At 55.1% G+C, this 51,355-nt stretch overlaps 5 protein-coding genes across 19 annotated transcripts in view; 2 read left to right on the forward strand and 3 right to left on the reverse strand.

Moving 5' to 3' along the window:
- Positions 1 to 409: 409 nt before the first annotated feature.
- ZNF668 (zinc finger protein 668) lies at positions 410 to 13,295 on the reverse strand. 4 transcript variants are annotated; one of them, XM_045383067.3, is made up of 3 exons: positions 12,717 to 13,295; positions 3,342 to 4,010; positions 410 to 1,839 (listed from the first exon to the last, which is right to left on the reverse strand). In XM_045383067.3, the coding sequence occupies exons 2-3, from the start codon at positions 3,986 to 3,988 to the stop codon at positions 627 to 629; spliced, it is 1,860 nt and encodes a 619-aa protein (XP_045239002.2). In that variant the 5' UTR covers positions 3,989 to 4,010; positions 12,717 to 13,295; the 3' UTR covers positions 410 to 626. The 4 variants fall into 4 exon arrangements, with proteins under 4 accessions (XP_045239002.2, XP_015297603.2, XP_065393010.1 ...); XM_015442117.4 differs by lacking the exon at positions 12,717 to 13,295 and adding an exon at positions 11,784 to 12,311; XM_065536938.2 differs by lacking the exon at positions 12,717 to 13,295 and adding an exon at positions 5,252 to 5,388.
- A 185-nt stretch (positions 13,296 to 13,480) lies between these two features.
- ZNF646 (zinc finger protein 646) lies at positions 13,481 to 22,589 on the forward strand. 3 transcript variants are annotated; one of them, XM_005591716.4, is made up of 3 exons: positions 13,481 to 13,820; positions 15,311 to 20,769; positions 22,038 to 22,589. In XM_005591716.4, the coding sequence occupies exons 2-3, from the start codon at positions 15,390 to 15,392 to the stop codon at positions 22,157 to 22,159; spliced, it is 5,502 nt and encodes a 1,833-aa protein (XP_005591773.3). In that variant the 5' UTR covers positions 13,481 to 13,820; positions 15,311 to 15,389; the 3' UTR covers positions 22,160 to 22,589. The 3 variants fall into 3 exon arrangements, with proteins under 3 accessions (XP_005591773.3, XP_005591775.3, XP_005591776.3); XM_005591718.4 differs by having other exon boundaries at positions 13,481 to 13,779; XM_005591719.4 differs by having other exon boundaries at positions 13,481 to 13,690.
- PRSS53 (serine protease 53) lies at positions 22,530 to 28,043 on the reverse strand. Of its 9 annotated transcripts, none has more exons than XM_005591713.5 (11): positions 27,968 to 28,043; positions 27,030 to 27,050; positions 26,761 to 26,923; positions 25,722 to 25,987; positions 25,426 to 25,580; positions 25,053 to 25,272; positions 24,199 to 24,349; positions 23,869 to 24,113; positions 23,647 to 23,792; positions 23,212 to 23,428; positions 22,530 to 22,897 (listed from the first exon to the last, which is right to left on the reverse strand). In XM_005591713.5, the coding sequence occupies exons 1-11, from the start codon at positions 28,023 to 28,025 to the stop codon at positions 22,878 to 22,880; spliced, it is 1,662 nt and encodes a 553-aa protein (XP_005591770.2). In that variant the 5' UTR covers positions 28,026 to 28,043; the 3' UTR covers positions 22,530 to 22,877. The 9 variants fall into 9 exon arrangements, 7 of the variants coding, with proteins under 7 accessions (XP_005591770.2, XP_005591769.2, XP_045239004.2 ...); XM_005591712.5 differs by having other exon boundaries at positions 23,146 to 23,428; XM_045383069.3 differs by having other exon boundaries at positions 25,426 to 25,987.
- A 2,325-nt stretch (positions 28,044 to 30,368) lies between these two features.
- On the reverse strand, positions 30,369 to 34,296 carry VKORC1 (vitamin K epoxide reductase complex subunit 1). Of its 2 annotated transcripts, XM_045383070.2 has the most exons (3): positions 34,056 to 34,296; positions 32,825 to 32,934; positions 30,369 to 30,858 (listed from the first exon to the last, which is right to left on the reverse strand). In XM_045383070.2, the coding sequence occupies exons 1-3, from the start codon at positions 34,226 to 34,228 to the stop codon at positions 30,650 to 30,652; spliced, it is 492 nt and encodes a 163-aa protein (XP_045239005.1). In that variant the 5' UTR covers positions 34,229 to 34,296; the 3' UTR covers positions 30,369 to 30,649. The 2 variants fall into 2 exon arrangements, with proteins under 2 accessions (XP_045239005.1, XP_045239006.1); XM_045383071.2 differs by lacking the exon at positions 32,825 to 32,934.
- A 13,278-nt stretch (positions 34,297 to 47,574) lies between these two features.
- BCKDK (branched chain keto acid dehydrogenase kinase) overlaps positions 47,575 to 51,355 on the forward strand; it is a 4,153-nt gene continuing 372 nt past the window's right edge. The window contains exons 1-12 of the mRNA XM_005591704.4: positions 47,575 to 47,656; positions 48,218 to 48,571; positions 48,664 to 48,732; positions 48,826 to 48,936; positions 49,230 to 49,277; positions 49,358 to 49,477; positions 49,555 to 49,653; positions 49,842 to 49,915; positions 50,245 to 50,373; positions 50,454 to 50,543; positions 51,023 to 51,181; positions 51,275 to 51,355. The exon at positions 51,275 to 51,355 is cut by the window's right edge and continues 372 nt beyond it. Coding sequence (XP_005591761.1) covers positions 48,377 to 48,571; positions 48,664 to 48,732; positions 48,826 to 48,936; positions 49,230 to 49,277; positions 49,358 to 49,477; positions 49,555 to 49,653; positions 49,842 to 49,915; positions 50,245 to 50,373; positions 50,454 to 50,543; positions 51,023 to 51,181; positions 51,275 to 51,355 — 1,175 coding nt within the window. The 5' untranslated portion in view covers positions 47,575 to 47,656; positions 48,218 to 48,376. The remainder of the gene's footprint in view (positions 47,657 to 48,217; positions 48,572 to 48,663; positions 48,733 to 48,825; positions 48,937 to 49,229; positions 49,278 to 49,357; positions 49,478 to 49,554; positions 49,654 to 49,841; positions 49,916 to 50,244; positions 50,374 to 50,453; positions 50,544 to 51,022; positions 51,182 to 51,274) is intronic.

The raw sequence follows: 51,355 nt of genomic DNA on the forward strand, positions 1-51,355 counted from the left end.
ATTACAGGTGTGAGCTACCATGCCCGGCCTGAAGACATATTTTCTATAAGGAAATGGGTAGATTTTAATGAACAATACCCCTTTTGTGGGCAGATTCCTAAGTCCCAGGCCCTCACAAGGGGTCAGTGGGCCTGGAGATGCCAGCTCCCGGCTGCCAGAGGCACTGCTCCTCCAGGGCCACTTCAGCCCACTTTTGATCACTAAGAATCCCAAGAAGGGCACAGAGAATTTCCTTTCTTACTGCCCATGGAACCTGTTGTCACTAGACATCCTGAAACATACTTTGGGAAACTGTGTCCAAAGACCCTTCTAGTTTCAAATCTGTGGATCCAGGGGTCTCCGCTGAACCTTATCTGATGCCCAAACTCCCACCCATTCACTCCTAACCAGAACACAGAAGACGACCTGGTGCCAAAATGAAAGCTTTAATGAGTGTTACTCCTAGACAGTCATGTCTCAGCCGCTGCCAGCCTCCATTGTCCCAGCTCTCTTAGCTGGGCGACAGGTTAGCTAGTTGCTGAGGGGTAGGGATCTGGAGTCTAAAGAGCAGAGCCAGGCAAAAGGAGGTACAGGAAGCCCCCAATGGGGGCTGGGCTCCCGGAGTGTGGTGCTGGGGGTCATGGGTTTCAGGCCGGCCCCTCTTCAGGTATTCCTAGCAAAGCCGCCAGGGGCTCCAGGGGTGTGGGGGTCCCCATGGGCACAGGGTGGGTACGTTCATGCTTGCGCAGGTCGCTGGCACTCAAGAAGGCCTTGGGACAATGGGGGCAGGTGTAGGGGCGCACTGAGCTGTGAGTGCGGCTGTGTTTCCGCAGCCCAGCCCGGTCAGAGAAGCTCTTGCCACACTGGGTGCAGGGGAAGGGCCGGAGCTCCGGGTGTGAGCGCTCGTGCCGACGCAGCAGTGTCATTGTGGAGAAGGTCTCCTTGCACTCTCGGCACACAAACTGGGGAGGCTTCTCATCAGCCTCCTCACCCCCCACCTCGCCTGCCCCTTCCAGGGGACCAGGAGCCTCCCGGACGCCGGCATCTTGGCATTCCACATGCTCCACCGTCATGCCCACCACCTGCCACTGTGTGGCCATCACACCACCTGACTCCGGGGGCAGCCCTAGCAGCCCTGCTGGAGGGTCCCCTAGCCCCGCCCCTGCTGCAGGGGTGGCTGAGCCCTCGCCTGCCACGCCCACAGGCAGCGCCAACCCCACCACCAGCTCCTGTGCAGGGGGCGCCCCCGCGGCCTCACTGCTTCGATGGGTCCGCTCGTGCTTCCTCAGGCTCGATGACACCACAAAGGACTTTCCGCACGCGTTACAGTGGAAGGGGCGCTCCCCCGAATGCACCCGGCTGTGCTTCGTGAGGCTGGCACGCTCGGCAAAGGCTCGCCCGCACTCCTCGCAGCGGAAGGGCCGCTGGCCAGAGTGCACCAGCGCGTGCCGCTTGAGGTCCCAGGACGCCACGAACGTCTTGTCACACTGCAGGCACTTGAATGGCCGATCGCCGGTGTGCACGCGCCGGTGCATGGCCAGGTCCGCCGGCTGCCGGAAGTCCTTGCCGCACTTCTCGCAGTGGTACGGCTTCACTCCCTCATGCGCGCGCTGGTGGCGCCGGAAGCTCGAGGGGTCGGAGAACATACGGCCGCAGCGTGGGCACAGGAAGGGCTTCTCCCCCGAGTGTGTGCGCTCATGGCTCTGGTAGGAACTGAGCTGCGTGAAGCCCTTGCCGCAGGCCGGGCAGCGGTAGGGCTTCTGTGCTGCGTGGATGCGCTGGTGGCACGTGAGAGAGGATGAGCGGGAGAAGCTCTTCCCGCACTCGGAGCAGAGGAAGGGGCGCTCGCCGGTGTGGGACCTGCAAGTGGAGGACTCGGCATGAAGGTGACAGACCCCATAACCTGACCCCACTGCCTATCTGGGCTGTACTTTAGGGGTTCCCCAACCATCCGTGGGGGCCTAGGTTTAATCCCCTAAGAGCCACATTGCTGCACCCCAGAGAAAGAAGATTTCAGGCTGGCTGGGTGTCTATTCCAAAGACCCGTCTCTGCACATTAAAGACCAAGATATGGGCCGGGCACGGTGGCTCATGCCTGTAATTCCAGCACTTTGGGAGGCCGAGGCCAGCGGATCACGAGGTCAGGAGATTGAGACCATCCTGGCTAACATGGTGAAATCCAGTCTCTACTAAAAATACAAAAATTAGTCGGGCATGGTGGCAGGCGCCTGTAGTCCCAGTTACTCAGGAGGCTGAGGCAGGAGAATGGCGTGAACCCGGGAGGCGGAGCTTGCAGTGAGCCAAGATCGTGCTACTGCATTCCAGCCTGGACGGCAGAGCAAGACTCCATCTCAAAAAAAAAAAAAAAAAAAAAAAAAAAAAGACCAAGATATGGCCAGGCGCGGTGGCTCACGCCTGTAATCCCAACACTGTGGGAGGCCGAGACAGGCTGATCACCTGAGGTCGGGAGTTCAAGACCAGCCTGACCAACATGGAGAAACCCCGTCTTTACTAAAAATACAAAATTAGCCGGGCATGGTGGCGCATGCCTGTAATCCCAGCTACTCGGGAGGCTGAGGCAGGAGACTCGCTTGAATCCGGGAGGCAGAGGTTGCGGTGAGCCAAGATCACACCATCGCACTCCAGCCTGGGCAACAAGAGCGAGACTCCGTCTCAAAAAACAAACAAACAAAGAAAACCCCCCAAAAACCAAGATATGCGTCCCCTGCCTTTTTTTCCCCCTGTTCCCCAGGCTGCAATGCAGTGGCCTGATCATGGCTCACTGCAGCCTCGACCTCCTGGGCTCAGGCCATCCTCCCACCTTAGCCTCCCAAGTACCCGGGACTAGAAGTATACATCCCCACGCTCGGGTAATTTTTTTATTTTTATAGAGACAAGGCTTGCTATGTTGCCCAGGCTGGTCTTGAACTCTTGGGCTGAAGCGATCCTCCTGCCTCCTCCCAAAGGGTTGGAATTATAGGCGTGAGCTATTGTACCCAGCCTAGAAACGTGTCATTAATGTAGAGGCTGAGAAAAAAAAAATGACCTAGATAAACCTAGCCCCACTCACAGCTCCTGGTCTCCACCAAAGACCCTCAGAACTGCCCAACTCCAAACCCCACCCTTTCCAGCTGGCCTGGAATGGAGGCCAATCTGACCCAATCCCATTATCAGGGCTCCACCTCGAGGCGGTTGCCACCTCTGCCCAATCACGGGCATCAATTTCTCCCACATGCCTAGCCCCTCCCCTTGGATCTGCCCCACCCACCTTCCCATTGGCTCACTTTACCCTGAGATTCAACCCCAGGCCCATTGGCTGCAGCAACCCTGTCGCGTCGCCCCGCCCCAGAGGGCACCCTCACCGCTCATGGTTGCGGAGGTCCTTTAGCTCCGCGTAGGCTTTGCCGCAACGCTCACAGCTGTAGGGCCGCAGGCCAGCGTGAGTACGCCGGTGCTTGCGGAACACTGAAGGGTCAGCAAAGCTCTTGCCGCAGTCAGCGCAGGCATAGGGCCGCTCGCCCGTGTGGCCGCGCTGGTGGATCTTGAGCTTTGAGAGTGCGCCATAGGCCTTGGGGCAGTGCGCACAGCGGAAGGGCAGTTCGCCAGCATGGGAGGCCAGGTGCACGCGCAGGCACACGGGCTGCATGAATCGGCGGCCGCACTCGGGGCACGGAAAGGGCTTCTCCCCCGTGTGACTGCGCCCGTGGCTGCGCAGCTCGGGTGCCGTCTTGTAGGCCTTGGGGCACAGCGGACACGCATAGGGCCTAGGCTTAGCCGCGGAGCCTGCCACCTTGTCCCCACTGGCTTCATCTGCCTTAGCTTCTGTCTCCGGCTTTGGCTTCACCTCAGCCACCTCCTCAGAGCAGTCTGCTGGCCCATGTGTGGCAGCGTGGCGCGCTGCCCTGGGCGCATTTGGAAATGTCTTGGTACAGGACAGGCACTTGTAGCGGCGGCCGGAGCGCTTGTAGCCGGGGGCTGGGGACCGGGCCTCTGCAGCCTCCACTTCCATGGCCTTGGTGAATGGAGTTTCCCTGCAAGAGAAGCAAAGTTAGACCAAAGCCACATACCTTCGCCACTCTTCAAGGCCTCAGAGAGAACCCTATCTCATCTGCATTTCTCACCTCAGAACCCCCACATCCTTCCTGCCCAGCATTCCTGGCTGACACCCTGTGTTCGTTTCCTCCCTGAACTGCTCATTGAAGAAAGGAGTTGGACCAAGTGACCGCACAGCCACTAAGAAAGGAGGCTGGGGGTCACAAAAGATTCACCTATACTTCCCTCCTCAACCTCCGGGCTTTTCCAAACACTGTGGCATTCCCGGAGGTCCAGGTTCCATCTGTCTCACCATCTTCCTTCTTCAGCTCAGTGTCCAAGAACTATGCCAGGATCAGGATGAAGAGTGTACCCAGACGTGGGCTGGCCTGAAGGTCTCCAAGCACCCAGAAAAGACAGACCTGGGACCAGAAAAGGGCTGAGCCAATGGGCTAAATCTGGTAGCTGGCACTGTCTGGAAGTGACAGGTCCCCAGCGTCTGTGTTTTCTTTCCTCCTCTGAATGGTTAGCCCCTCAGAGACAGCAACTGTTCACACAGAATTCTGCCCTTGCACAGCTGTACGGGCCTCCGCCCCAGACTGGAATCTGTCCACCCTCTGCTCTGGAATCCCTGTTGGCCTGTTCCCACAACTCTGGTAATGAAGAATCACTCTCAAGGCAGCCTGAGCCATTGCTAGCAGCTAGAAGCCTGTTTCTGAGTCATAACTGATATATCTGATCTAACGTGACCTCCTAGCATACCAGCTCTAGCTGAGATCCCTACTTTCTGGTCCAGAACCCAGACGCCCTCCACCCAGCTGCTCCTGGGGATCATGGCTGGGAGGAAACAGGATTAACGGCTGTATTAGTCTTAACACCAGCTCATCCTCCCTGGGGGATGAAGGGAAGAGGATTAGGGCAGATCCACTTAAGGAGTGCTCAGCAGCTGCTGCTAGGGGAAGGGGTCTGAGGAGTGGGGGCTGCAGGGAGCCAGGTGTGCCCAGAGGCTAGGAGGCCTACGTTCTACTTCCAGCCCGGTGGATTACTATGAGACCTCAGTGAAATGAGTGTTGTTTATAGGCCTATTTCCTCATCTGGACACCTTAGGGGTTGGTGGCTTCTAAGTTATGACACTGGGGTTGAGGAGGAGGAGGAAACTGAGCTGAGCCATGAGGGTGCTAGGGGAAATACAGAGACTCAGGGCCCCTTATGCCAGGAAAAGGTGGGAGAAACAGCTTACCTGGTTGACCCAGGGAGGGCACAGGAGCCCCTGAGGCATGGCAAGGGCCACATCCTTAAGAGTCAGCACCCTTCTGCCTGAAGTCCCGGCCTCAGGCCTGCACACTGCCCTCCCTCCCCAACCCCATGCAGCCGGTCTTCTCCCAGAAGTACTGTATGATGTTTCCTGTTCCCTGCTTAAGAAATTTCCATGGCTTCCACCATAGCATGCAAATCCCCAGGTCCTTCCTGCTTGTTCCAAATCTGACAAGTCCTTCACTGGAGCCCCACTTCCACCAGGAGGCTCCTCAAGCATCTCCCCTTTAGGTTTGGCCCCAATCCCACAAAACTCCATTCTATTCTCACTTGGTAATTTCACTTTTCCCCCTAAATCCTGGGGCTTAGCCAGGTGTGGTGGCATGCGCGTGAAGTCCCAGCTACGTGGGAGGCTGAGGCAGGAGGATCCCTTGAGCCCAGGAGTTCGAGGCTGCAGTGAACTATGATCGTACCACTGCACTCTAGCCTGGGCAACCTGGCGAGACCCCATCTCTACTAAAAATAAAAATTAGCCAGGTGTGGTGGCATGCGCCTGTAGTCCTGCCTACTTGAGAGGCTGGGGTGGGAGGACTGCTTGAGCCCAGGAGTTCAAGACTGCACCACTACACTCCAGCCTAGGAGACGGGGCAAGACACTGAATCAATCAATCAATCCATCCATCCATCCATCCATCCATCCATCCATCCATCCATCCATCCATCCTGGGGCTTGAAGATGAGTTAAAGGGATTGAATTCTAACCTTCCTGATGACTTGAATTCTTCCTACAGTTTCCAAAGGATCCCTCCCTATTTCTGGATGAGGTACTCACTACCTCTCTTCCAGACGGTTTCTGGAGAGTCTGCCTGATAAAAGTTCCTCCTTAATAAAAATGATAGCTCGGGCCAGGTTCAGTGGCTCACACCTGTAATCCTAGCACTTTGGGAGACCAAGGCGGGTGGATCGCTTGAGCCCAGAAGTTCAAGACAAGGCAGGTGGATCCCTTGAGCCCAGGAGTTCAAGACCAGCCTGGGCGATATAGCAAAATCCCATTTCTACAAAAAATACAAAAATTAGCCAGGCATGGTGGTGCATGCCTGTACTCCCAGCTACTCAGAAGGCTAAGGTAGGAGGAATGCTTGAGCCCAAGCAGATTGACGTTGCAGTAAGCCAAGATCGTGCCACTGCACTCCAGCCTGGCAACAGAGTGAGACCCCATCTCAAAAAAAAATAAATAAATAAAAAATAAAAAAGATAGCGCACATTTACTGAGCACTTGCCTACCAGGCACTATCCTAAACTCCTTATGTGTATTAGCTCGCTTACCCTTCATGGCAACCCCATGAGGAAAGTTCTATTATTCCATTTTCACAGATAAGGGAACCGAGGTCCAGAGAAATGGTTCAGTATTTTGTTAAGTGCCCAGTCCCTGAAGCCAAAGTGTCTGGCTTCAAATTTTGCCTCCATCACTTCCCAGCTGATGTGACCTTGTGTAATGTACTGCATGTCTCAGAACCTCAGTTTTCTAATCTGAAAAATGGAGGTAATGATAGTACTTACCTGACAGGGTTGCGTGAGGAATGAATGAGTCAAGAATAATTACTGTCCTCAATTATCAGAGAGTCTTCTCAGAGCCGGACACATTGCTGGGTGTGCTAGTTTATTTGATTTAATGTCTTATAGCTTCCTGAGATAGGGATTCTTGTTCCTACTTTACAGAGGAATAAATTGAGGTTCCAAGCGTTAAGTGACTTGCCCATGGTCCCTCAATGGGTAACCTAAGCAGCTGGGACTTCAGTCCAGGTGTTTAATTTGCCTTAAGTTGCTGGGGTCTTGCTCAGTGGTCTGGGGCCTCTTAGGCTTGTCTGCTGCCTTGGCCAGCCCTGCAGTGACCAGAACCCTGGGCTCAGGTCATACCTGTGTCTTCTCTCATCCTTGCAGAACTGCCTTGAGACCCTGTCCGGCACCCTTTATGTCTCTGCTTCCCTCTCAGAGGGCTTGACCCAGTGGTTCTGAGCTCTGGCCCTTCTACTGCCTCTTGCCAGCTCTGGGTCTCAGCCTCCCTATCTGTGAGTCAGACACCAGGTAGCTGGAGGGGCAAATCCCTCCTGCCACAGCACTTCCCAGGGGAAAAGGTAGGGGAGTACCAGGTTGGTCTCAGCATGTGCCCAGCTACACAAAGAGGCCAGGTAGCCTAGGTTTCTGTCTAACATCCCACCATTAAAAATATGTGTGTGTGTGTGTGTGTGTGTGTGTGTGTGTGTGTGTATATATATATATATATATATATATTTTTTTTTTTTTTTAAAGAGCTTGAGGTAGGCCTCAGGAATCTGTATTTTAAATACACTCTGGATCATTCCAGCCAATACTTTCGTTTGTTTGTTTGGTTTTGAAACATGGTCTCACTCTGTCGCTTAGGAGTGCAGTGGTGCAATCATGGCTCACTGCAGCCTTGACTTCCCAGACTCAAGCAATCCTCCCATTTCAGCTTCCCAAGTAGCTGGGACTACAGGCATGCACCACCATGCCTGGCTAATTTTTTTTTTTTTTTTTTTTTTTTTGAGACGGAGTCTTGCTTTGTCACCCAGGCTGGAGTGCAGTGGCCGGATCTCAGCTCACTGCAAGCTCCTCCTCTCGGGTTCACGCCATTCTCCTGCCTCAGCCTCCCGAGTAGCTGGGACTACAGGCACCCGCCACTTCGCCCGGCTAGTTTTTTTTGTATTTTTTAGTAGAGATGGGGTTTCACCGTGTTAGCCAGGATGGTCTCGATCTCCTGACCTCGTGATCCACCCGTCTCGGCCTCCCAAAGTGCTGGGATTACAGGCTTGAGCCACCGCGCCCGGCCGCCTGGCTAATTTTTATTTTATTTTTAGTAGAGATGAAGTCTTGCTATATTGCCTGGGCTGGTCTAGAACTCCTGAGTTCAAGTGATCCTCCCACCTCAGCCTCCCAAAGTGCTGGGATTATAGGTGTGAGCCACCGTGCCTGGTCCAACCAATACTTAAGAACCAAACACACATCCTTAGGTCTCCACAAGCTCTTAGGAGAGGAGCATTTTAAATGTTCACTACACCTCTTTTTCAGATATTGAGATTAAGGCGCCCACAAAGGAAAAAACATACACAAGGGCACACAGCTGGTCAAGGAGCCAGACTCAAACCCAAGTCTCCAGGCTCCTGGGCAGGACTCTCAACCAGTCTCCATTCTCTCCCCCAGGTTGAATCATGACACTTCCCACTGCTCCCAGGAAAAAGACCAGTATCTTTTCCATGGCCAGCATAGCCCCAAACCATCTAAATCCTGCCTACCCGGGCAGATCACTTGAGGCCAGGAGTTTGAGACCAGCCTGGCCAACATGGCGAAACCCCATCTCTACTAAAAATACACACACACACACAAAACCCTGCCTACCTCACCTCCCACTCCTCTCCCCGGCCCACTGGGCTCTACACACAGAGGCCCCCTTTCTTCTCCTCAAAGAGCTAAATTCCTTCCCACCTCAGGGCCGTGGCACTAGCAGTTCCCTCTGTCTGAGCCACTCTTCTCCCAGGATCTTTGTGTAGCTGTCTTTTTGGTTTTATTTGGATCTCAGCTCCCAGTCACCTCCTCAAAAAGAGCTTTCTTGACCACCTTTCCTTTTCCCCCACTTTTAATATTTCTAATTTTTTCCTTTTTTAACCAACCAAGGAGCACAACCTTTCCCATGCTATCTTTACCCTGATAATCGCCTTCTGTCTACTCCTCTTTTTTTTTTTTTGACAGAATTTCACGATTATCTATAAGCAATTCTCCTGCCTCAGCCTCCTAAGTAGCTGGGACTACAGGTGCCTGCCACCACGCCCGGCTAATTTTTGTTATTTTTAGTAGAGATGGAGTTTCACCATGTTGGCCAGGATGGTCTCGATCGATTGACCTCATGATCCGCCCACCTTGGCCTCCCAGAGTGCTGAGATTACAGGTGTGAGCCACCGCACCCGGCCCTTTTTTTTCTTTTTTTTTTTTTGAGATGGAGTCTCACTCTATCACCCAGGCTTGAGTGCAATGGTGCAATATCTGCTCACTGCAACCTCTGCCTCCTGGGTTCAAATGATTCTCCTGCCTCAGCCTCCTGAGTAGCTGGGATTTATAGGCACCCGCTACTACATCTGGCTCATTTTTGTATTTTTAGTAGAGACAGGAATTCACCATGTTGGCCAGGCTGGTCTTGAACTCCTGACCTCAAGTGATCCACCCACCTTGGCCTCCCAAAGTGCTGGGATTACAGGCATGAGCCACCACGCCCGGCCCTCTTTCCTTTTTAAAAATTGATATATTTATTTATTTATTTATTTATTTTTGAGACAGAGTTTCGCTCTTGTTGCCAAGGCTGGAGTGCAATGGCATGATCTCTGCTCACTGCAACCTCTGCCTCCCTGGTTCACAAGATTCTCCTGCCTCAGCCTCCCCAGTAGCTGGAATTACAGGCGTCCACCACCATGCCCGGCTAATTTTTTGTATTTTTAGTAGAGATGGGGTTTCACCATGTTGGCCAGGCTGGTCTCGAACTCCTGACCTCCACTGATCCACGGCCTTGGCTTCCCAGAGTGCTGGGATTAGAGGCATGAGTCACCATACCTGGCTTATTTTTATTTATTTTATTATTTATTATTATTTTTTGAGACAGAGTCTCACTCTGTTGCCCAGGCTGAAGTGCAATGGCATGATGTCGGCTCACTGCAACCTCTGCCTTCCGGGTTCAAGCAATTCTCCTGCCTCAGTCTTCCAAGTATTTGGGATTACAGGTGCCCGCCACCAAGGTCAGCTAATTTTTTGTATTTTTAGTAGAGATGGGGTTTCGCCATGTTGGCCAGGCTGGTCTGGAACTCCTGACCCCAGGTGATTCACCCGCCTTGGCCTCCCAAAGAGATGGGATTACAGGTTTGAGCCACCATGCCCCGCCTATTTATTTTAATTTATTTATTTTCTTTGAGAGAAAGTCTTTGTTGCCTAGGCTGGAGTGCAGTGGCTGGATCTCAGCTCACTGCAACCTCCACCTCCTGGGTTCAAGTGATTCTCCAGCCTCAGCCACCCGAGTAGCTGGGATTACAGGCGAAAGCCATCACACCTGGCAAACTTGTGTATTTTTAGTAGAGACAGGGTTTCACCATGTTGGCCAGGCTTGTCTCGAACTCCTGGCCTCAAGTGATCCGCCTGCCTCGGCCTCCCAAAGTGCTGGGATTACAGGCGTGAGACACCGTGCCTGGTCTTTATTTTTATTTAGAGATCAGGTCTCACTCTGTCACCCTGGAGTGCAGTGGCTCAATCATAGCTCACTTCAGCCTGGAACTCCTGCACTCAAGCAATCCTCCTGAGTAGCTAGGACTACAGGCACCCACCACCACACCTGGCTAATTTATTAAAATTCTTTGTATGTAGAGATAGAGGTCTCACTATGCTGCCCACACTGGTCTCGAGAACTCCTGGCTTCAGGTGCTCCTCCACTTCGGCTTCCTAAAGTGCTGTGATTACAGGCATGAGCCACAGGGACCAGCCCCCTCCTCTCTAATTTCCTTTATGGTGTCATCTGGACAATACTCCTTGCAAGTTTACCATGGGCAAGGTATCATTCTAAGCATTTTGTGCGTAATACTCAACTACTCAAGCCAATTCCACAGCTGCCTAGAAGTTCGTTATGAGTGAATGTTTGTGTTCCCTGTCTGTTCATATATTCAAATTCTAACTCTCATCGTGACTGTATTTGGAGATAAGGCCTTTATGGAAGTAATTAAGGTTGAATGACATCATAAGGGTATGACCCTGGTCCAACAGGATTAGTGTTCTTATGAGAAGTGACACCACAAAGAAACAAGCTAACTAGTCACCGTCCCAGCCAGTGTTCAAATCCCAGACACCTGCTCTCTGAGCCCTGACTATTGCTTTGCTAGCATTACACATCTTATGGTTTGGCTGTTAATTCTCCATCTCCAGCACCAGAGTCCAGGCTGGCAAAGAGCTAGGAAACCGATCATCTGCATCGTCTACATCCAGAACCCTGTGTGGTGACCCAAAACAAATGGAAGGAATCAACCTCAGATGAAATTTGAACCCAGGTCTGTAGCCTCTGCCTCGTGCACAGTAGGAGTTTGTGAGAATGTCCACCAATAACTGTTTATTAACTGAATTCTTCCACCTTTCCAAGTCCACAAGGCCCAATTATTGCCCCAATATCCCACAGTGGACTCCCTGTCGTGGCGATGAAGCCTTGCTTTGCCTCACTACTGGCTTAGGAACCGGATGAAGTTCTATTGTCTCACTAGGCAAGCAGAGATTCAATTTCCAAAAATCCTAGGCTAGGACCCTGGGGCAGGGATGAGGAGAAAAAGGAGGCACCTCAATCTTCCCATCTCTAAACAAGCAGTCACCACACAGGCCTCACGGCCAGGAGTGATCTAGTGAGCAGATGAACCCTGCAGAAATGAGCGCTAATCATCTCCTAGGCCGCCAACCCGGCCAGTTCACAACCTGATCCCAACCTACTTTTGCCTCAGCTCCAGCGACAGAGTCCTCCTCCCGGCAGCGACCGAACCTCCAGCCACAATTCTCAACCCTCCGCCTCTAGATGCAGTTTCCTGGGCTCGGGAGCCCTTGCCTGCCTTCTCCAACGGGAAAGCCCCTTTACATTCTTCAAGAACCCCCTTCCCCAGTGCCCTCAGGAATACTTAATGGCAGGAGAGAGATAAGGGCCCCACGCCGCTCTGGGCCTCAGTTTCCTCATCACTAAAATGGGGTCCCTGAAGTTTGTGGGAGTTTGAAGGGCGGTGGGGCCTACGAAGCGCGCCGAGGAGCCGAGAGTTGCAGAAACCCGGAGCTCCTCGCTCCTCGCAACCTTCTGTACGCTGCGCCCCCGCCAGCCAGGCAGTCCCTGGAGGGCAGGACCCTGGGTTGACTTGTGTCGTTTTGAGCCTCGGAAAACGTGGCCTCGGGGGACGTAGCAACCAGGACTGAACGAAGGATGCGGGGATGAACAAATGAATGGACGGAGGGCCGAATGCGGGACAAAGGCTTGCAAGATGGCGTTCTCTAGGACCGCGAGAGTGGTGGCCCGGCCTCGGCCGGGGAGGGGGCCGCCGGCGCCGGGGACCTTGCAGCGCTGGCCGCGCGGCCGGGACAAAAGCCCGCAACATGGCGGGCTCTAGGACCCCCGGGCCCGCACCGAGCCGGCACGGCAGCCGCGCGGGCCGAGCCTGGGTGTCCGTCCGCAGCCCAGAACCGCGGAGACAGTCGGCGGGTTCTAGGACCTGCTGGGCCCGCAATGCGCCCAGGGCCGCTCACCGCCCGCCCCGCCCGCGCTGCTCGCGCTGGACCAACCCAGTCCGCCCTCGGCGCCCGCAGGGAAACTGAGGCCAGCTCGGATTGCGGCCGCGTGGGGTCTGCCCGGGGCCCTCGCGGCTTCCCGCCGGCGTTTCCTACCTGATGAGACTTGGGCTGACCCAGTGCTGTCGGCGTCGGCTCCTCGCACTGACGGAGCCCGGATCCTGCCAAAGAGGGGCCGGCGCTAGGACCCAGCGGGGGGCGGGGAGGCGGGACCGGTGGCCCGGCGAGCGGAAGTGAGGGACCTTCCTCAGCTAGGAAGGAAGGGAAAGTTCCCGGGGAACCTCCAGCCTATGGCGGCAGAGAAGCATCTTGCAGGAGGTCTCTGTGGGTGCTGAGGCAAGGGGACGCAGAGCAGGCTGACAGTATACGCCGGCCTCGTGTTAGTCTGGGGCCAGGTCACCGGCAATGTCTTCAAGAACCAGAAGGTGGGAGGACAAAAAGGCCATGCTCAAGCTCTGCAGAACCTAAGTCCGCTTATATTCCACAACATTTCCTTTAATAGCAACGAGTGGATTTCACGAAGTTTTCTCCATCTGCCTTAGGAAAAGTCTTCCAGGGAGCCCCACGAAAAGTGTCACCAAAGTACTGTGGCCAGGGTTGCAGAATCTTTTTCTCTCTCTTCTGCGCCTATTCAATATGCACCGGAACGATTCTAGCTGCTCTTGCCGGAAGTGTGGCTAGCGTAGCGCTCAAAGACGCCTCGTTGTGACCTCCGTGGGCGGAGTCAGTAGTGCAGAGCCAGAACCTAGCGCCGGAAGTGTATCTGCGTAAAACGGAGGCTTGGAGGCGGGACAGTCAGGGCTCCCAAAGCGGAAGTTTCGCGGGGAAGCTTTTGTACCTAAGGACACTTCCTGTTTCCTAGTAACAATAGGAAGTGTCCGCAGAGCTGGGGGTAGACTCCTGGCTCATGCCAGCTGCGCCCTCTTTTCTCTACCTCCTTCCTTTCCCCCCCTTCTCCTTTCCCTCTTTCCCTCCCCTCCCACCTCCTGGGAACCCTGGCTGAGTGTGCGTGTGTGGGAGCGCGAGAGCCCCCCGACAGCCACCCCTTGGGGCGCGCGGCTGCAGTTAGGGTAAGGGTCCCAGTGCGCAGGCGCGCTCCCGTTCGCGGTCCCCAACTGACGCGCCCGCGGCGGGAAGGAGAGGGGGCCGCCGGTGCGAGGTAGGCGTCCTGAAAGGAAATTGGCAGAGGAGATGAGTGAGGTCAGAGGACTCATTGGTGGTTGACTAGGGGAGGGGACTTTTGATCAAAGGGGCTTTGTGAGGTGAGAATTCCGGGGGCAGGTTCAGTGAAGGCGTTTACGATGGGAGACAGTTGTATTGGGGTCCCTCCCATGGGAAGAAGAGTTGGAGAAGGACGAGAGGATGTACGAGGCATGAGCGAGCAAGGGCTTTGGGATGAAGACCGCCTCAGTTAGTGGGTTTACTCTTACGTGAACTAGGATAACAGGCATTGCCGTGTGTTCTGAAGATTGAGTGACACAATGAATATAGTTAGCACAGTGCCCGGCACATGGTAATATAATACTCTTCATGAGTTGCTGTCATCATCAGTATTAAGAGAGGAGGCAGAAGAAAAAAATGAGAAGGGCTGGTGAAGGTAAGATCAGGAGGCATGGGAGAGAAAAGGTAGGTGATGAAGTGACATTACAACCTGATATTGATGTTATTCACAAGATGGAAGATAGTTTGGGTTCAAGGGAAGTAGATAAAGGAAGTCGCTAAGAGAGTCTTTTGGGGTTTTTGTTTGTTTGTTTTTTGAGATGGCGTCTCGCTCTGTCACCCAGGCTGGAGTGCCGTGGTGGGATCTCAGCTCACTGCAACCTCCACCTCACAGGTTCAAGCAGTTCTTCAGCTTCAACCTCCCGAGTAGCTAGAATTACAGGCACCTGCCACCACGCCCGGCTAACTTTTGTATTTTTAGTAGAGACAGGGTTTCACCGTGTTGGCCAGGCTGGTCTTGAACTCCTGAACTCAGGTGATATGCCAGCCTCACCCTCCCAAAGTGCTGGGATTATAGGCGTGAGCCACCATGCCTGGCCCAGTTAAGAGAGTCTTAACTCTCTTAACTCTCTTGTCACAAGGAAAAGAGACCTTGTGACACTGAAAGGACTCAGGGAAGCAGGGGAACAAGCCAGCCCTTTCCCTGAAGGAGGCCTCTAACCTGTCCTCTCAGGTCCTCAGCTATTAGCTGGAGGAAACAGCTGCTTTTTCAGTGCTTCTCAGCTACTCTGTTTAGCTGAGAGATGAAGGAGGAAGGTTTGGACTTCTCTTATTGAAAGGCCTAGAAAAGGTTCTGGTGTTCTTTTAAGATGTCACAGAAAATTTTTGTTTCAGGATTGTAGGGAGCAGAGTCCTACTGTCCTTAAAGGACAGTAATGCCTTTTGAGTCTGGTCTGAAGAACATGATAACAGGTCTGTGATCAGAAGTAGGTTGCATCTCTCTCGACTTTAATTTCCTTAGCTATACCTGTAGGAATGACTTAAGCCTAGGGGAGCTCCTATATTTGGGGAGCTTGTGCACAGGGAGGCCTTAAATGATGGTGCCTGCAGATTAGATCTAGTAGAAAGCAGGTCCCTGGGCACAGATGCTTGGGGAAACTCTCAGTGACCTCAGATGAACTTGTTGCTCGTATAGCCAAGAGGCGAAGTTAATTCAGGCCTTCCTTTTGACCACTGCCCCCTCTTCCTAGGCCTCGGCCCCTCCACCAGAGGAAGGTGCTGCCACGTGTCTGCTCCTTCTGAACCTCCAGGTTTCTGCTACATTGCCCCATGGAGGACGCACCCCCCTCACTCAGCTGTTCTGACTGTCAGCGCCACTTTCCCAGCCTCCCAGAGCTGTCTCGGCACCGAGAACTGCTCCATCCATCTTCCAACAAGGACAGTGAGGAGGCTGACAGCATCCCTCGGCCCTACCGTTGTCAGCAGTGTGGGCGGGGCTACCGTCACCCCGGGAGCCTGGTCAACCATCGTCGGACCCACGAGACTGGCCTTTTCCCCTGTACCACCTGTGGAAAGGACTTCTCCAATCCCATGGCTCTCAAGAGCCACATGAGGACTCATGCTCCTGAGGGCCGCCGCAGGCACAGGCCCCCACGCCCCAAGGAAGCCACTCCACGCCTCCAGGGTGAGACGGTGTCCACTGACTCCTGGGGCCAAAGGCTTAGCTCTGGTGAAGGCTGGGAAAACCAGACAAAACATACGGAAGAGACACCTGACTGTGAATCTGTACCGGACTCCAGGGCAGCTTCGGGTACGTGGGAAGATCTGCCCACCAGACAAAGAGAAGGCTTGGCAAGCCAACCAGATTCTGAGGATGCTGCAGACGGCTGGGGACCCTCCACCAACTCTGCCAGAGCCCCTCCTCTCCCCACCCCAGCCAGCAGCCTTCTTAGCAACTTGGAACAGTATCTGGCTGAATCAGTAGTGAACTTCACAGCGGGCCAGGAGCCCACCCAGTCCCCTCCTGCCGAGGAGGAGCGGCGGTACAAATGTAGTCAGTGTGGCAAGACCTACAAGCACGCCGGGAGCCTCACTAACCACCGCCAGAGCCACACGCTGGGCATCTACCCCTGTGCCATCTGCTTCAAGGAGTTCTCTAACCTCATGGCTCTGAAGAACCACTCTCGACTGCATGCCCAGTATCGGCCTTACCACTGTCCCCACTGCCCCCGTGCCTTCCGGCTCCCCCGGGAGCTGCTGGAACACCAGCAGTCCCATGAGGGTGAAAGGCAGGAGCCACCCTGGGAGGAGAAAGGGATGCCCACCACCAATGGGCGCACAGACGAGAGCAGCCGGGACCAGCTCCCCAGTGCACAGATGCTGAATGGCTGTGCAGAGCTTAGCACCTCTGGGGAGCTGGAGGACAGTGGCCTGGAGGAATACCGGCCTTTCCGCTGTGGGGACTGTGGCCGTACTTACCGCCATGCCGGGAGCCTCATCAACCATCGAAAGAGCCACCAGACAGGTGTCTACCCCTGCTCGCTCTGTTCTAAGCAGCTGTTCAATGCGGCTGCTCTCAAAAACCATGTGCGGGCTCATCACAGGCCCAGGCAAGGAGTTGGGGAAAATGGGCAGCCATCAGTGCCACCAGCTCGCCTGCTGCTGACTGAGACCACCCACAAAGAGGAAGAGGACCCCACCACCACCCTGGACCATCGGCCCTATAAGTGCAGTGAGTGTGGTCGTGCTTACCGCCACCGGGGGAGCCTGGTGAACCATCGCCACAGCCATCGGACTGGAGAGTACCAGTGCTCACTGTGTCCCCGCAAGTACCCCAATCTCATGGCCCTGCGCAACCACGTGCGGGTACATTGCAAGGCTGCTCGCCGAAGTGCAGACATCGGGGCCGAGGGTGCCCCCAGCCACCTCAAGGTAGAACTCCCGCCTGACCCAGTAGAGGCAGAGGCAGCCCCGCACACAGATCAGGACCACGTGTGCAAACATGAAGAAGAGGCCACAGACATCACGCCAGCAGCAGACAGGACAGCAGCACATACCTGTAGCATCTGTGGGCTGCTCTTTGAAGACCCTGAGAGCCTTGAACGTCATGGCCTGACTCATGGGGCAGGGGAAAAGGAAAATAGCAGGACAGAGACCACAGTGTCACCTCCTCGGGCCTTCGCCTGCCGAGACTGTGGAAAGAGCTATCGCCACTCCGGCAGCCTTATCAACCACAGGCAGACCCACCAGACAGGAGACTTCAGTTGTGGGGCCTGTGCCAAGCACTTCCACACCATGGCTGCCATGAAGAACCACTTGCGCCGGCACAGTCGGCGGCGGAGCAGGCGGCATCGGAAGCGGGCTGGTGGTGCCAGTGGTGGGGGAGAAGCCAAACTCCTGGCAGCAGGGAGCTGGACCCGGGAGCTAGAAGACAATGAAGGCCTGGACTCTCCCCAAGACCCTTCAGTGGAAAGTCTTCATGGGGCGGAAGGCAACCTGGAAAGTGATGGGGGCTTTTTGCAGGCTGAATCTGAAGGGGACAAATGTGGGCTTGAGAAGGATGAGACCCATTTCCAGGGTGATAAAGAGAGTGGAGGCACTGGGGAAGGACTGGAAAGGAAGGATGCCAGTTTACTTGACAATTTGGACATCCCAGGAGGTGAGGAAGGTGGTGGGACTCGCTTCTGCGATGGCCTCACTGGCGTGGATGAAGACCAGAAGCCAGCCACTGGCCAACCCAACTCCTCTTCCCACTCTGCCAACACTGTCACTGGCTGGCAGGCTGGGGCCACTCACACATGCTCTGACTGTGGGCATTCTTTCCCCCATGCCACTGGCCTGCTGAGCCACAGGCCCTGCCACCCACCAGGCATCTATCAGTGCTCCCTCTGCCCGAAGGAGTTTGACTCTCTGCCTGCCCTCCGCAGCCATTTCCAGAACCATAGGCCCGGGGAGGCGACCTCAGCACAGCCTTTCCTCTGCTGCCTCTGCGGCATGATCTTCCCCGGGCGGGCTGGCTACAGGCTTCACCGGCGCCAGGCCCACAGCTCCTCTGGCATGACTGAGGGGGAAGAGGAGGAGGGGGAAGAGGAAGGAGCGGCAGAGGCAGCCCCTGCACGCAGCCCGCCACTGCAGCTCTCAGAAGCAGAGCTGCTGAATCAGCTGCAGCGGGAGGTGGAAGCACTGGACAGTGCAGGGTATGGGCACATCTGTGGCTGCTGTGGGCAGACCTACGATGACCTGGGGAGCCTGGAGCGCCACCACCAAAGTCAAAGTTCTGGGACTGCTGCAGACAAGGCTCCCAGCCCCTTGGGAGTGGCAGGTGATGCCACGGAGATGGTTGTGGGCAGTGTCTTGGAGGACATAGTGACTTCTGTCTCTGGAGAGGGTGGAGATGCCAAGTCTCAAGAGGGAGCAGGCACCCCCTTGGGAGACGGCCTCTGCATGCAGGGTGGGGAAAGTTTGCTGGAGGCTCAGCCCCGCCCCTTCCGCTGCAACCAGTGTGGCAAGACCTATCGCCATGGGGGCAGCCTGGTGAACCACCGCAAGATCCACCAGACTGGAGACTTTCTCTGCACTGTCTGCTCCCGCTGCTACCCCAACCTGGCTGCCTACCGTAATCATCTGCGGAACCACCCTCGCTGCAAAGGCTCTGAGCCCCAGGTTGGGCCCATCCCAGAGGCAGGAGGTAGCAGTGAGCTGCAGGTTGGGCCCACCCCAGAAGGAGGCAGCAGCAAGCCCCAGCACATGGCAGAGGAGGGACTGGGGCAGGCAGAAGTCGAGAAGCTCCAGGAAAAACTTAAAGTGGAGCCCCTGGAGGAAGTGGCAGGGGTGAAAGAAGAGGTGTGGGAGGAGACCACTGTGAAAGGGGAGGAGATAGAGCCCAGGCTGGAGACTGCCGAGAAGGGCTGCCAGACTGAAGCCAGCTCTGAGCGGCCCTTCAGCTGTGAGGTGTGTGGCCGATCATACAAGCATGCCGGCAGCCTCATCAACCACCGGCAGAGCCACCAGACCGGCCACTTCGGCTGTCAGGCCTGCTCCAAGGGCTTCTCAAACCTCATGTCCCTCAAGAACCACCGGCGCATCCATGCAGATCCCCGACGTTTCCGCTGCAGTGAGTGTGGGAAGGCCTTCCGCCTGCGGAAACAGCTGGCCAGCCACCAGCGTGTCCACATGGAGCGACGTGGGGGTGGGGGCACCCGAAAGCCGACTCGGGAAGATCGGCCCTTCCGCTGTGGGCAGTGCGGGCGGACCTATCGCCATGCTGGCAGCCTCCTGAACCACCGGCGCAGCCACGAGACGGGCCAGTACAGCTGCCCCACCTGCCCCAAGACCTACTCCAACCGCATGGCCCTGAAGGACCACCAGAGGCTGCACTCGGAGAATCGGCGGCGGCGGGCTGGACGGTCCAGGCGCTCAGCTGTGCGTTGCGCCCTCTGTGGCCGCGGCTTCCCTGGCCGGGGATCTCTGGAACGGCACCTGCGGGAGCATGAGGAGGAGACAGAAAGGGAGCCAGCCAATGGCCAGGGAGGCCTGGATGGCACAGCCAGTGAGGCGAACCTGGCTGGTAGCCAGGGACTAGAGGCCCAATTGGGTGGTGCTGAGCCAGTACCCCAGCTGGAGGATGGAGTCCAGAGACCAGGGGAGCGCAGTCAGAGCCCCATCAGGGCAGCAAGCTCAGAAGCCCCAGAGCCACTGTCCTGGGATGCAGGGAAGGCAGGTGGGTGGTCAGTAGGTGGGGGACTGGGAAATCACAGTGGCGGCTGGGTTCCTCAGTTCCTGACCAGGTCAGAGGAGCCAGAGGACAGTGTCCACAGGAGTCCTTGCCATGCTGGTGACTGCCAGCTCAATGGACCTACTCTGAGTCACATGGATAGCTGGGACAACAGAGACAATAGCTCTCAGCTGCAGCCAGGGAGCCACTCCTCTTGCAGCCAGTGCGGCAAGACTTACTGCCAATCGGGCAGCCTCTTGAACCACAACACCCACAAGACAGACCGACACTATTGCCTGCTCTGCTCCAAGGAGTTCTTGAATCCTGTGGCCACAAAGAGCCACAGCCACAACCACATAGATGCCCACACCTTTACCTGTCCTGACTGTGGCAAGGCCTTTGAGTCCCACCAGGAACTGGCCAGCCACCTGCAGGCTCATGCCCTGGGCCACAGCCAGGTGCCAGCCCAGATGGAGGAGGCCAGAGATCCCAAAGCCAGAACTGGGGAGGATGAGGTGGTTCTCCCTGGTCAAGGGAAAGCCCGGGAGGCCCCATCAGAAACCCCCGGAAGCCCAGGAGAGAGTGTGGAGAGAGCCAGGGGAGGACAAGTGGTGACGTCCATGGCAGCTGAGGACAAGGAGCGGCCCTTCCGCTGCGCCCAGTGCGGGCGCTCCTACCGCCACGCCGGCAGCCTACTGAACCACCAGAAGGCCCACACCACAGGGTTGTACCCCTGCTCCCTCTGTCCCAAACTTCTCCCTAACCTGCTGTCTCTTAAGAACCACAGCAGGATCCACACGGACCCCAAGCGCCACTGCTGCAGCATCTGTGGCAAGGCCTTCCGAACAGCTGCCCGGCTGGAGGGTCACGGGCGGGTCCACGCACCCCGGGAGGGGCCTTTCACCTGTCCCCATTGTCCCCGCCACTTCCGCCGCCGAATCAGCTTTGTGCAGCACCAGCAGCAGCACCAGGAGGAGTGGACAGTGGCCAACTCTGGTACGGGGGCATGAAGGGTCCCAGGAGGAGGTGGGCACACGGGAGAGGGTGAAGCCTGGCCCCAAAGTGGGTGGGGGAGCAAGGAGTGAGCGGAGAGAGTCCCAGGGATTTTAAGAGGTGGGTGGGGGCTTGGCTATGGGGTGAGAAAACTAGCTGAGCACCCCCAGGTCAGGTATAACAAATAGCAGGGTGGGTTGGGCAGCACGTGGGGGCGTGGCCAAGGTGGGGGCATGGTCAGGCTGAGGCTGCTGCCTGGGCTCGTCCATTACACTGCAGCCAGAGTGGAATGGTCTTTCTGTTCGGGGGAAGGTCGCTGGGTACCCCCTGGCTGCTGTGTCTGGAAACGCTCCTGAGTCAGCCAGTAATGCAATGACTTCCAGAGGAATAGAGGACGCCATTGGTTTGGTCTAGGTTCCATTCTTCCCTAGAGCAGGCCGGGTGCCAGGGAACAAGGGATGGGGCATGGGCTCCACAGCTCGCCTGCTGACTTGGCCATGGAAACTGGGTAACTGGTTGGCACCCTACTCCCTGTCCCTCTTTCCCTGCGCCTTGTCTCTGCTGCCCCTCTCCTTGTGAACTAGACCTCTGGTCCTTCCCTGTCAGTGTTGCTCCCGTCTCTTCTCTAAACTTAATTCAGCCCCTTCTCCCTCTGCTGCCAACGGCCTTTTTAGGATCCAGCCAAACCACTCTTTCCACCTGCACACCCCGCCACCCTCTGCACACCTTTAACTGGAGGACTGAGTCACAAATAATTGTTTCCTTGAAGTCCAGACCCAGTTGCAGCAACAACAGTCATTAGCCCGTGTCACATCCCTGATCAGAGGGCATCTCTGTGGGCAATCGCCTCCACCCAGCACTGCTGGAGGCTGTGGCTGCCGGGGAGTGGGGCGGCCGGTTCCCTCAGCAGGACCTGGGCTGGCCTCTCCACCTCCTCTAGTAGAGGTGGGCCCATTCCATCTAGTGGCCCTCGAGGGTGGGTGGCCCTGAGATGGTGGGCCCTTGATGGGTCTTGTCAGAGCAGAGGGCGGGTGGGAGTCACCTGAGAGCTGAAGGAATGGCTTTAAGGATAGAAGATTTCTCATGACCTCAAGGGATATGATCGAGGAGCCAGTTTGCAAGGACTGGGAAAATAATTAGGAGGCCTAGAATTCCTGTTCTCATCTGGGCCTCTGGGGCCAGGGGCGGGGGAATGGCCTGCAGGGCTGGGACGGGGTACACGCTGTGCGGGGTCTGCCCCTCAGTCGGTGACCTCCTCTCTCTCTCCCCAGGAGCCCCAGTGGCACCAGCGACGGGCAGAGGGGACTTGTCATTGCCCCCTCCACCCACCCCCACGACCCCACTCCTGGATCCTTCACCCCAGTGGCCTGCAGACCTCAGCTTCTCCCTCTGAACTTCAAGTCTCCAAAGATCAGAATCTGGGGGAGGGAGCGCGTGCAGGGAGGGGCTTGATCTCCACGTTTTCTCAGGAGTAGTTCAGGCATCCCCATATCTTCTCCTCTCCCCTTGTGAAGAGGACCCAGATCTGGCTTCTTTCCCAAGGAGGGTGTTGGGTGTTCCTCGTGTCCCTGTCCTTGAAGGACCTCCTTCGCCAGCCTCGTCACCATGCTCTTCCCAGTGCCAGCCTCTGCCGAGATGCTGTGCCACCCTCAGCAGCCAGATTGTAACACCAGGGAGAGTTGGATGCAGAGCCCCACAGGTGGGAAAGTTGCCTGTGGAAGGGAGCCTTTTGCTACAATTTGTAACTTATTTTCTAAAGTCTATTTTGTAACAATTTATTTAAGTTTAAAAAAAGGAAAACTGCTGCCCCCCAAAAAAAGAAATTTTCAAAACACATGGCTGGCGTGATTGTATCTGAAAGGGTAAAGGAGGAGGAAAGCTGGGACGCCTGTGTGGGAGCAGAGCTGGGTGTGGGAGTGTCCACAGACACCACTGTCCTGCAGGGTGGGGAGTGGGCACCTGTGGCCCCAGGCAGGTTCCTTCCCACAGCTGCTGGGCTTCTGGGCCTGCCCTGGTGCCTGGAATCACACATGGCAAGGTGGGGAGGGCAGGGGCAGTAATGCTGTTTGCCTGTCTGCATTCTCGTGTCCTGAGAACGGCCAGGTCCCCTGTCAGCAGCTGGCTGGTTGGCCTGTGAGGAAGGAAGGAGTGTGGAGTTGTCCTCACCCTCATGGCTTTGGTCCCTCCCTCCCTCTCTCCCATTCCTCAAAGGAACAGGGTCTGTCTTGGCTGCCATGACAGATGAGAATACTGAGGCTCAAAGCGATTGAGCGGCCTGCTCCAAGTGACGCGATGACAAAGAACCAGAATCTGAATCAAATGGGTCTGCCTATTGCTCCACACTACCCAGGGCAGCTGGAGTGGGTTAGAACGACACACCCCCTCACTGGAGAGAGAAGGGTCCTGGAGAGGCAGGGTTTGGCAGGAGGTCCCAGGGCCACATACTCATGTTGGCCAGGCAGCTTCCAGGCTCGGCCTCGGGCTCTGGCTCCTCGGCGAAGTAGACTTGCCAGTCCAAACTGCTGACCCAGTCCTCGTAGGGAGGGAGCGCGGTGAAGACCGCCGGCCTGGCGGGGCCTTGGCAAGCATCTCCGAAGCTGTGCAGCCCGGCCAGGAACCACGTGCCCCTCACCTCATGCACCAGTGGTGCCCCAGACAGGCCCTGTCGGGTCAGGTGACACTGGGTGACTTTACAGGCAGCTGTGCAGGATGGCAGAGTGGGCTATGGAGGCTCTGGCTGTTTGGGAGCTAACTGGCAAAAAGGCCTAGTTTCAGGTGGGAGGTCGGTCCAGAGGCCAAGCCTAGAAGGTCCGTTCTTGAGCTATTGGGTGAGGGGATGCCAGGGGCCTATTAGGTAAGGCGTGGGGGCCTGGGGCTCACCTCACAGCTGGGCAGCTCACCCACAGCACTGGTACACACCATCCCCGGCAGAATAGTGCTGCCGTCGCCCCCAGGAGTTCTATGCAGCCGGCTGCAGGCCCTAGGTCCCAGGAGGGTCACAGGCACTGTCTGGGGGGAGCTGATGCCTGTGGAACAAGAGAAAGCTGGCTGCTCCGGCCTGCAGGCTGGATGGACAGTGGCCCTGGCCCCATGCCCACCTACCTGCTCCTGGGCGGGCCTGTCCCAGGACCCAGCCGCGCTCCCCGTCAGGCAGGTGGTGGTCAGCATAGGGCAGGCAGAGGGGCCGCAGGCTGGCGCCCAGTGTCACAGGCTGGGCCAGCAGCAGGAGGGCCACGTCGTAGCCCCCCTCGGGGTGGGTGTAGGCCCCATGCAGGATGAGCTGCTTCAGGCCCCACTCCTCTGGTCTGGTCCCCAGCCCTACGCTCCATTCCTCTGGGGCCTGGCGCCTATGCAGAGGCAGTGTGGACAGCACCAGGTGACAGGGCTGCCGGCAGGGACGGGGGGCACAGTGGAGAGGGATCCAAGACTCACCCAATGAAGCAGTGGGCAGCAGTCAGCACGGCCTCCTCTGACACCAGGGCTCCGCCACAGGCCAGCTGCCCCTGGTGCATCAGTCTGGCATCCCAGGGCCACGGGGAGGGTGCTCCTGCCTGGGGACCTGCTGTCCTCAAGGATCCACAGGCTGAAACAGATGAGTGCCTCATCTGACTTCTTGCTAAGTGTTTCCCGCTTCTCGTCAAATTCTCACAATATCTTTTGAAATTGAATTTTGTTCCCCTCATTACTGAAGGTAACCAAAGTTCCAGAGAGGTTAAATGACTTCCTTGTTCTGTAACTACAGGCAAGTGGCAGACTTGGGATTCACAAGCTAGGGCCTGAGCTTTTAGCCTTGTCGGTCTGATGGGACCCCGGTCCCAGCCTCGTGGGAATGCCCCTACTCGTCACTCCCCCGCCCCACCCGTCTGCACCCTCCAGGCTGGGCCTGCCTCCCATATTCCTGGCTCATTAGTGCATCTCTTACCATCAAGACATAATATCCGTCCCAGGAATTATTTTGCATTCAATTTGCATGCCAGTCACTTAATGCCGGAATTCTGACTGGGAGCTCTACCCTGTGCAGGCTCGCTGGGTCCCTGCTGGAAGCTTGCCACTTCCCCAGAAACCCAAGTCAGGTCTCAGAGATTCCTCTTCTCACCTAAACTCCAAACCTGTAGAGTTCCAAAGTGCCTGCGCCTCTCAGCCCTAATGGGGCTGTTCCCATCCCAGGGGGTGAAAGAGCCCCCTAATTAGGCTCGGCGGTGTGGATGCCTGTGCCAGTTCTCTAGTCCTAACTGAGGTTTGCTTCACAGTGGCTTCTACCCACTGCCAGCATGTCCCGCTCATACCTACACAGCTGTCCTCGTCACTCATCTCTGGGGTCTCTGGGCTCTGGGCCAGGAAAGCCGCCCCCTGAACTCGAGCCTGCAACCAGGAACTGTGAGCAGCTGTGTTGGTCAGCAGCACAGGAGCGTCCTCCTGGGCACAGCTTGATGCAAAGCTGATGATGCCAGCCTGAACCCAGTGTCCATTGGGCTCGAGGCACAGCACAGGGCCCCCAGAATCTCCCTGGAGCCAGGCAACAAAGTCAAGGACAGATGCCTGAGCCCAGCTATGGCAGATACCCTCTGATTGCAGCCCTTTCCCCCAGTCCTGTGAGTCCAACCCCCAGCCCAGGGCTAGGCCTCTCCCCTTCTGCTCCTTCTCTCCTCCCCATCAGACCTGACAGGGCCCCTGCACCCCAGGCTGGGGGCCCCCACATAGCATCCCAGGCCGGGCCGGGTTGGACAGGTGTCGCTGGTGCAGCTGGTTGTAGATGCAGTTACATGTGGGGCGACTGATGAGACGCAGGCGCAGATTCCGTAGGGTCCCAGGAGCTAATGAAAGAGACGGGGCTGGGGCTGGAGTCTGGGATCTGAGAAGCAAGGGAGACTGGAAGCCAGGACAGTTGGGAGCTGAGACGGTGACGCTGGGCAAGCAGAGTGCCCCTCCGAGCTTCAGTCTGGGCCAGCACTTACCATCACCGGTGTCCTGATCCCAGCCAGTGGCCCAGCAGGAGGCTCCAAAGGGGAAGCGATGGGCAGGCTGGGGCAGGCAGAGGGGTGTGTGGGTCACAGGGTGGGTGAGCCGCAGCAGGGCCAGGTCTGAGCCCTGGCTATAGTGGTTATAGGCCCTGGGCAACTGCAGGGCAGCCACCCCCACCTCTTCGGCCCCAGGGCTGAGTCCCTCACGCTGCAGAGAACCCAGGACCACTGACCAGGAGTTCAGTTCTATCTCTGCTGCCCTGGAAGGGGAAGGACAAGGTCCAGGATGCTGAGTACAAGGGGAGACAGTGACACCATGGGAGATCCCACAGGTAGGTGGAAGATAGCAGAGAGCACTCCACGGCTTTTTCTTTTTGAGGTAGGGTCTCGTCCTGTTGCCCAGGCTGCAGTGCACTGGCATGACCACGACTCACTGCAAGCCTTGACCTTCCAGGCTCAAGTGATCCTCCCACCTCAGCCTCGTGAGTAGCTGGGACTACAGGTGTGCACCACCATGCCTGGCTAGTTTTGTATTTTTTGTAGAGACATGGTCTTGCTATGTTGCCCAGGCTAGTCTTGAACTCTTGGGCTCAAGCGATCCTCCCTCCTTGGCCTCCCAAAGTGCTGGGATTATAGGCGTGAGCTACTGTGCCCGGCCTCCGTCTGTGACTTTAAGCAAGGTCATTCCCTTGCAACCTGTTTTCTCATTTGTAAATCTTCTACCTATATTCCAAACCTGTAGAGTTCCAAAGTGCCTGCGCCTCTCAGCCCTAATGGGGCTGTTCCCATCCCAGGGGGTGAAAGAGCCCCCTAATTAGGCTCGGCAGTGTGGATGCCTGTGCCAGTTCTCTAGTCCTAAGGTTGAAAGGTGGTTGTTACAATTCACTTGACAATATGTACCCAGTACATGGCAGATTCTCAGTAAGTGGTACTTTATTATTACTCTAGAGGTAGGGACTAGCCTTGTGGGGCTTGAGACAAATCATCCATCCTCCAGAGCCAGAGACCCTGCCTGACCCCAGCCATGACTTACTTTTCAAAGCAGTGGGCAGCGGTGAGGACCCAGGTGTCCGCCACCAGGGAGCCGCTGCAGATGTGGGCTCCCTGCCTCCTCACACTGGCCTGCCAGGGCCACTCGCCGGGGACTGTGTTGCCCTCCTGAGGCTTGGGGGGACCAGGGCCACGCTGTCCACAGGCTGTGGAGAGGGTTGGGTCACAATGACAGCAGATCCCTGTCCTGACCTCACCCCAGTCCCAAGCCAGACCCAAGTAAGGCCCAGGCCCCGCATCCCCAGACCTTACCACGCTGAGCGGCTTGAAGACCTGGGAAGAGAGAGACACAGGTGAGACTCCAGGCCCTGCCTAGCTTTGGGGAGGAGAGGGGATGGGCTGGGGGGCGGGCCCAGGGTCCTTGCTTGTGACTCTGATTACCTCACCAGCCCCTCCCAGAATGAAAATATTTATATGAGGTCGAGACAGCTTTTATTGGAACCTATTCAGCATTCACACTCAGTGATTAATTCTCCTTCAGCTGTGCTCAGCACTCCGGGGCTGGAGGTTCAGCTTGGGAGTAGGCCAACCCTCCTCCAGGCTTCAGAACCCCCAACTCCTGCCCCCGCCACTGAGTCAGGAAGGCGGCCTCTGTGTGTGCAGAGCATTAGCTTAATTGTCCTCTCAGCAGCAGAGGCCTAAAAGAAGGATTAGAGGCCTGCGTCATTTCCAAGGGGGGAGGGCCCCAAGAAATGGAGACTTACCTCACCCTGGTCTAGAGACTCAGTCTTCCCCACCTTCCCAGAAACTGCCTGAGAGCTCGCCAGAGAGAGGGCCCCTGCCCGCCACCCCTCACAGGCACACAGGCACCCCCATGAGACAGCTGAGCCAGGCTGCCCAGAGGATGGATGAAAAGAAAGGGAAACTGAGGCCAGAGGAGCCCCGAGTTTGCCTGAGGTTATTGTGGAAGTCGAGGGGGAGGTGGGTGTAGGACACACACAGGCAGCACCACACACACAAAGACCACAGGCCCCGCCAACGCAAACTGCAGCTGGCCCGAGAAAATCTCATCCATGTTGACGCAGGTGGCCACATATACCGCCCCACAGAGTCCCACGGAGTTACATCCCCACTGGCGGACTGTCGCCCACAGGCAGTCCCCCCACCAAGGAGCAGGGACTGCTGGGGCAGAGATGGCCCCTGAGCCCCCACCAGGCCACCCCCATACCCCCACGCGCACGGCGGCTTACCCTCCATGAGGACCGTGGCACCCGCGAAGAGCAGCACTGGGCCCCAGCTCCACTTCATGCTGCCCCGGGCCACTCTGCCGCCTGTGCTCGGCTCTCAGAGAGGCCACCTGGGTCTCCCTGGCTCCACCTCTGCTCCACCCCCAGTTGGCTAGGAGTCAGCTCTCTGCTTGCCCTAGCCAGCAGTTCCTAGCTCTGGGACTGTGGCTGTGTGACCCTGGGCTTGTCACTACCCCTCTCTGGGCCTCAGCTGCGGAGCCAAACTGTCAGGGTTTAAATCTATTTCCTTACTACTTGAGTGACCTGGGAGAGCTAACCTGCCTGCACCTTGTCTGAGAAACAGTTGTTGAATGGAAAACGACTCGATGACAGCCTGGCACAGGGCAAGCTCACTCCCAGCATGAAAGCGCCATCCTGGAACTGTGGAGGGGCACGTAGGCAGCTCCTCCCGGTCTCCACTTTTCATTTCCACTCCCCCACTTCTCTTCCAGCCATGGCCAGGTGGGTTTCACATGCCCTCTCCCAGGTCTACTCAGAGACAGTGTGTGCCAGGCTGGGTGTCGAGGGGCCAGCACCCACTGCTGCTTGCTCGCTGTGAGCCTTTGGCAAATCCCAGTATCTCCCTGGGCCTGCTGGCTTCCCGGGAAACAGGGTGACAGCAGTGCCCACCTTCCTCACAGGCGCTGGAGGACTCGGTCAGGCGGGAAGAACACTTGGCCGCGTGCCTCCTCTTCCTCTTCCCACTCCTAACTCAGGCTGGCCCAGACCGTTCAAGAACCCTGACCCCAAGACAGAGGCAGTTGCGGGTAGGGTTTAGTATATAGATGCTGGCCAGGCACGGTGGCTCACGCCTGTAATCCCAGCACTTTGGGAGGCCAAGGCAGGCGGATCACCTGAGGTGGTGAGTTCGAGACCAGCCTGACCAACATGGAGAAACCCTGTCTCTACCAAAAATACAAAATTAGCCCGGCATGGTGGTGGGTGCCTGTAATCCCAGCTACTCAGGAGGCTGAGGCAGGAGAATTGCTTGAACCCGGGAGGCGGAGGTTGTGGTGAGCTGAAATTGTGCCACTGCACTCCAGCCTGGGCAACAAGAGCAAAACTCTGTCTCAAAACAAACCAACAAAAAAAAGCATATAGATGCTGGAGCCAGATGGACCAGGTGGATGCAAATCCTGAGAGCGTCCTGCAGTAGCTGTGTGATCTCAGGCATACTACTTAGCCTCTCTGTCCCTATCATCAAGATAGGGGTAATAACAGTATGCACCTCATACATCACTGTAAAGATTAAATGAGTTTAACATGTTAACCAAATTGCTGGTTTGTTTTTTTTTTTTTTTTGAGACGGAGTCTCGCTCTGTCGCTCAGGCTGGAGTGCAGTGGCCGGATTTCAGCTCACTGCAAGCTCCGCCTCCCGGGTTTACGCCATTCTCCTGCCTCAGCCTCCCGAGTAGCTGGGACTACAGGCACCCGCCACCGAGCCCGGCTAGTTTTTTTTTTTTTTTTTTGTATTTTTAGTAGAGACGGGGTTTCACCGTGTTAGGCACGATGGTCTCGATCTCCTGACCTTGTGATCCACCCATCTCGGCCTCCCAAAGTGCTGGGATTACAGGCTTGAGCCACCGCGCCCGGCCGGTTTTTTGTTTTTTTTTGAGACGGTCTTGCTCTGTTGCTCAGGCTGGAGTGCAGTGATCATGGCTCACCGCAGCCTCAATCTTCTGGGCTCAAACGATCTTCCTACCAGCTTCCCGATTAGTTGGGACTACAGGTGCATACCACCAACCCTGGCTAATTTTTTTTTTTTTTTTTTGTAGAGGCAGGGGTCTCACTATTTTGCTCAGGCTGGTCTGGAACTCCCGACCTCAAGTGATCCTCCTGCCTCGGCCTCCCAAAGTGCAGGGATTACAGGTGTGAGCCACCGCACCTAGCCAACACAAGTTCTTAAACAGTGCTTGGCATGTAGGTAAGCGGTCAGGGCATAATAGGCAAAACAAAAACCTTCAGAACCTGGCCCTGGGCCTCCAGGGCTACCAATACTGGCTTGGGATGGTCAATAAGGCAACTGGAGGGGTTAAAGTTAAACTCAAGGAAAAACTTCCCAGCAAGCATTTACAGAACCAGAAGGGCAGCCTGCCCTTGCAGGTGTGTGCTCAGCCTTCCCAGGAGAGGAGGCCTGGCTCCTGTGGGCAGCAGAAGCGAGCTGCCAGCCTGTTTCCTGGGGGTGGGGGCCGATGGCGCGCCAGGCCTTGCTGACTCCACATGCTGGAGATGAGACTACGCATAACCACCCTTCCCAGCAGGCCCTCCATTCTCCCTCTGACTCACCCTTCCCAGCTCCAGAGAAGGCAACACTGAGGGAGGCCCAGCACCACAGTCCGTGGCAGACACATGGTTCAGACTTGGCTGATTGATCTAAGAAACTTTATTGCTCAGAACCTTCCCTCCCTGGGCAATGGCAAGAGCTTTGGAGACCAGCCCTTGGGGACAGAGTCAGAGGCACTGGGTGGAAAAAAGAGCAAGTGTGTGGCACATTTGGTCCATTGTCGTGTGCAGGTATGGCAGGAGGAGGGGGGACTCTAGAAGGCCCCCCATCTAGGGCCTTCTAGGGACCCAGATATGCCCCCTTGGGCAAGGCTCACATGCCAAAGCAAAGCAGACGAGGCCAGCCTGGCTTGGGGTGAGGGCTCAGTGCCTCTTAGCCTTGCCCTGGGGTTCTTGGACCTTCCGGAAACTGAGCCACATCAGGCCCACATTGATGGCATAGGTGGTGATGCAAACGATGCAGAAATCATAGAGCACGAAGAACAGGATCCAGGCCAGGTAGACAGAACCAGCGAGAGACACCAGGGAGCTCAGCAGCAGCAGGACAGAGGCCCAGCGCGTACGCAGGCAACCTGCAAGGCAGAAGAGGGTCCGGTGTGGGCTTCAGGGACTGGCCACCTCCTGAACGCTCCATGATGTCACCACACCACCTAGATGCCAGGAGCTGCTGGGAAGTGTCTCTAAAACAAGAGGCTCCAGGGCAGGTGTGATGGCTTACACCTGTAATCCCAACACTCTGGGAGGCCGAGGTGGGAAGACTGCTTTAGGCTAGGAGTTCAAAACCAGCTTGGGCAACATAGAAAGACCCAATCTGTATCAAAAATTTAGAAATTCGGCTGGGCGCAGTGGCTCATGCCTGTAATCCCAGCACTTTGGGAGGCCGAGGGTGGTGGATCACCTGAGGTCAGGAGTTCGAGAGCGGCCTGGCCAACATGGCAAAACCCCATCTCTACTAAAAATACAAAAATTAGCCAGGCATGGTGATGGGCACCTGTAATCCCAACTGCTGGGGAGGCTAAGGCAGGAGAATAGCTTGAACCTAGGAGGCAGAGGTTGCAGTGAGCCGAGATCACACCACTGCACTCCAGCTTGGGCAACAAAAGTGAGACTTCGTTTCAAAAAAAAAAAAAAAAAAAAAGGCCCAGTGAGGTTGGCTCATGCCTGTAATACTAGCACTTTGGGAGGCCGAGGTGGACGGATCACCAGGTCAAGAGACTGAGACCATCCTGGCCAACAGGGTGAAACCCTCTCTACTAAAAATACAAAAATGAGCTGGGCGTGGTGGCACGCGCCCGTAGTCCCAGCTACTCGGGAGGCTGACACAGAATTGTTTGAACCGGGATGGCAGAGGTTGCAGTGAGCCAAGATCACGCGACTGCCCTCCAGCCTGGTGACAGAGCAAGACTATGTCTCAAAAAATAAAAAATAAAATAAAAATTAGCTGGGTGCAGTGGCATGTAACTCTAGTCCCAGCTACACAGGAGGATCATTTGAGCCAGGAGTTCCAGATTACAGTGAGCTATGATTGTGCCACTGCACTTCAGCCTGGGCAACAGAGCAAGATGATTTCTTAAAAAAAAAAAAAAAAAAAAAGGCTTTGACAGGTTCCCTCCAAGGAACTTGCCATTGCCCAGGGAGGGAAAGTTCTGAGCAATAAAATTTCCTAAATAAATCGGCCAAGTCTGAACCATGTGTCAGCCAGGGACCGTGGTGCTGGGCCTCCCTCGGTGATGCCTTCTCTGGAGCTGGGAAGGGTGACTCAAAGGGAGTGTGGGGGCCTGTTGGGAAGGGTGGTAATAGGTAGTCTCATCTCCAGGGTATGGCATCAGCAAGGCCTGGGGTGCCATCGTCTCCCACTCCCTTGGTTCCCCTATCTGTTCAATAATTCCTGGGACCAGATACAAATTTTCCTGCGGAGCACTAAATGAGATAAAAGATAGCTCATGTTCAGCTTCTCCTTAAAAAGGAATTTCGGCATCTTTTCCACAAAACTGGGGTGCTGGTGGGGCATGGTAGCTCATGCCTGTAATCCCCCCAGCACCTTGGGAGGCTGAGGCAGACAGATCGCTTAAGACCAGCCTGGGCAACATGGCGAGACACTGTCTCTACCAAAAAAACCACAAAAATTAGCTGGGTATAGTGGTGCACGCCTGTGATTCCAGCTACTCGGGAGGCTAAGGTGGGAGGATCACTTGGGCAGGGAGGCAGAGGTTGCTATGAGCTGAGATCGCACCAGTGCACGCTAAGGGCATCCTAGACCTCAGTTTGGGCAACAGAGCCAGACCCTGTCTCAAAACAACAACAAACAAAAAACCTGGGGACCTAGGATGTCTTTAAGGGCCCTTTAGCCTCTAACAGTACTTAAACCAATTAAAAGACTCCTGTTAGTTACCTCCCCACCTCTCCACCTGCAGGATGCTCCGTGATGAGCAGCTAGCTGGCTATCAGCTGTGGATCACCAAGATTGCATGGAGTGGGGCTGAGCTGACCAAGGGGGATGAGGGCCGGGGCCTGCAGGGAGGGGGCAGAGCCACTCACCTAACAATAGCTGTAGTGTGTAGAAGATGCAACCAAATATGCTGTTGGATTGATTGAGGATGCTGTCCGGTCCCAGCACATGCTCCACCAGCCCGAAGCCCCTGCCCCACCTGGCAGAGGGGTGGTGTGGGGGGGTGGAACCAGGTTAGGAATGTCAACCTAGTGCCTTGGACCCTACCCCGGAAAGGTGATTTCCAAGAAGCCACCTGGGTTATCCTCTGTTCCCCACCTCCTATCCTAGACCAAGGGTCGATGACCTCCAGTCAGCAGACACTTTTGGCCACGTCAGGATTCCATGTCACTGACCCTATCCTCCCCTCTCCCCAGACCAGGCCTGACGTGGCTACTTGGTAGGCCCTGCTTTTCATCTAGACCTTAAGTAATTCTTTTTTTTTTTTTTTTTTGAGACAGAGTCTCACTCTGTGGCCCATGCTGGAGTGCAGTGGCGCGATCTTGGCTCACTGAAACCTCCGCCTCTCGGGTTCAAGCGATTCTCCTGCCTTAGGCCCCCAAGTAGCCGGGATTACAGGAGCCTGCAATAGCGCCGAGATAATTTTTCTATTTTTGGTAGAGACAGGCTTTCACCATGTTGGCCAGGCTGGTAAACTGACTTCAAGTGATCCAGCCGCCTCGGCCTCCCAAAGTGCTGGGATTACAGGAGTGAGCCACCGCGCCCGACCCTTAAGTAATTCTTAAAATGGCAAGGCTGGTATAACGGTTCACTCGGTTTTGCATCAGAGACTGGGAGTCGGCGGCAGATTATCTTTGCCCTGGACCCCAGAATCTCCAGCTCCCTGGCCACGCACTCGCCTCCTCGGTATTCCGTCATTATGCTAACGCCTGGCCATCACGCACAGCCAGACCGGGCCACCTTGTTCCCGGGCGCAGCCATCGCCAACCCCCCTTCACCTGCGCGCCGTCCTTGAGACCATCGTCAATCTCTGCCGCCATCCTGCCTCCCCGCCTTTCCCGGTCACCGTTATTCCTTGGCATCCAACTCACATGCGAGTCCCCGGAATAATCCCAGTCCCCAGCACTGTCTGGTCCCTTGCCTCGCACTCTTATTTCGAACACCAGTATCTCTGGGTAGCTCAGCCCCCGTGCAACGACCCCGCGAGCAGTCCAGCCCCTTGTCCGTTCCCTGGGCACACCGATCCCACACTCCAGAATAATCATCTGGCAATCTGGCCGCCCCGCTCCGAGGCCCCACGCCTCCCACTCCCGTGCACACCTGGAGGAGAAGACGCGGGAACAGCTGATGGCGGTGCCCACGTCGCAGAGCGCGCGGTAATCCCTGTCCCGGGCGCGTGCCGCCTTCACGTGCAGCGCGTAGAGCGAAAGCACTAGGCCGGCCAAGCAAAGAGCGAGCCGCACCCAGCCAGGGTTCCCCCAGGTGCTGCCCATTATCTCCAGGTTCCGTCCGAGGCGCCAGCAGAGAAAACCAGCCACGGAGCAGGGGCGGGGCGGGGAATGGCCACGCCCCTCCTGCCCCTCTGACTTGGCGATTGGCCGGCCGGGTTCGCACTCCGCGATCCAAACGGCTGTTCCCGGGAGCTAGTCAGGCGAGAGAGTTAGGAAAACCGCTAAGAACGCCCAGACTGGTGAAGCGGGTAAGAGACGTGGGGAATCGCGGCCCCAGCGGCTGCCAGGCATGATGGGAGTTGTAGTCGGGGCGGCTGCAAGGCGTCAAGGGAAATGACGTCTCCAGAGATTTAAAAACTGTTTTGGCCGGGGGCGGTGACTCACGCCTGTAATCCCAGCACTTTGGGAGGCCGAGGCTGGCGGATTACCTGAGGTCAGGAGTTCGAGACCAGCCTCGCCAACATGGTGAAACCCCGTCTCTACTAAAAATACAAAAATTAGCCGGGCATGGTGGCACACGCCTGTAATCCCAGCTACTCTGGGGGCTGAGGCAGGAGAATTGCTTGAGCTGGGGAGACGGAAGTTGCAATGAGCCGAGATCGTGCCACTGCACTCCAGCCTGGCCGACAGAGTGAGACTGTCTCAAAAAAAAAAAAAAAAAAAAAATTGCGTTAATGTGGCTAACAGCATTTGGGCCTACCCTATGCCAAGTCCTGTTGTAAGAACTGGAGCATCCAGGACCTAGAGACCAGAGGATCAGGGGATCCAGCGAATACCGCGATCCGATTCGGGAACCAAGCATTTCCCCTGAAACTATTTCAGGCACCATTCGGGCTGCAGCCTCGCATCCTCCCAGGTCCTGCCTCACCAGCGCTTCTTGCTGGTGGGTCTCTCCCTTACATTCACAGAACCACTCCTTTGGCCACACACACCCTTGACAGTATCCTAACTTCTCTACTATCATGGCACCTGCCTGACAACACCTGAGCTTGGATCAACTCAACAGTCAGTCTCTCCTTTCCAAGCTGTGGGCCTGCTGAGGTCTTTCCTTCACAGACATCCCATCTGATGGTGACCCATCTCTCCTACACCTTCAACCTCTCCGTCCTCCCCATCTACATTGCAACTTGTTTCTCTTTCCCATCTCAGAAACAGCAACACATCTCCCTTCACTAAGAGGTCCTTCAGCAGCCTCCCCTCCCTGCATTAACAGGCAAGTTTTTGGAAAGATTCTACACTCCCAGTCTCTACTTCCTCACTTCTTCCTCACTGCCCACGCCATAAACTAGCTGCTGCCTCCAGCACTGCCCTGACACCTAGTGGCTGGTGTCACCAAGACGCTAGACCCAGTGGTTATTGATTTATTAATTTACTTATTTTGAGACGGAGTCTCACTTTGTCACCCAGGCTGTAGTGCAGAGGTGCCATCTCGGCTCACTGCAACCTCCGCCTCCAGGGTTCAAGTTTTTCTCCTGCCTCAGCCCCTCGAGTAGTTTGGACTACAGGTGCCTGCCACCACGTCCAGCTAATTTTTGTATTTTTAGTAGAGACGGGGTTTCACCATGTTGGCCAGGCTCATCTCAAACTCCTGACCTCAAGTGATCCACCCACCTTGGTCTCCCAAAATGCTAGGATTACAGACGTGAGCCACCGTGCCCAGGCAATGGTTGTTTTTCAGGTCTTCTCTTGCTTGACTTCCCAGAGGGATCCCTTACTGTTGCACACACCTTCCTGGGAACTCTCTCTTCCTCTGGCCTCTGTGATATTTCCCTCTCCTGCTGGCTCCTCCCTCTCCAGATGCTCTTTCTCACATCTACTCTCTTCTAGAGAGTGTGGTAGACAGAATAATGGTCTCCAAAGATGTCCCTGCATGAATCCCTGGAACTTGTGTATATGATAGGTTAAATGGCAAAAAGGAAATTAAGGTTGCAGATGGAATTAAGCTGACCAATCTCCTGATTTGATTTGATTTATTTAATTTCTTTTGTTTTTGAGGCGGAGTTTCACTCTTGTTGCCCAACTGGAGTGCAATGGCATGATCTCTGCTCACTGCAACCTCCACCTCCCAAGTTCAAGCGATTCGCCTGCCTTAACCTCCCGAGTAGCTGGGATTACAGGCACCCGCCACCACACCTGGCTAATTTTTTTAAGTTTTAGTAGAGACGGGGTTTCGCTATATTGGCCAGGCTGGTCTCGAACTCCTGACCTCAGGTGATCCGCCCACCTCAGCCTCCCAAAGTGCTGGGATTACAGGCATGAGTCACCGTGCCCGGCCTATTTATTTATTTATTTTTGAGATGGAGTTTTGCTCTTGTTGCCCAGGCTAAAATGCAATGGTATTATCTCGGCTCACCGCAACCTCCACCTCCCGGGTTAAAGTGATTCTCCTGCCTTAGCCTCCTGAGTAGCTGGGATTATAGGCATGCACCACCATGCCCAGCTAATTTTTTGTATTTTTAGTAGATATGGGGTTTCTCCATATTGGTCAGGCTGGTCTCAAACTCCTGACCTCAGGTGATCCACCCGCCTGGGTCTCCCAAAGTGCTGGGATTATAGGCGTGAGGCACCGCGCCAGGCTCTATTGATTTATTTTTATTTTTATTTTTGAGACGGAGTCTCGCTCTGTTGCCTAGGCTGGAGTGCAGTGGCACAATCTTGGCTCACTATAACTTCCGCCCCCTGAGTTCAAGCCATTCTCCTGCCTCAGCCTCCCCAGTAGTTGGGACTACAGGCACATGCAATCATGCCTGGCTAATTTTTGTATTTTTAGTAGAGACAGGGTTTCACTATGTTGGCCAGGCTGGTCTCGAACTCCTGACTTTGTGATCTGCCCACCTCAGCCTCCCAAAGTGCTGGGATTAAAAGTGTAAGCCACCGTGCCCAGCATATTTTATTTGTTTAAAGACCTTTGACACACAGGCTGAAGTGCAGTGGCACTGTCATAACTCACTGCAACCTCTGCCTCCCAGGTTCAAACGATTCTTGCACCTCAGCCTCCCTAGTAGCTAGGAGTGTAAATACGTCCCACCATACCTGGACAATTTATTTTTATTTTTGTAGAGACGGGGTCTCACTTTGTTTCCCAGGCTGGTCTAAACTTCTGGTTTCAAGCAACCTTCCTGCCTCAAAGTGCTGGGAGTACAGGCATGAGCCACCACCGCACCTGGCCTAATTTGCTGATTTTTATTTATTTATTATTATTTATCTTAATTTTTATTTTGAGACAGAGTCTTGCTCTGTCAGCCTCCCAAGTAGCTGGGATTATAGGTGCCCACCACCATGCCCAACTAATTATTGTAATTTTTTTTAAAGTAGAGACGGGGTTTTACCATGTTGGCCAGGCTGGTCTTGAACTCCTGACCTCAAGTGATCCGCCTGCCTCAGCCTCTCAAAGTGCGGTGATTATGGCTGTGAGCCACCGTGCCTGGTCCAATTTTTGTATTTTCAGTAGGGATGGGGTTTTGCCATGTTGGCCAGGCTGGTCTCGAACTCATGACTTCAGGTGATCCACCTGCCTCCGCCTCTCAAAGTGCTGGGATTACAGGCATGAGCCACCGCGCCTGGCCCACAGGGTCCTTAAAAAATGAAGGAGGATGGCAGAAGAGAGTCAGAGGGAGATGTGAGTAAAGAAAAAAGACACAGAGAGCTGCAATGTTGCTGGTTTGAAGATAGAGGAAGGGGGTTGTGAGCTAATAAATACGGGTGGCCTCTAAAGGCAAGAAAGGATAAAGAACTGGATTCTCACCCTAGAGTCACCAGTAAGGAACTATCAACATCTTGATTTCAGCCCAGTGAGACTCTGTCAGACTTCTAAGCTACAGAACTATAAGATAAATTTTTGTTGTTTTAAGTCATTGAATGTGTAGTAACTTGTTACAGCATCAATTAGAGATGAATACAGAGGACTGGGCATTAGGCCTGTATCTCAGTTTTCTCTGGTTTCCTGGTGTGTTCCTGTTATTTATTGTTGGCTTCCCCCCAGAATGAGTGATCTAAGAGGAAGCAAAATAGAAGCTGCAATCTCCTTATGACTTAGCCTCAGAAGACACGCACTGGGGCCGGGTGCAGTGACTTATGCCTATAATCCCAGCACTTTGGGTGGCTGAGGCAGGAGGACAACTTGAGCCCAGGAGTTTGAGACACCCTGGACAACACAGTGAGACCCTGACTCTACAAAAAATAAAATTAGCCGGGTGTGGTGGTGTGCACCTGTAGTCCCTTTGGGGAGGTGTGCACCTGTAGTCACTTTGGGAGGCTGAGACAGGACAATAACTTGAGCCCAGGAGTTTTGAGACAGGTCTGGGCAATGTGGCAAGACTCTGTCTTTATAAATATTTTTAAAATTAGGTGGGGCATGGTGGCTCATGCTACCTGTAATCCCAGCACTTTGGGAGGCTGAGGTGGGTGGATCACCTGAGGTCAGGAGTTTAAGACAAGCCTGGCCAACATGGCAAAACCCCATCTCTACTAAAAATACAAAAAGTAGCCAGGCATGGTGGCGGGCACCTGTAATCCCAGCTACTCAGGAGGCTGAGGCAGGAGAATCATTTGAACCTGGGAGGCGGAAGTTGTAGTGAGCCAAGATTGCCTTCCTCACTTCAAGAGTTATAAAACATTTTGACCATATTTTCTTTCCTTTATTTCTTTATTTTTTGAGACGGGATCACGGAGTCTCGCTCTGTCGCCCAGGCTGGAGTGCAGTGGCGCAATCTCGGCTCACTGCAAGCTCCACGCCATTCTGCTGCCTCAGTCTCCCGAGTAGCTGGGACTACAGGAGCCCACCACCACGCCCAGCTGATTTTTTCTATTTTTTAGTAGAGATGGTGTTTCACCGTGTTAGCCAGGATGGTCTTGATCTCCTGACCTTGTGATCCACCCGCCTCAGCCTCCCAAAATGCTGGGATTACAGGCATGAGCCACCGTGCCAGGCCTTTTTTTTTTTTTTGAGACAGAGTTTCACTTTTGTTGCCCAGACTGGAGTGCAATGGCACGATTTCAGCTCACCGCAACCTCTGCCTCGCAGGTTCAAGCGATTCTCCTGCCTCAGCCTCCCTGGTAGCTGGGATTATAGGCATGTGCCACCACACCCGGCTAATTTTGTATTTTTAGTAGAGACAGGGTTTCTCCATGTTGGTCAGGCTGGTCTTGAACTCCCAACCTCAGGTGATCCGCCTGCCTTGGCCTCCCAAAGTGCTGGGATTACAGGTGTGAGCCACCACACCCCGACCGACCATATTTTTTCCTAGCATTTTATTTATTTATTTATTTATTTATTTATTTATTTGAGATAGTCCTGCTCTGTCGCCCAGGCTGGAATGCAGTGGTGCAATCTTGGCTCACTGCACTCTCCGCCTCCCGGATTTAAGCTATTCTCCTGCCTTAGCCTCCTGAGTAGCTGTGATTACAGGAGCCAGCCACTATGCCCGGCTGATTTTTGCATTTTCAGTAGAGACGGGGTTTCACCATATTGGCCAGGCTGGTCTCAAACTCCTGATCTCATGATCCACCCTCCTTGGCCTGTAATCTCAGTGCTGGGATTACAGGCATGAGCCACGGTACCTGGCTCTTTTTTTTCTCTCTCTTTTTTTCCTGTTAGAGACAAGGTGTTGTTATGTTGCCTCTAACTCCTGGGCTCAAGCAATTCTCCCACCTTGGCTTCTCAAAGTGCTGCTGGGATTACAGGAGTGAGCCACTGCCCCCAGCCTCTGACAGTTTTTGTGCACTAGGAATTTGGGAAGACAATTTTACCTGGCTATTTCTGGCTCATACAATTGCAGGCAGATGGTGGCTAAAGCTGGAACAATGAGCAGCTAAAGCAACTGAAAGACAACCTAGCATCTCCCTCTCTCTGAGTAGTCTCCGGGCCTATCCATGTCATCTTCTGCATGGGCTAGCTTGGGCTTCCTCACAGCATGGCAGCCTCAAGGCTTTGATAGTCAGCTTCCAAAATGGTCCTCATGATTCCTGCTTCCTGGTATTGATACCATGTGCAGTCTCTTCTCACATTGAAAGGGGCTGAACTGGCCCATTGGGATAATGCAGAAATGACAATGTGTGACTTTAGAGGCTAAATCATGAAGATATTGTGGCTTCCATTTTTCTCCTTTGTAGATCACTCATTCTAGACAAAGCCAGCTACCATGATATGAAGGCACTCAAGTAACCCTAGGGAGAGGTCTCCTTAGTGAGGAACTGAGGCCCTATAAGGAACATGGGTGTGCTGCGGTCAAGTGGGCATAAGCCAAAGTAAACATCCAGAGTGACTCAGTGAGTTTAGAGTGTTATTACAGCCGTGTAGCCATAACATGGGAAGGCTCATCACTTGGCTCTGAGCTACTGTTGTCTGTAAAAGGTGTAATTGCCCTGCTGACACTGTGCACAGGGCTTGGCCCAACATGGCTTGACATGGGACATGGCTTTTGTGCAGGCGCTTGTGTCCAGAGAAAGAGAGAAAGCCAGAGCTGTCCATCTCAGGGAAGCCAAGACACAGCTCAGCTTGCTGGTGCCAAGAGGGAGAAAGAGTGAAGCTGCAGGGCGTGGTGGCTCATGCCTGTAATCCCAGCACTTTGGGAGGCCAAGGCGGGTGGATCATTAGGTCAGGAGTTTGAGACCAGCCCGCTCAACATGGTGAAACCCAATCTCAACTAAAATACAAAAATTAGCCGGCCATGGTGGTGCATGCCTGTAATCCCAGCTACTCAGGAGGCTGAGGCAGGAGAATTGCTAGAACCCAGGAGGCAGAGATTGCAGTGAGCTGAGATCACACCACTGCACTGCAGCCTGGGCAATAGCACAACACTCCGTCTCAGAAAAAAAAAAAAAAGAAAGAAAGAAAGAAAGAAAGAAAGAAAGAAAAGAAAAGAAAGAGTGAAGCTGCTGACCCTGAAGGGAGAGCTGGCCACACAGCTGTGTGTGTGTGGGAGCCAGCCGCCAGAGTAAGCAGCTGAGACAGAGCAGACAGTTCGAGAGTAAGATGCTGATGATGAGAGAGCTGCTGAATAAAACTATGTCTTATTTACCTGCTGTCTCTTGAGCGTTCTTCTCGCTCTGTGCCTCATGTCCACCTATTCCTCTCGCACCTCAGCTGGGGCTGAACCCCAACCCTGAGAATGACAGGCCTCCTGCCAACAACCAGCATTAACCTGCTGGGCACTCGAGGGAGCTACCTTGGAATCAGATTCTGTAAAGCAGTCACGCCTTCAGGTAACGGTAGCATTGGCCAACTTTTTTTTTTTTTTTTTGAGACAAAGTCTCGCTCTGTCGCCCAGGCTGGAGTGCAGTGGCACAATCTTGGCTTGCTGCAAGCTCCGCCTCCCGGGTTCAAGCGATTCTCCTGCCTCAGCCTCCCGAGTAGCAGGGACTACAGGTGTGTGCCCCCATGCCTGGCTAATATTTTGTATTTTTAGTAGAGATGGGGTTTCACCATATTAGCCAGGAATAGTCTTGATCTCCTGACCTCGTGATCCACCTGCCTCGGCCTCCCAAAGTGCTGGCATTACAGGCGCGAGCCACCGCACCCAGCATGGCTAACATTTTGACTGCACTTCATGAGAGGCCCTGAACCAGAACCCCCTGGCTAAGCTGCTCCCAGATTCCTGACCTAAGGAAACTGTGTGTGAGAATAAGTTTTATTGTTTTTTTGTTTGTTTGTTTGTTTTTTGAGGTCTCACTTTGTTGCCCAGGCTAGAGCACAGTGCCACGATCTCGGCTCACCGCAAGCTCCACCTCCCGGGGTCATGCCATTCTCCTGCTTCAGCCTCCTGAGTAGCTGAGACTACAGGCACCTGCCATCACGCCCAGCTAAGTTTTTTGTATTTTCAGTAGAGACGGGGTTTCACCGTGTTAGCCAGGATAGTCTCGATCTCCTGACCTCATGATCTGCCCACCTTGGCCTCCCAAAATGCTGGGATTACAAGTGTGAGCCACCGCGCCTGGTCAGTGTTTACTGTTTTAAGATATTGGTGGAGCACAGTGGCTCACACCTATAATCCCAGCACTTTGGAAGGCCGAGGTGGGAGGATCACTTGAGCTCAGGAGTCCAAGTTCAAGAACAGCCTGGGCAACATAGTGAGACCTTGTCTCTATTTAAAAAAAATTTTTTTAAAAGATGTTATGTTTGAGCAGAGTATGGTGGCTCATGCCTGTAATCCCAGCACTTTGAGAGGCTGAGGTGGGTGGATCACCTGAGGTCAGGAGATGGAGACTAGCCTGGCCAACATAGTGAAACCCCGTCTCTACTAAAAATACAAAAAATTAGCTGGGCATGGTGGTGGGCACCTGTAATTCCAGCTACTAGGGAGGCTGAGGCAGGAGAATCACTTGAACCCGGGAGGCAGAAGTTGCAGTGAGCCGAGATCGTGCCATTGCACTCCAGCATGGTGCTATGTTTTGGGGGTATTTGTTACACAGCAATAAATAATTCATACAGGGTACCAGCCTGGCCAACATGGAGAAACCCTTCTCTACTAAAAACTATCCAGGTGTGGTGGTGCATGCCTGTAATCCCAGCTACTTGGGAGGCTGAAGCAGGAGAATCCCTTGAACCCGGGACGTGGAGGCTGCAGTGAGCCAAGATCACGCCACTGCACTCCAGCCTGGGTCACAGCACAAGACTCTGTCTCAATTTAAAAATAAAATAATACCCGGCCGGGCACAGTGGCTCAAGCCTGTAATCCCAGTACTTTGGGAGGCCGAGACGGGCAGATCACGAGGTCAGAAGATCGAGACCATCCTGGCTAACACAGTGAAACCCCGTCTCTACTAAAAAATACAAAAAAACTAGCCGGGCGAGGTGGCAGGCCCCTGTAGTCCCAGCTACTTGGGAGGCTGAGGCAGGAGAATGGCGTAAACCCGGGAGGCGGAGCTTGCAGTGAGCTGAGATCGCGCCACTGCACTCCAGCCTGGAGGACAGAGCGAGACTCTGTCTCAAATAAAATAAAATAAAACAAAATAAAATAATAATATAGGGCAGTCAGACTGCCCACCTGGCAGCTCAGGACCCTAGCACATGTGCTTCAAAAAGCCAGGTGGAAGTTACGTATTTTTTAATCTAAACTGAGAAATCACCTAGCATCCCTTCCACTGTAATCACAAGCTTTCCCAGTTCCAAAGGGAGGGAACATAGACTCCCTCACCTCTTGATACAAGAAGTGACAAAGTTATATGGTAAGAAGTTGGCCAGGCCCTGCTTGGCTCCGTTGCTCATGCCTGTAATCCCAGCACTTTGGGAAGAGGAGGCGGATACATCCCCTGAGGTCACGAATCTGAGGACAGCCTGGCCAACATGGTGAAACCCTATCTCTACAAAAATTAGTCGGGCATGGTGGTATGCACCTGTAATTCCAGCTACTTGGGAGGCTGAGGCACCAGAATTGCTTGAAGCTGGGAGGCAGAGGTTGTGTACCGAGATTGTGTTACTACACTCCAGCCTGGGTTACAGTGCAAGACTCTGTCTCAAAAAAAAAAAAAAAAAAAAAAAAAAAAAAGGAAGTGCCGCGCGCGGTGGCTCACGCCTGTAATCCCAGCACTTTGGGAGGCCGAGGTGGGCGGATCAGGAGGTCAGGAGATCGAGACCATCCTGGCTAACACGGTGAAACCCCATCTCTACTAAAAATAGAAAAAATTAGCTGGGTGTGGTGGGCACCTGTAGTCCCAGCTACTTGGGAGGCTGAGGCAGGGGAATGGCGTGAACCCCGGAGGCAGAACTTGCAGTGAGCCCAGATCGCGCCACTGCACTTCAGCCTGGGCAACACAGCGAGACTCTGTCTCCAAAAAAAAAAAAAAAAAAAAAAGAAGTTAGTTGTGGCTCATGCCTGTAATCCCAACACTTTGGGAAGCTGAGATGGGAGTATCGCTTGAGGCCAGAAAGTCCATCGATACCAGCCTGAGCAACATAAGGAGATCTCATCCCTACAAAAATTTTTTAAAAATCAGCTGGGTTTGGTGGCAGGCACCTGTGGTCACAGCCACTCGGGAGGCTGAGGTAGGAGGATCGCTTGAGTCAGGGATGTTTTGGCTGCCGTAAGCCATGAACATGCCATTGCATTCTAGCCTGGGTAACAGAGTGAGACACTGTTTCAGAAAAAATAAAATAAAATAAAATAAAATAAAATAAAATAAAATAAAATAAAATAAAATAAAATAAAATAAAATAAAATAAAATAAAATAAAATAATGTTGTAGGCCAGGCGTGGGGCTCATGCCTGTAATTCTAGTGCTTTGGGAGAATGAGGCAGGAGGATTGCTTGAGAACAGGAGTTCGAGGCTGTAGTGAGCTGTGATCGCACCACTGCACTCCAGCCTTGGCGACATGCGCGATATCTTGTCTCGATAAATAAATACATACAGTTCTCTTTTACATCGAGTATATGTATATTTTTAAAAACACATCGAAAGCGCTTAGAAAGCTGCCTGACCTGTATACAGTATTCTGAAAAGGGGGTCGCGGGGTGCATGACCAACCTCCGCCGCCGGGGGCAGCAGCGACTCCGGGCCGAGCAGTGGCCGAGCGCGCCGGGTCAAAGGGGGTGAAGCCTGTGCCAGACGCCTACGCCTCGGTGGCAGCCGCAGCCTCCTCCGCCTGCGGCTCCTGTCCACGCCGCGGCCACGTGAGCGCCGGATTCTGGCGCACAGAGCACTGCCAGTCCTTTGCTGCTTTGCGCAGCCCGTCCTCCCCGCCAGGGGCACCCTTACCACTCCCTTCTCCCACGGGCTCCAGCCGTGCCTGCCTCGGGGCTGCCGCCGCCTGGCTGTACTCCAGGACGTTGGGAAATAACGGGTGGGAACGGTGTGGGTGGGGGGCAAAGAGGAAACCCAGAGACACAGGACGCCCCTTTCCTGTGGTCGGCACCCAGTTGCTTAGGCAGGCCAGCCACGGTGAGGAGTCTTCCCTCCAAGTTTATATTTATTATTATTTATTTTTTATTTTTTCACCTCCGTTTATTATTATTGTTGTTATTATTATTATTATTATTATTATTATTATTTTGAGACAGAGTCTTGCTCTGTCGCCCAGGCTGGAGTGCCGTGGCGCCGTCTCGGCTCACTGCAAGCTCCGCCTCCCGGGTTCACGCCATTCTCCTGCCTCAGCCTCCCGAGTAGCTGGGACTACAGGTGCCCGCCACCACCCCCGGCTAATTTTTTCTACTTTTTAGTAGAGACGGGATTTCACCGTGTTAGCCAGGATGGTCTCGATCTCCTGACCTCGTGATCCACCCGCCTCGGCCTCCCAAAGTGCTGGGATCACAGGCGTGAGCCACCGCGCCCGGCCTATTTATTTATTTTTGAGACAGAGTCTCGCTCTGTCGCCCAGGCTGGAGTGCAGTGGCGCGATCTTGGCTCACTGAAACCTCCGCCTCCCGGGTTCAAGCAATTCTTCTGCCTCAGCCTCCAGAGTAGCAGGGATTACAGGCGCGTGCTACTGCATCTGGCTAATTTTTGTAGTTTTAGTAAAGACAGGGTTTCACCATGTTGACCAGGCTGGTCTCGAACTCCTGACCTCAGGTGATCCGCCCACCTCAGCCTCTCAAAGTGCTAGGATTACAAGCGTGAGCCACCGCACCTGTCCGACCTCCAAGTTTAAAGACAGCCTCCAGGCCCAGTGGCTCACTCCTGTAACCCCAACAACTCAGGAGGCTGAGGCCAGGAATTTGAGACCAGCCTGGGCAACATAGTGAGACCCCAGCTCTAACAAAAATAGGCCAGGCACGGTGGGTTACATCTGTAATCCCAGCACTTTGGAAGGCTGTGGCAAAAGGATTGCTTGAGGGGGTAAAAAATCACCCCGGGTAGCGTGCACACTTACAGTCTCATTTACTTGAGAGGCTGAGGTGGGAGGATCACCTGAGTTGGAGGCTGCAGTGAGCTAGGATGGAGCCACTGTATTCCAGCTTGAGCAACAGAGCAAGACCCCATCTCCAAATAAATAAAATTTAAAAAGACAGCCTCCAAAGATGTCACTTGCTTCACTTAGCACTTTTAATTGAACATGTTTAGGAAATATATAGCCATGGTAAAGAAAATTCCAATCAGTACAGATACACACTACACACCTATGCACGTGCACACACTGAAACGTGTCCCTTCCAGCACCTCCTCCCTGGATAATTTTTTTTTTTTTTTTGCGACGGAGTTTCGCTCTTGTTGCCCAGGCTGGAGAGCAGTGGTGCGATATCGGCTCACTGCAACCTCCACCTCCCGGGTTTGAGCGATTCTCCTGTCTCAGCCTCCCGAGTAGCTGGGATTACAGGCACCGCCCCCACCCCCGACAACATCCGACTGATTTTTGTATCTTTAGTAGATACGGGGTTTCGCCATGTTGGCCAGGCTGGTCTCGAACTCCTGAGATCCGCCGACCTTGTCTTCCCAAAGTGCTGGGATTATAGGCGTGAGCCACTGCACCCAACCTAAAGTAATTGCCTTCTTTCTGGTTTCTCTGCCTTTCTTCTCACCAAATGCCCCACTCTAAATCACTGCAGACAGGGGGCTCTGTCTAAGGAGGAGAGCCCACCAGTTAAAACCCTTCAGTGGTTCCTAACTACCCTAGGACAAATGCAGACTTGTCCTTTGCTCTCTGCCGCCGCCCTTCTCCTTCCCAGATCCCATATGGCTCCAGCCATATCCTCAGACCATCTGGGCTGTTGTCTATCCTGCCACACACCCTTCCCACCCGGCTCCCTTGCAAGTCCTACTCAGGCTGCACCTACACAGCTGTCTCAGTTCCTATCTGAGGCTCCCGCAGCCTCCTCTGAAAGTCCTCATCACAGCCAATGATAACTGAAACTGTTTTCTTGTGCAGGGCACGGAAAGATCTATTCAACTCACTGCCCAATCTCCTCTCCTGGTGCAGAAAAGACACCCAGTCAGCGACTTGCATTCTCTGCAGACATGAGTGAATAATAATAATGCCTAACCTTTATATAGTGCTAATTCCACGCCTGGCACTGTTTTAGGCAGTCATATAAATTAATGTAATCCACACAACCTCAAGACTGATGATACCTCTTCATCTTACCAAGCACTGAGCAGTTAAATAACTTGCTCCAGATATTAAGGAGCTGGGGTTTGAACCAGCCAGCCTGGTTTCCCATAAATGAACCAAGAACTGGAACGAGGACAAGACCTCCGAGAAGGAGTCAGGTAGGACGTGATTTGTGCGCTTTACATCTAAGATCTTCCAGCTCCCAGGGAGCCCGTTTCATGGAGCGGAAGATAGAGGCCGGGAGGGACAAGGAGAGCCTCGGAAGCCGTGTGGAGTAAGCGGTGCTGTTTGGGGTCCGGGAGCAGGGGCGTGGCCTGGATGCGTGGGCGCCCGGGGCTGCACGTCCTCAGACCAAACTACAACTCCCAGGACGCACTTGGCGCTGACGCCCACGCGACGTCACGGCGGCGGAGGCGCAGGCGGCTGGGCTCCCGGCGGGTGGACTGTTCGAGCCCTTCCGCTGGGACCCGGCCCCTGGCTCCGGCCCCGCGGTAAGTGGGGCGACTGCGCCTTACCGAGTCCGCGGAGGCCCCGCGGCGTACATCCGCAGCCTCCATGACAGCGCGGGCGCGCAGACGGGGTGGCATCTACCATATGGGGGGCATCCGGGCCGAACCAAGTGACCGGCGTGGGGGACCCCGCTGGGGACTCCGGGCCGCATCCTCCCTAGCTGGCCCCGGGGGCCCAGCGCTGGTGTCGCATGTCCGCTGGCCGCGCTCAGAGCCCGCGTTTGAAGGCGCTGGGCAGGCAGGGGCAGCCCCGCCCCCTGAGGAGGGTGCCCAGGACCCCGGGGCGCCGCGGCGAGGTTTTCGGGCTGGAAGGGTCTGAAGGGCTCCTCCCCCGATAGCTCTCCCACCGCCAGTAGAGCCTCGGGTTGGGGAATAGAAGCCCCGCGAGGCTAGGTCCTTTGGGCAGCCTGTGTGCGTCTGGGGAGGCGGTGGGAGGGATGGGGAGAGGTCGCCCGGGTCTGGGTAGACTGATGTACAGGTGGAGATACGGTGCAGGCTGTGTGGATTCAGATCCTTACAACTTCCTCTTCCCTGCCCCGGTAGATGGGAGCGCCCTCCGTGGGCTGAGCCTGTCAGCATCCTCGATGCACCCTGGTCCCTGAAGTCGGAGAAGAGCCCTTACCCACCCACACCCCCTTGCGCCATTTCGGGTCACCTGGGTCCTCAGCCCTAGCGGCCACCAGATCTGAAAGGAGCAGGACGATGATCCTGGCGTCGGTACTGGGGAGCGGCCCCCGGGGCGGGCCTCCGCTCCGGCCCCTCCTGGGGCCCACACTCGCGCTCCGGGCCCGCTCGACGTCAGCCACCGACACACACCACGTGGAGATGGCTCGGGAGCGCTCCAAGACCGTAACCTCCTTTTACAACCAGTCTGCCATCGACGCGGCAGCGGAGAAGGTGCGCAAGGGGGCGGCGAGCCCGGGGTCCGGGATGTGGCTGCGAGTGAGAGTGTTGGGGGTTCTCTGCTCAAGGCCCCTCTCCCTCCCTAGCCCTCAGTCCGCCTCACGCCCACCATGATGCTCTACTCCGGCCGCTCTCAGGACGGCAGCCACCTTCTGGTAAGATTTATGCCCTCTATTTTCCTCGTGGATCCTGGAGCTCTCCGGGACGCTCAGGCTCCAGCCCCGCCTTCCTTTCTCTTTTTCTCCTAGAAAAGTGCTCGTTACCTGCAACAAGAACTTCCAGTGAGGATTGCTCACCGCATCAAGGGCTTCCGCTGCCTTCCTTTCATCATTGGCTGCAACCCCACCATACTGCACGTGGTAAGGTAGAGAGGACCTTCAGTCAGCGGGCCACCCTGCCCAGGGGGCAAGTGGGGAGTCTGGGGCCCAGAGTGGCAGACGATTGCTTGCCTAAAGGTGTCAGGGCCACAAAGGATTCAACCCCAGGCCCTCAGAAGCCAAAGGTGTGTATTCATGGAGCCTGGAAGGGTGGCAGTAGGGGTTTGATCACGTGGTCGACCAGTTGGGTGGTGAGCCCCATGGGTAGGTGGGGGTGGCTGTTCTCTGCTCAGTGCCCATGCGGCTCTGTGAATTCCCACACCTCTTCCTTGCAGCACGAGCTATACATCCGTGCCTTCCAGAAACTGACAGACTTCCCTCCAGTGAGTGCTGGGCCAGAGCAGGGTGAGGGGCTGAGAGGCTGGGCTTGGACCACCCTTCCTCATGACTCTGTGACCTGCAGATTAAGGACCAGGCGGACGACACCCAGTACTGCCAGCTGGTGCGACAGCTGCTGGATGACCACAAGGATGTGGTGACCCTCTTGGCAGAGGGCCTGCGTGAGAGCCGGAAGCACATAGAGGTTGGGGCAGTGAAGGAGGGGTTGGGCATGCTGGGGGCTGGGAAGGGCACGGGATTCTGAGACCTCACTCTTTACAGGATGAAATGCTCGTACGCTACTTCTTGGACAAGACGCTGACTTCGAGGCTTGGAATCCGCATGTTGGCCACGCATCACCTGGCGCTGCATGAGGACAAGGTAGGGCTCTGGGACCTGAGACCCACCTGGGAACGTTAAGTGAGACAGAGGAGACTGGGCTGGGGATCCGTGTCAAGGGCCTGGGGGTTGAGGCTGTGGAGCTGGTGCTTTGGGGCAGTTCTGAAGTTGCCAGCATCTGGGGGTGGGGCTAGGGGTGTGGGTAGTCCTGACCTCCTTTCTCCGGCCAGCCTGACTTTGTCGGCATCATCTGTACTCGTCTCTCACCAAAGAAGATTATTGAGAAGTGGGTGGACTTTGCCAGGTGAGGCAAGAATGGCTCAGGGGGTGGTCAGACGTCTGGGGCAGGGAAGGATTGGGTCTGAGCCCTTGCCCGGGGCATGGTCTGTGGGGAGCAGGGTTTCTCAATGATGGCACTATTGACATTTCCAGCCAGATAATTCTTTGTCATAGGGGCTGCCCTGTGCATGTTAGGAAGTTCAGCAGCATCCCTGGCGCCAGTAGTATTGCCTAGTTGTGACAAACAAAAATGTCTCTGTACATTGCCATATATTACTTAGGAGGGCAGAATTGTCTCCAGTTGCAAACCACTGGCGGAGGGGCCCCTGACTGAACCCTCGCTCCTGTCCACAGACGCCTGTGTGAGCACAAGTATGGCAATGCACCCCGTGTCCGCATCAATGGCCACGTGGCCGCCCGGTTTCCCTTCATCCCTATGCCACTGGACTACATCCTGCCGGAGCTGCTCAAGAACGCCATGAGGTGGGGTGGCTGGATGTGCTGGGTGGGAGGCAGACAGGAACCGGGGTGCTTCTACTTACTGGTCTTTCCCCTCTGCATAGAGCCACAATGGAGAGTCACCTAGACACTCCCTACAATGTCCCAGATGTGGTCATCACCATCGCCAACAATGATGTCGATCTGATCATCAGGTTTGCCCCGAGTGGGAGTTCGGCTGAGGTGGATGGGATGGGGGTCCAGGCACTGTTCCTGACTTGATCTAGGACCTTGAGCCCCTTCCTGCCCCATTCTGGGACTTGGTCCTTGACCAGATAAACTATTCTCTGGATCCTGAGATGGCCATGAGCTGCTTATTAATGGATCTGGGGCCAGTTGCAGCCCTAGGTATCCTGCCTCTGTCAGCAGCTGAGGAGCTTGAAATTGAGAAGCAGTCAGGAGTTGGTCTAGGGTGCTGGGCCGAGGATAAATGTCACATCCTGTGAGAAGGTATAAGCAGTCAGTGGCCCTGGCAGAGGTGAGGATGATACAAACAAGGCCCTAGGGTCTAGGTGGTCCACATTCCAGCTCTGGGTGGAAGGGACAGGAAGGCAAACTTTGCACTGTCTGCTTGCTGGGTGGTGAGTCCCCCGTCAAAGCTGAGCCAAGCCCATTATTGTTGCCATCTTGCTAGGATCTCAGACCGTGGTGGAGGAATCGCTCACAAAGATCTGGACCGGGTCATGGACTACCACTTCACTACCGCTGAGGCCAGCACACAGGACCCCCGGATCAGCCCCCTCTTTGGCCACCTGGACATGCACAGTGGCGCCCAGTCAGGACCCATGCACGGGTGAGACCCTGCCAGACCAGGATGGAGGGGTGGGGGACCCCAGGAGACTCAAGCCTCTGAAGCCTCCTGTCCTGTCCCCCTGCCCACCACCAGCTTTGGCTTCGGGTTGCCCACGTCACGGGCCTACGCGGAGTACCTCGGTGGGTCTCTGCAGCTGCAGTCCCTGCAGGGCAT

Source organism: Macaca fascicularis, chromosome 20, assembly GCF_037993035.2.
Source record: "Macaca fascicularis isolate 582-1 chromosome 20, T2T-MFA8v1.1".
NCBI classification, from domain to species: domain Eukaryota; kingdom Metazoa; phylum Chordata; class Mammalia; order Primates; family Cercopithecidae; genus Macaca; species Macaca fascicularis.

Bases quoted from the DNA above. Each gene is read 5' to 3' on its own strand.
- ZNF668 (XM_065536938.2), bottom strand. From the start codon at position 5,304: ATGTGGCCCTTGCCATGCCTCAGGGGCTCCTGTGCCCTCCCTGGGTCA. The intron at 4,011-5,251 runs GTAAGCTGTTTC...CTTCTCTTGCAG, and splicing joins GCCCTCCCTGGGTCAACCAG to GGAAACTCCATTCACCAAGG. The intron at 1,840-3,341 runs GTGAGGGTGCCC...CTCCACTTGCAG, and splicing joins GACCTCCGCAACCATGAGCG to GTCCCACACCGGCGAGCGCC.
- ZNF646 (XM_005591716.4), top strand. From the start codon at position 15,390: ATGGAGGACGCACCCCCCTCACTCAGCTGTTCTGACTGTCAGCGCCAC. The intron at 20,770-22,037 runs GTACGGGGGCAT...CTCTCTCCCCAG, and splicing joins GTGGACAGTGGCCAACTCTG to GAGCCCCAGTGGCACCAGCG.
- PRSS53 (XM_045383068.3), bottom strand. From the start codon at position 28,025: ATGAAGTGGAGCTGGGGCCCAGTGCTGCTCTTCGCGGGTGCCACGGTC. The intron at 27,051-27,967 runs GTAAGCCGCCGT...CTCTCTTCCCAG, and splicing joins TGCCACGGTCCTCATGGAGG to GTCTTCAAGCCGCTCAGCGT. The intron at 23,429-23,646 runs GTGAGCCCCAGG...CTGACCCGACAG, and splicing joins GTGAGCTGCCCAGCTGTGAG to GGCCTGTCTGGGGCACCACT.
- VKORC1 (XM_045383070.2), bottom strand. From the start codon at position 34,228: ATGGGCAGCACCTGGGGGAACCCTGGCTGGGTGCGGCTCGCTCTTTGC. The intron at 32,935-34,055 runs GTGTGCACGGGA...CCCCTCTGCCAG, and splicing joins TCCCGCGTCTTCTCCTCCAG to GTGGGGCAGGGGCTTCGGGC. The intron at 30,859-32,824 runs GTGAGTGGCTCT...TCTGCCTTGCAG, and splicing joins CACACTACAGCTATTGTTAG to GTTGCCTGCGTACGCGCTGG.